Below are 72,089 nucleotides of genomic sequence, written 5' to 3' on the forward strand. Positions count from 1 at the left end.
GCACATACTATATCCACATTTTGAATGCACACTACACTAGCTAGTAACACACACTAGCATAGTAATACATGACAGTAGCATCACATGAGACACATAGGTGTTGCATATACCAAACACCATTGTATGTACACTTAGGCATAATACACCAAGCACACGATATACTTACCATATAAGTGTAAGCACTTAGTCACTACAATAGCCACATAGGATATTACACATGTGTTAATGACTAGGGTAGAACTAGAATCGATCATATAGTCTTGAGTTGTAGACACAGTAACATCCTTATGGTACACATACAAGGAAACCCAATGTCACTTAAGTATCATCTGCACTTTGACATTAGGGTGGGAGTACATGCATATTTTAGAGTATTTTTAGTTCATGAGGCACAAACAGATACCTTAGTGTGACATGTCTTCTTGAGAAATCCTCAATGACACGATTTGAGAAGGGTAAATTAGGGTGACAAAAGCCATTGCTAAAGGGAGGATTATTTTTCTTAATCCATTACTTAAATCCTTTGTATATGATGAAGTCTATTTACTAAGCTGTAGGGTACTAGAGTCATTCTATCTAGCACCATAGGATCGTCAACTTCAAAAGCCTCCAGGACGTCCTCCTCATTTTTATCCTCTTTAGCCTGAATAGATTTCTCCACCTTGCTTTCATAATCTTTATCTTGAATTTTATTATCATTCTCTTTAGACTCTGTCTTTGCCTCCATAGGGGCTCTATAAGAGAAGAACAAGTTCTCTACTTCATTTTTTGCTTCTATATCTAGCTCTCCTATCGCCATATAATTCATTTGCCAATGTCATTTTTTGCTTCTATCTCCACCTTTCTAGCTATATGCACTAAGTATTCTTGTATAATTCATTCGCCAATGTCACCTACACCTAATGTCTAAAAAGTGTGCATAACTTTTTTTTAAAATAAAAAAGAATCCTATGATTGCAAAAGTTAGATACAATCAATTTGAAAAGGTATTATGTAAGGAGCTTTTTCGAAGGCTTTTTCATCACTTGCTTAGGCCCGAGAAGAAAAAGAGCTTGTGATTGCAAAATATAGATATAATCAATTCAAAAAAGTATTACTTAAGGATATTTTTTATCACTTGCTTAGGCCCAAGAAGAAGAGCTTCACTTCAAGCTTTCATTGCAGTTAGGACCTTGAGGTATGAATACATCCCATGATCTTCTACTCATTCCAATTTATTCCAGACTTGTTCAACTCTTTTTGGGAGAGCATTTGGACATTTGTAAAAGTCATACCGTGGTGTTAATGGAGCCAAAAACACTTATATAGGGAGTAGTTGATGCCAGGAGGCATATTCCACGGTGGATTTCGTAAACTTAGATGACCGGGGCTCATACACAAAGTGGATTCTTTGTGCGAGAAGTTGATGGGGACGCCTGTCCTTTTCGGGCGTTTCATTAATTTAGTGTGTACATGGGTGATTTCATAGCAGGTGATTCCGCAAAATGCATATTAAATTAATAAACATTTATGAGTTTAGAGTGCACACTCGTAATAAATTAAGGTTAGGATTTATTTCTAACCAGTTGATTTATTTATGTAGCTAAAGACTGCTAGGTATTCACTTTTGTCGGTTTAATTGTATTATTTTACTAACGATTGTGAATGCTTCAGTTGATGTGTAGAGATAGCAGCAGTGGCGGAGGAAAGCATTGAAGTCTAGTGAGTATTCGACCTATGGATTATATTTTGATAGGCGCCATGCCTATATTTTGTCATGTCTATTGAGGCATCGATTATTTATTATTATTTTGTATGCGCCTATGCGCACGGATATGTTATTTCTATTTGGGACATTATGTTGGGCGTGCCAGACTCCATGGGCACCGTCCATTAGCTTTATTTCCTATTTTTGTAAAAGCAAACTCAAAAGCTAAAAGCTTGTCATATTTTTGTAAATTGGGCTATTATTGAGCAAGAAGATGGAAATATACATAAAATACATGCTTCGTGAAGCGCTCACACAAGGCATGGGGGGAGATTGAACCCAATTGGTCTCTTGTTCTTGTCGTTCATGCTTTTTACATTGTTTTTTGTGCAAAAAAGTAGAGTTCATTGTTCTTGGGGACCTTCCGGGATTCACTACGTGAGCATACTGCGACCAATCTACGCACCAGTGGTATCAGAGCGGAGCAGAGATCAAGAGCTTCCAATCGCTATCCATCTCGTGCGAAGGCGGAGCTCCTGGAACGATCGGGCTCTATAGTCAATCTCGTCGCAAACCGTCGATACAGGCAGACTTCTGGCGATCAAGAACCCCTGTTTCTACTCTCACATCGCGAAGGACCAGGCTGTACAGGTGGAGGACCAGGCATTCATCTCCTTCACCAAAATCGTGGATAACAGACAAAAAGAGTAACTTTTTTCTTCATTAAGCTTCAAAGCTTCAAGTTAAAACTTAATCAACTTGATTAGAAGCTTAAGAAGACTTCCACTACTCAAATTGAAATCAACGCGGCGTGAGGCTGTCCAAGGCGGCGCGAATCCGTCAAGGACATATTTTTGTCCTAAAAATCCACAACGGATTAAGAAGCTAAAAGCTTCTTAATCCACTAAGTCATTCAAAGCTCTTAACTCCAGCAAGTCAACAAACTTCAGGTCCTGCACTCCAGAAATCAAGTTCTGCAAGTCAATCGTGATCAAGTCCTACAAGTTCACTAAGTCGGATAAGTTCTGCAAGTCTGCAACCCTGCAAGTCACCTAAGTCTGCAACTCTGCAAGTCAGACTAGTCAACTGGAGTCAGAACTGACTTGTGCTCAAAACTCCTAGAAGGGCTATTCCTGCGCAGAAACTCTGAACTGCAAAGTTGTTCGTGGCAAGGTATTCTACCCATACGCAGGTTCGCTGAAGTATTTTCAGAATACGAAGAAGGAAAAATTGCAGATTTTTTGAAGATTGAGAAAGAAAAACCCAAAAATACATAGCCTTGTAACCCCGAATTTGAGCTACGCTCATCCAGCTAACCTGATTTTGAGTGAGAAAGGTCTTTTGAGTTTTACAGGATGACGGAACCACATATGGATGATCCTATGGCTGAAGATGACCTACCTGAGCCTACCATGGAACAAAAGCTGGATCTAATTATGATGCAATTGGAAGAAGAACGAAGGGCTAGGCAAGCATTGCAAGCGCAATTGACAAAATGAGCGCCTACCGACAAAGAAGAACCTCAAGCTGAAGATTTGATTCGACGTACCATCGACGCCACTCTTGAAGCTCAAACCATTCGCAAGGAATCAAAAATAAGGAAATGAAGTTTCAAATTTCGCACTTTCAATGGCATACGAGAAGGAAAGACTGTTTTATCATTCATTAGTCAGTTTGATGACTATTTCCATGAGGAAACCTATCCAGAAAAAGATAAAATCAAGTGTGTTACTAATCATTTGGTAGACAGAGCATCACTTTGGTGGACTGTAGTACGCAAGAGCATAGAATGTCCTGCTACTTGGGAAGATTTCAAGAAGAAGTTCATGCAGAATTTCCTTCCACCGCAATTTCATGAGAAGGCTATCAAGCAATGGGATCTACTTCAACAACGGGATCGTGAGCCTATACCATAGTATACAGAGCGTTTTTGGAATACACTCTTACAGCTACGCATGCTTGAAGACGTACCAGAGACGACACATAAGCGGAAGTATATGTTTGGACTTCTTGGGCACTACTACGCTGAAGTGAACATGTTCAAGCCTGCTACCCTTGAAGACGCCATCTCATTAGCTCACGACACTGAAGATAAGTTACGCGGTAGAGACAGACGACCACAGCAATTCCAAGCCAAAGGTAATTATGGATCTAAACAATTCAATTCCAATTTTAGAAGATTTAATCCAGGTCGTTTCTCTTCATCATCTTTCCGCAAGAATTGGGCTAAACCATCTGCATTACCATCTAATGTCAATCCAAATCCTAAGCCTATTCCACAAGCAAATCCAAATGTACCTAGACTTCCAGCCATTGCAAATAATGTAACCAAAGCCAAGCCAATAGTATGCTATAAATGTCACCAGCCTGGACATCTCGCAGCAAATTGTCATTCAAAGAAGCCACCAGCTCATATCAACTATCTTGGCGCCATGGACGAAGACGAACATGAGGATATGCCTGATTTCACTGAAGATGAGGACGACACTACTACTATTTCCGACACTTTACCAGGTATGCCTACTCCACATTCATTATTGACTATGAAATGTTTGGTGCATGGAAAGGAAAAGACTATCTTGCATGATGACGGTAGTAGTCATGATTTTATTTCAGCAAAATTGGTAAAGGAATTGAAATTACAGACTATACCTACGCATTATCGCATAAAAACTGCATTTTTAGGCACTAGGTATAATGGTACACAGGAAGTGCAAGATTTAGAGATTCAAATTGGTTCATACACTGAAAGAAGAAATTTCTTAGTTGTTCCATTATAGTCGAGTGACATTATTTTAGGAATGCCTTGGCGACACCAGCATAATCCAGATATAGATTATTCCACACACACAATGAATATTAATTTTCAAGGAAAATCTATTACATTATATGGTATGCATGCATCTAATGTTTTTCCACTGCTTTCGCATACTCAAGCTAAACGTGCATTACGCAAGAGTAGTAAATCATATCTCATTTGGGTGAATGAATTGCAAGCAAAGGAAAATCATATGCACCCTAGGCATAAGGAATTTCTTGCATATTTTAAGGAATGTTTTGCAGAAGACCTACCACCAGGTTTACCACCTTCACGTCCAGAAGACCATAAGATTGATTTGATACCTGGCACACAACCACCTTGCAAAGCACCATATGGGCACAACTAGATAGAGCAAAAAGAAATCCAGAGTCAAGTTGAAGAATTACTAAATAGAGGTTTAATTTGACCTAGCAGTTCTCCATTCGGTGCACCTGTACTCTTAGTCAAGAAAAAGAATAATACCTATCGTATGTGTATTGACTACCGAGCTTTAAATAAGATCACTGTAAAGAATAGGTATCCTATACCTAGAGTTGATGACCTTATGGAGAAACTACAAGGATCTTCTATATTTAGTAAAATTGACCTTAAGTCTGGATATCATCAGGTGAGGCTAGATAAATCTGACATATTTAAGACTGCATTCAGAACACAGTTTGGTCATTACGAATTCTTAGTCATGCCATTCGGATTGACTAATGCACCTGCTACCTTTAGTAGAATGATGAACTGTATCTTTCTGAAATATCAGTACTATGTGATTGTTTTCTTTGATGATATTTTGGTGTTTAGTCAAAATGAGAAAGAGCATTATGAGCATTTGTCATTAGTTTTTCAATTATTGAAAGAAAATCAACTGTTTGCAAATCCTGAAAAGAGTGAATTCTTTAAGACAAAAATTGAGTATTTAGGTCATATTGTATCATCTGCAGGAATTAAAGTTGATCCTAAGAAAATTGATGCAATATTGAATTGGCTTGTTCCTAAAAACGTGCATGAGTTACGCTCATTCCTTGGTCTTGCTAGTTTCTATAGGAAGTTTGTACGTAATTTTTCATTACTTGCTTTACCATTAACAAAACTTCTCAAGAAAGGAATTGTTTATCAATGGACCGAAAATCAACAGAAATCCTTTGACTTACTGAAACATGCATTAACCAATGCCCCTGTTCTACAATTGCCTGACTTTAATAGACCATTCTTTCTAGCTGTGACTGATGTTAGCGGATCAGGAATAGGAGCCGTACTAATGCAAGACAATCATCCAATAGCATATTCTAGTTCTAAGCTGAAACCCTCTGAGCTGAAATATTCCACCTATGACAAAGAACTATTAGCAGTTGTACAAGCATTAAGACAGTGGAAACACTACTTAATGGGTTCAGAATTCATGATAAAGACCGACCAGCAAAGCATTAGACATTTACTTAGCCAACCTCAAATCTCTGACCGTCATATCAAATGGGCTTCCTTTATTCAAAGTTTTCATCCTATCATTCAATACCAACCTGGAAAAGAAAATGTAGTTGCTGATGCATTGAGTAGAAGACCTGCAATTCATAATATTTCTGTCATATCTTTTGATTCTTTGATTGCTATGAAAGATACATATCACCAGGATATTACTTTTCATTCTGATTGGCATAAATTAGTTCAAAATAATTTCATTCCTATTGATTCATTGTCATATAATGATGGATTTATGTTTTATGAAAAGAGACTGTGTGTTACTATTCCATTCCGATCTTTTGTTTTGAATGAAATTCATTGTCCCCCATATCAAGGTCATAGAGGTATCATATCTACATTACGTATGTTAACTGAAGATTTTTATTGGCCGCATATGGATGCAGATGTATCTAACTTCGTTTCTGAATGTTTGATTTGTCAAAGAGTTAAGAGACATCATGGTAAACAGTATGGATTACTAATGCCTTTGTCTATTCCATCGGAACAAATTTCTATGGATTTCATTACTGGTTTACCAAATACTAAATCTAACCATGACATGATTTGGATAGTTGTAGATAGATTTAGTAAGCAAGCATATTTCATTCCATGTAAGAAAACTTTAACAGTATCACAAGCAGCACAATTGTTTTTGAAAACTGTTTTTACTAACCATGGATTGCCCAAAGTTATCATTTCAGATCGTGATTCTAGATTTTGTAACAATTTTTGGATTACCCTGTTTGCTAATCTAGGCACAAAGATTGATTTCTCATCTGCATTTCATCCAGAAACTAATGGACAAACAGAAGCCACAAACAGCACCATTCTAGATCTTTTACGTGCATATACTATCTCTAAACCTCAAACATGGGACACTCATTTGCATTTATTACAGTTTGCATATAACAATACACCGCACACATCTACAAAGAAATCACCGTTTGAAGTCATTTATGGATATAGATTATCTACACCTGTTACATCTTTGTCTAATAGAATTCAGAGTGCTGATGATATTGCTAGTATGCATAACAGTATTTTTGATGAGGTTAAGGATATGATTGCTAAAGCCCAACAATCATATACCAAACAAGCTAACAAGAAAAGACAAGCCATGAATTTCAAAGTTGATGATTATGTTTGGCTGAGAATAGAAAAACGTAGACTGCAAAGTGTAGATAGACATCCAGTTCTCAAACTAGCTCCTAGATTCTATGGACCATTTAGAATCATTCATAAAATTAATGATAATGCATTCAAGTTAGAATTACCATCTCATTGGAAAATTCACAATACATTTCACATTAGTTTATTGAGACCATTTAGAGGCCAATTACCTACGGGGGTATGATGCCAGGAGGCATATTCCACGGTGGATTCCGTAAACTTAGATGACCGGGGCTCATACACAAAGTGGATTCTTTGTGCGAGAAGTTGATGGGGACGCCTGTCCTTTTCAGGCGTTTCATTAATTTAGTGTGTACATGGGTGATTCCATAGCAGGTGATTCCGCAAAATGCATATTAAATTAATAAACGTTTATGAGTTTAGAGTGCGCACTCATAATAAATTAAGGTTAGGATTTATTTCTAACTAGTTGATTTATTTATGTAGCTGAAGACTGCTAGGTATTCACTTTTGTCGGTTTAATTGTATTATTTTACTAACGATTGTGAATGCTTCAATTGATGTGTAGAGATAGCAGCAGTGGCGGAGGAAAGCATTGGAGTCTCGCGAGTATTCGACCTATGGATTATATTTTGATAGGCGCCATGCCTATATTTTGTCATGTCTATTGAGGCATCGATTATTTATTATTATTTTGTATGCGCCTATGCGCACGGATATGTTATTTCTATTTGGGACATTATGTTGGGCGTGCCAGACTCCATGGGCACCATCCATTAGCTTTATTTCCTATTTTTGTAAAAGCAAACTCAAAAGCTAAAAGCTTGTCATATTTTTGTAAATTGGGCTATTATTGAGCAAGAAGATGAAAATATACATAAAATACATGCTTTGTGAAGCGCTCACACAAGGCATGGGGGGGAGATTGAACCCAATTGGTCTCTTGTTCTTGTCGTTCATGCTTTTTACATTGTTTTTTGTGCAAAAAAGTAGAGTTCATTGTTCTTGGGGACCTTCTGGGATTCACTACATGAGCATACTACGACCGATCTGCGCACCAGTAGTAGTGTCTCTGAGTTCTACTTCTTCCTTCTTGTTTTTACCTACATCTAAGTCATCTTCTATCTCTTCTTTCTTGGCCTCACCCTCAATCTCAATGGATGGATGTGTTTCAAGATCAAAAGAATCAAGCTCATCCTCCCCTTTCTCAAACTCCATTTCTTTAGCAGCAACATGTGGTGCAAGTGTTCATCCTTCTGACATATCCACATATCTTTGTCTTCTTTCTTGTAACTTAACTCCATCATTATACATTCTATCTTTGAACACACATCCATTCTCCATCCTTCTCCTTTCACATAATACTGGACCATCATTTCTTCCTCTTCTTGGACTCCTTCATGTTGGTATTCTTTGTCAAATGATAGGAAGAGAGAGATGAGGCAACAAGGAGCAATGAACTCCCATATTCTTCATTATTCCATGTACTTCACATACATGTACTCCAAGTAGCTCCCTGAAATGAACAAATTTCTCTTTACCAAGTGATTTGGTAAATATATCTACTATCTGGTCTTCTATCTTCACATGAAGTAGATCAATCTGTCCTACAAGTACCATTTCCTTGATGAAATGGTAATGAGCCTCTATGTGTTTGGATCTAGTATGATAGACAGGGTTGCTAACTAGCATCACACTACTAAGATTGTCACAATGCAATGTGACTTTTCTGTCCAATTGGATACCCAAATCATGTAGCAATTTCACAAGACAAACTGCTTCGCATGCTGCTAGGCATTACCCGTGTATTTTGTCTTTGTACTAGATAGAGCAATGGTGGGCTGCTTCTTACTACTCCAGTTGATCATAATGTTGCCCAAACTGAAAGCATAACCATTGGTTGACCTCTTATCATAGACACAACCAACCCAATCAACATCCTGATAACCTATCAAGTTAAATGATTTTCCATGCTCATAAAACAACTCATAATCAGCAGTATCCTTCACGTACCACATAATCCTCTTGATTGCATCTAAGTGTGGCTTACGAGGTTTTTACACAATTTGAAAGTGGATAATCAGTCCCATTGCATAATGCAAGTTAGGACAGCATGTAATAGTAAGGTAAATCAGGGTGCTCACCATCTCTCTGTACATAGTGACATTCTCGATCTCAGTCCAACATCAACTGCAAGCTTCACTTCGAATCCAATCATGTTTCCATGGCTTTACTCTCCATCATGCCATATTTCAATAACACATCCATCATGAGCATACTATTTTTTCAATAGCCATATACCTTGACGTGTAGACACAACCTCAACTTGGAGAAAATACTTCAACTCATCAAGATCGACTTTGAATTCAGCCTGTAACATTACTTTAATTTCAGCAATCCCATGATCATCATCTCCAATGATGATCAAGTGATCGACATAAACCACTAGAAAAACATAACCATGCTCTATCGTCTTTGTAAATAAGTTGTGATCTGTATGACCTATTTGAAAACCAAGATGCTGCAAATAAGTGCTTATGGGAGCATTCCATCCTCTCGGTGCCTGTTTTGAGCCCATATAAGGCCTTTTTTATCTTACACACATATGTCCAATAGTCAGGGTGTACATAACCCTCAAGCTACTCCATATACACCTCTTCAAGCAAGTCACCATTTAAGAGTGCATTTTTGACATCTGTCTGCTATAATTTCTAGCCCTTAGAAATGGCTAATGCAATGACTATTCTCACCATTACCATCTTGGCAACCAGGTTGAAAGTCTCCTCATAATCTAGGCCGTACTACTGTGCATATCCCTTTGCAACCAGTCGAGCTTTATACCTTTCCAACGAACCATCTAACTTTCATTTCACTTTATAAACCCATTTTCTTAAAGATAATGAGTACCTCATCCTTGTGCTTCAGAATGTACATCCATGTGTATTAGTTGAAATCATTTGTGCAAACCAATATTAGATTCTTGGAGGTTCTGTTCTACCATCTATCCAACCTACAGTAGATTCTTTGGCAATAGAAGGTACATTGTTAGAACCTAAAACGGGCATGACACTCGAAAACCACACCCCTCAACCTCATGATCAGGAACGTATAAGGGACACACTACCCTAACTACTATCGTGAATCTTGTGTTTGTTTTGAATTGTAGTCCAACGATTAAGCCCCACACTCCTCAAAGGGAGTCCCTACACATAGATCGATGTCAAACACCTTGTAATCACAAAAAAAGGAGGCACCCCTTCGATTGATTGTCATGGCTCCACTGCAACTCTCCTACATCTCGGGAATTCGGCCTCTCGATGCGCTCTCGATGCGCCACTAACACAAATAACACAGATGTCACAAACTCCACTCTTATTTTAGAACATCCCAGGAGATAATATATTTCCTTACTTAACAAATTCCTAGAGAACCCAAACGTCTAAACCTGTAACCCCTAGGTATCTCACAACTCAGCATAGGTCATATGTATAGGAAAACTATTGCAATGCATCCAAGAGTTACCATGTGATATGACAATGCAATTGTGAATGCCATCATGCTCAAACAATTTATGATTTATAAATCAATGTTGTGAAGTGCAACAAACATTTCTTTTAATGATTTCAGCCTACACGACATTATTTGTTGCTAAGCGTCAACCCCGAGCATCCTCGTGTTGCATGACCCCTTTTAACCTAATTTATAATCGTCCTGGTATGGTATGCACAAAAAAATAGATCAGAATTTCAAATGTTCTCAACAACTAATCAGCGTCAAAACCCCTATTTTCCTCTATTGTTTAGGTTATGCATCGTTGATATGTGTAAAGAGTAGTTTTTCATGTGTTTTTCTTGTAAAAAGTGGTAAAAACAAACTTTAACATAGATACATGATTGAATTAAGACTTATTCATCATGCTACAACCATGCCATATATTCACGGACATTAAGCGTATTTTTTCTTAATTTTCTAGTGCAAAAAACTAAAATTTCCTATTTTTTACTTATTTTCTTTATTTATTTAAATGAAAATTTTGATATCACTGATTTATGGATTGGGAATGATCACAATTATTAAGAATTGATCTTACATTCATTTCTACTCCATATGATCCCTAAAATCACAATAAAACCCCTAAATTTTATTATTTTCATAAAAAATGCATAATTGGGGGTTTTGTGTGTTTTGATGTAAATTGTTAAACGAGTAAATTTTCTATTTTTCTTCAAGATTTATGATAAATTTCAGCATTTTCAATCAAAGGAATCCATTTCCAAACAATTTCATCAAACATCTTTCATAAAACAAATAAAATGAGTGCTTACATATAGAAACCCAATTTTGGAGGCGCGTATTTAATGGTTGGGAGACCGCTGTTACCTATTTATGGTCATTGATACTCTCTTCAACTTTGATCTACAATCTCCTTTGCTCCAACACCATCATTCCATTAAAAACGTCCATCAAATCCCACCCCCTTCTCTCATAGAATCACACATATGAGAACAGGCATCAAGAGAAGAGAGGAGAGAGGAGAGAGAAATACTAAAAATATGAATTTTCATTCCCTTCATGAAAATCAGCATGCTTAAAACCAAAGCGGGCCCTCTGAGAGTGGATTAGGAATGTGTAGTCACTTGTCCCTCAACCCTAGCATCGAAGAGACACGATTCTCAAGAAAAATGGGGCGCAAAAAAATTTGCGCCCCTCCCTCCTCACAATGAGTTTTTTAGTTTTCTTCCTCCTAATCAAGGTTAAGATTTTAATTTTAAAATATCTAGTTCATCTCTTTGTGTTTACACTCTACCAAGTGGATTTTTCGCTTTTGGAGGGGCAAACGAGCTCGGATTCATGGCCGGATGGATTCATGACATCGAAATCTATAAACCTGGGACCTATGACACACTTTCCAACTCCTAGATTATGTAGCTACTTTATATCGCAAAACCTTGCACGGATTAACTAGGGGGTCAAACAAACTCTGATCCACGAACTAAGACTTGTGTTGGGTTCTTGGCATCATCGAACTCCATGTAGGAAAACTCCAACTCATCGATCTACAACCATTTCATTTTGCATGAAAATTTGTTCTTTTATAGCCTCCTAGACTATTTTTCGCTTCAAAAATGGTCTTTAAAATCCGCTCTTATACATGTAGTACATCATATAGGCTCTTCTTTCTACCATCAAGCAGAACCATACCTATATGTTGAATATCATGATGTGTATCATCACCAATACATACAAATCCATGAGACCTTGCTACTAACTCATCAAACCATTCGCCATAACGAGTCATATGATTGGATGCTCATGAGCCTATGTACCATTTCTAATCTTTGCCTTGCTTAGGTGTATTCTTTAATACATGCTGCATAGCAAACAGTCTATCTCCCTACTCATTTTGAGTACCACTGGAAGATGTAGAATGTCCATGCTGCCTACCTTTTACCTTCGTATCAACTTTCTTTTTATGGCAATCTTGAGTACCATTGGAAGATGTATAATGTCCCCTCTCTTTTCATAGTGGATTGGTAGTGGCAATGGCCTCTCTCTCTCTCTCTCTCTCTCTCTCTCTCTCTCTCTCTCAATCTCCCTTGCATTGATCTCTTTCACTTCTTCTCTCTATACATCTCTTCATCAACAAAAATAAAGAAAGAAGTAAAGAAAAGAGAAAAACAAAGAGAGAAGAGATAATGCACTTACCTCAAATCTTGAAGAAGAATCCCTTCATACTTCCCTCCTTTTACTCTCCTTCGTGAGTTCCTTCCTTCTCCCTTACACTTGTCTCCTCCCTCTTTATGGATGGCAGCAGTGGTGGCTCTCTCTCTCTCTCTCTCTCTCTCTCTCTCTCTCTCTCTCTCTCTCTCTCTCTCTCTCTCTCTCTCTCTCTCTCTCTCTCTCTCTCTCTCTCTCATTTACAAACCTGTAAAATGCCATACTTGGGTTTCGACACTTTTTTATGAAGCCCCTCTCTCACCTTTTTTATTTCTCTCCCTCTTTTTCTTTCTTCCCCTCCCTTCTTCTCTCTATTTCTCTCCCACCTTTCCTCCCCACTCTCACTAAACACATCTCATTGCAAACACAATCAAAGATAGAAAATAAAAGCTTAAAAAACAAAGATATTGAAAGCAATGTCACCCCACCTCTCTTTTTCTCTCTCTCCCTGCTCTCCCTTTACTTTTCTTTCTTAACTTTCTCTCTTATTCTCTCATTGTTTTTCTGTTTCTCTATCACTCTATTTTTTCTCTCTATCTCTCTTTCTCCCTCTCTCTCTCTCTCTCTCTTCTTTTTACTCTTCTTTCTCTTTTTACCTCACCCTTCTTTTATATCTCCTCCTCCTCTCTTCCTTTCCTCTCCCTCTCTCTATTTCTCTTCCCCTCTCTTTCTCTCTCTATTTGCATTTATTTGTTTCCTCTCTCTTTATTTCTCCCCCCTCTCTCCCTCGTTGTTTCTCTCACTCATCCTCATCTCTCCCTCCCTTCATCTCTCATTTCTCTCTTCCTCTTTCTGTTTGTTTCCTTTCTCCCCCCTCTCTCTCTCTCTCTCTCTCTCTCTCTCTCTCTCTCTCTCTCTCTCCCCTTCCTTCTTCTCCCTCCTTGCCTCCCTATCTTTCCATGCATCTCTTTGCAAATAAGAAGAGGCAATGTACCTACCTCAAAGGCATGAAGATGAAACATTTTGTATCTCCTCTTCGCACCTTCCCTCCCTTCTCCCTTGCACACTTCTCTTTCTTCTTTGTGTATAGCGGCAGTGGTAGTGATGGTGGTGATGAGCTCCCCCTCTCCCTCTCCCTCTCCCTCTCCCTCTCCCTCTCTCAGATTTAAGCCCTCTTGCTCTCTCTTTCATTCTTTCTCGCAAATGTTTTCTTGGCAAATGTGAGACTTAGGTTTTCAAAACTTCTTTCTCAGACTGACGTTGCTATTATCATCTCTATTAGATGTCAAATGATTCCTAAGGTGTACAAAGTATCATTTTCCTAAGTGATATTGTGATAATGCCCTAAGGTTTCTAAACTTCTAATGGAGGGCTTATAACTAGAAGTGCTTTTTGTGCACATTCTAAAACACTTGGTGAATGTGCATCTATTTCTTAAATGACTGATTTTAAGCAAGAATGAGACGTAAGGTCACAAGAGGTCCAAATAGAGGTCCACAATGTTCTTGACTTGCCAACCCTCACTACAAGGGAACAGGGAAATAGTGATGGCCATTTGCGATGCAAAAAAGAGGCGTCGCTATATGCGTCACTAATTCTATTTGCGACGCATATAGTGACGCTAATAGCGATGCATAGAGCAACGTTAATAGCGGTGCTAATGGCTTGTTATGTGATCATTTTCTTATGAAAGATCAAAATGAAAACCAAATGTTTGAAACTATCTACTTGATTCTTGAATAATCACAAATGATTTTGAAAGCAAAAGGCTTGTTTGAGCACAAATGCACAATCAAGTTATTTTGATAATATTATACACATTATTTTAAAGGGGGTAAGCCTTGCTTTGCACAATGCACTACTAGGGTCTTAACTTAAATATTTATTGAAATCAAGCCCCTTACAATTGAGGTATGTGCATCTAAAGGAAACCTTGCAAGTCAAAGTCACCCACTAAGCAAAATATCGAAAAGCTAAAAGTACTGGGGAAAAACTTAAAATGAACATTGAATTGATTAATAGATAGGGTGGCTTGAACCTAAGAAAGTGCCATTGGAAAGAATACATATATATTTGACTTAACAATGGACTTGAACATAATGACTCATGCAAGAAGGAAAATATGTAGCTAGAGACTCACTATAATAGAAGGTTACTACACAATGCAAGTCTCACATAATCTTTAAGTGGCTCAATCCTCGATTTAGCACAATAGAGACTATTAGAGAGCTCATCGACCCTCCATATTAGAATACACATAGCCAATTATTTATTAGCACGACATGGTGTCACATCTAGTTCTAAGGACCAAACAAGGATTCCCCTTGATTGCTAAGTAGCTAGAGAAATTCAAAGAAGAGGAAAATTCATAGAGCAATTTGAGCTTTTTTGTAAGATACATAACCTCACAATCGATGCAAAGCAAGCAACAATGGGATACATCTAACTTGAACGCAATCTTCGATAAGGTCATGTGCATTGATGACTTACATAGAGAGAGAATTTAAGGTAAGAAAGATAGGTCAACAAGCAATACTACATCCATGAGAATAGCTTCAAAACCTAGCAAAGCACAAGATTTCTCTAGTATCATATTCAAATAGCACCAAACTAAATTAGCTAAAATCACTAATGCTTTGAAATGGCCCCAACAAATTCAACAAGATATCTATTGTATTCACAATGGGTTGACTGCCTTCCATCAAAGTGTTCATAACCCTCTTATTGTTAATCTCTTAGATGTTTTTTCTATATGAATCCATTTAACAATAGTTCATACCTATATTAGGATACAATACCATACTATAATAAGCTTCTACTATTAGCCTTATTAATTTCTAATAAACAAAAACCAACCAGAAAGACAAACAAAGATTAATCCTTCAAGTATACCTTAACCTCTAGCCCTAATCATTACTCATCCTTCAAGTGAGACTCTAGTAAAGAGGAACACACCAATCCATACATCACCTACGATGAGGGTGGTAATGCCATCCTCATGGACTTTTAACCCATACCTAGTCTGATGTTACAGCAGGTGGAGATCTCAAATACATTTAAAGGATCACATTGAATGCTTGAACTATGGACAACTTGCATATGTTTCCTTGATATGCCTACACAAAATTGAACCATCCAAGAATCGTAAAGTGGATTAATGATGCCCTAGCCAGTTAGAGAAGCCAATGGATTCTATCAAAGAGTATGATTTCGTGAAGGATTTGGATACCTTTTGCCTTGACTTGACAGTCACACAACTGTTGATGCTCTTGCCTAGCTGTAGTAAGAGATTGAAAAGCTATCTCACATGAAGACATGGCCTAAGGATTTTCAACCCTATAACAATTACCAAAAATAGTAAGGCCTCAAAGCTTGTGAAAGAAGTGGACATGGCTAATGCCTTTCTGAATCCTGGCACTCTAGAGACTAGCATTTGGATAGAAGGCTTCTTCATTGCAAGTGCATTCATAGATGGAGGCTCTTTAATGAATGTCACCTCTTTGGTTCTCTATATCTCTCTTTCTCCCATTATTTATTTATCTCTCTCCTCTCATCCCCCTATTTCTATCTCCCTCATTTGTAGTAACTTTTCTCTCTTCTCTCTCTATTTGTCTCTTCCTCCCTTTCTTCTATATATATATATATATGCGTGTGTGTGTGTGTGTGTAATTATCTCTCCCCCTCTCTATTTCTCTCTCTCGATCTCTCTTCTTTTCACTCTCCTCCCACCCTCTCCCTTTCTTCCCTCTCTCTCTCTCTACTTTTCTCTGTTGAGATGTAGAGAGAGAAGATATGTAGAGACATGAGAGAGAGAGAGAGAGAGAGAGAGAGAGAGAGAGAGAGAGAGAGAGAGAGAGAGAGAGAGAGAGAGAGAGAGAGAGAGAGAGAGAGAGAGAAGAGACACCATATACACTTCCAAAGACTATGCCATATTGATCACAATCTACATATATATAGGTGAGACCTAGTCTAGATAGGATTAGCTATATATAGCTCCAACATGTTGAGACGTAGAGAGAGAAGATATGTAGAAACAGGAGAGAGAGAGAGAAGATATACGCCATATACACTCCGAAAGACTATTTCATATTGATCACTATATGTGTGTGTGTGTGTGTGTGTGTGTGTGTGTGTGTGTGTGTGTGTGTGTGTGTGTGTGGCCTAGTCTAGATAGGGTGAGCTATATATAGCTCCAACACCCCCACTCAAACAAAGGTCTCTAGCTACAAATGAAAAACCCCTAGGAGTACAAGGAAAAAACTTGAGCTACTATATAAGAATGTACAAATATGATCATGAAGGATTATTGTGTGCATGTAAAGTGAATCCATGCATGTGAAGTGAAATTGAATATCTATATACAAAAATAACCAAGAGGTCTGAGGTATATGTGCACATGTGAAGTGTATGGTGCCCACAAGCACTATATACAATGACACTACAAATTCATAGTAGATTAATTCCCAAATATTGAAGTTTGAGACAACTCCAAGTTCCAAGTGCACTAGAGTGAGGCGTGCTTTATTGACTCCTTTGGTGAATATAACTATAGTCATCTGATCACTTGCACAATGTTCAATGATGATCGTGCCTTACTTTACTTCATATCAAACATAATGATAAGCACTGCAATATGTTTAGACTTGTTATGATGAACATAGTCTTTAGCAAGACTAATAGCACTTTGGTTATCACATCGAAGTGGTGTGCTAGAGAGAGGAGGATGGCCAACATCCATTCGAACTTGACAAAGCCATACTAACTCTCAAGCCACTAAAGATGAAACTACATATTCACCCTTTGTAGTGGAAACAACAACACAATGTTGTTTCTTGCTAGTCGAAGAAACAATACAACCATTGATAAAGAAACAATTTCCAATTTTAGAATGCATAGATAAGTGAGAGCTTGCCCAATCTACATCTGTATAACCAAAAAATTGAAGTAAATGTAGATAATCAAATTTTTGTTGATGTGCTAGAGAGAGGAGGATGGCCAACATCCATTCGAACTTGACAAAGCCATACTAACTCTCAAGCCACTAAAGATGAAACTACATATTCACCCTTTGTAGTGGAAACAACAACACAATGTTGTTTCTTGCTAGTCGAAGAAACAATACAACCATTGATAAAGAAACAATTTCGAATTTTAGAATGCATAGATAAGTGAGAGCCTGCCCAATCTACATCTATATAACCCAAAAATTGAAGTAAATATAGATAATCAAATTTTTGTTGGTGCCAATAAACCAACCCAAAATATTTAGTGCATTTCAAATACTTCAAGACTCTTTTAGCCATAGTCCAATGATTAAGGTATGGAGAACTAAGATGTTATCCAAGAAAATTTGTAGCAGAAAGAATATCAGGGCAAGATATTAAGCCAGCGAATTGATGATAGCCAACAAGATTTTGCAAAAGGTTGATATAATGCTAACTTTCCATCATTCTACAGAAAGTGAGAGTTTTTGGTAGAGCTCACAAGACAAGGAGTACTAGCAGGATGTGTAGAATCTAAACCAAACTACTGAATAATATCTTTAATGAACTTTATTTGACATAGTAAACAAACACCATTTTCTTGATAGCATTGAATTTGAATACCAAGACATGAGTGTATGTCTCCAAGATCCACCATGTCAAACATAGAAGATAAAACCTTCTTTCCTTTTTTGAAGAAATTTGAGATCCTAACTTACATGTCAAGCACTGCAATGATAATGCCTGATGAAGTCTGTAAGCAAGATTTTCCTCATGTTTGACTACAAATCCCTCTATGGTTGCTCTATGTATAACTCTTCCTTTAAAATCACCATTAAGAAAAGTAGTTCTCACATCCATTTTGTGAACCTCCAAATCAAAAGTGTGGAAAGGAACGCCTACGCGAGCAAGTAAAGCTTGGTCGATTTTTTCTAATTGTGTGTCCTCTTGTGAGATCATAATTGTTTCTTGATTTGTGTGCCATCATTCATGTTGTTGTGAATATGCAATCAAAGATATACAAGCTTGATCAAAATTTATCCCATATTTGTTAGATAATATGATAACAATATTATGATAAGTAGGATCCTTTAGAGTGTCACGAAGCTATGTTACCAATTGCTTTTCATGGAATGGCATCACAACCAACAAATAGCAAGCTGATTGATAATGTTCTTAAATGAGTTGGTATATGTTGTCATAGAAGTTACAATGTTGTATTGTAACTCAATGAGTTGACTATGAAGATAAAATATTTATGTAATAGATTTCTTCCCAAAATTTGTTATCAAATACTCCCATATAGCTTGTGAGATTGAAAGACTATATACATCAAGCATAAGAGATTCTTCAAGAGCAGAAATAATATACCGACGAGCTACTTTGTCAAGTCCAACCCACTCATTATAAACAGTCTACCATTCTTCAAAGATAGGTCCTTTAGTTATACAAGGGTATTATCACAAGTCTAATCAATTGGTTGAGGTGGTAGACATTCATAATTACCATAAGAACAATATCATGCAAGTCATTGCCTTCAAGAATTAGTAGCATCTTTACTTTCCATCCAAGGAATCCTTGTCCTTGCAAGTGAGGGATGGAATGTTGTCCAAAAGGAAATTCGTTAATGATTATAGGATTTGGCATAGCTAGCTGAGAGGATATGTACAATATGAGATCACAGAATTTGCACACCATATACAAAACGATGACAAAAGTATAGCACAATGTCGTATGCAAAAGCTATGCTACAAAGAAAGACGTTTAGTTTAAAAAGCATACTTTAAAAATAGACAAAATGTGAGAGAGAAGAAATTGGTCCAACATAGACAAGAAATATGAACAATGCTCAAAACATGATTGCTTTACTTTTGGCCAAGAATAGATGACGATATAGCTAGTTTTTGGCAAAAATGCAAAAATGCAAGAGTGAGTAATCGACAAGACCTGTGCCGTAGAAGGTTGCACAAAAAGCTATTATCCTATTTGTTTTCCTATTTCTTTAGGTCCAATTTTCTTGAAAAACTGACATAACTTTTGACACAGAACTCCAAATTGAGCACGAATTTGCTAGGAAGAAACTTTTAGGGTGTCCAAGTAAGGCATATCTACAACTCAATATATATGTAATCTAAATGATGATTGATGATGATCGAATGAACTTCTTCTATTCTTAAAATTTATAATATAAGATGTTCATAACATACACAATGCATCAAATTTAAGCATAAGAAGAACATGAATCAAGAATAGAGGAGATACAATATAGGTATACTTCTTGATTGTCTTCTTTTCAAGGAATTGGTTGTAGTCAATCATGGTAGATCTGATACCATGTTGAGATGTAGAGAGAGAATATATGTAGAGACAAAATGTTGCGATGTAAAGACAAAAGATATGTAGAGATGTGTGTGTGTGTGTGTGTGTGTGTGTGTGTGTGTGTGTGAGAGAGAGAGAGAGAGAGAGAGAGAGAGAGAGAGAGAGAGAGAGAGAGAGAGAGAGAGAGAGAGAGAGAGAGAGAGAGAGAGAGAGAGAGAGAGAGAGAGAGAGAGAGAGAGAGAGAGAAGAGACACACCATATGCACTCCCAAATACTATTTCATATTGATCACAATCCACATATTTATAGGTGAGACCTAGTCTAGATAGGGTGACTATATATAGCTCCAACACAAAACCTACAAGGCCTTTGCAAGGCTACAGCCGTAGAGACAGTGTCAAAGTAGTTTATTAGCAACTAGCTTGTTCAACACCTTCCCAGAATGTGGCAATTCCAAAAGCACCCATGGCAGGGATAAGTGGGGAGCTAGGCAATGGGTATTGTGGATTGTCCTCAATAGTCTATGTATCATTACTTCCATCAATACAAGTCTTGAACGTTGTCCAAATGGAAGCATTGTTCTTGAAGAGCATGCCCCTTGGATGGGTTGGATGGAGGACCTTAAGTTGGTCAAGCTATTCATCTTTGAAGAATCACGTTGAAATTCTAACCTCAACATAGGTGGAGAATTTGTTTGTCATATTATTATCTTTATGATTAAGTGCTTCATATTTTCCCATCCAAGGTCGGCAGAGAAACATGTCATAGTCAACTTCTTTCATGACCATGAATGTGATAGAGAACTTTACACCATCAATCTTTACCAGCCAATCCTTCAACACACATAGGGGGTGCACCTTATAACTGTCAACAATTGTGACATTAAAGTGGATAGGCTCAATTAGAAGGTTATCCCATGTCTTAATAAGCACTATTTGATTCAATATCCTGGCACCAACTCCAATATCTATAATAACTCTTATGGGAAGACAACTACTCTCAGGGGGTTCACTATAGATGTATGGTATCACATGAGTGTAAGGGAGGGGGTTTTTTGGAAGGGGACACTTAGGCATATAAGGGACACTTAGAGGTAGACCCCTCTTAATTTCCTATATTGAACTTAAATTTAAGGAGGGGATAGAAGGAGAAAAGAAGGGGGGATGCATTTGATCACCTCTCTCCATAGATTGGTTTCTCCATGGCATAAAAGAGACCTTGACAAGTAAGGTTAAAACCCTAAACCCTCAGATAGTAGGGTTATTGAATTAATCATAGTATGGGATGGGGAGAGTTGGCACTCTCCCATGGTTTTGGCAGAGAGATTCAACTCCCCTTCTTTGAAAGAGAGCTTGGTGTCCGCATGGTGTAGTCACTTTAAGTATAAAGGGGTTCGATTCCCCTACTCTCTCTCCTCATGTGGTAAGGGAGCATGGGCACTCAAAAACATTGTGACACATTCTTCAATGATATCCAAGTGCCACCACATAAATCACTTTGTAATATGACCATTTTGATACTTTTAATTGCTTAGGATAATTCCAACTTTTAAAAAGAAAGTTAGTATATGTTGTATAAAGACTCACATTTAAGAAAGGGGATACATAAAAAGTCATACATGTATATATATTATAAGCTTAAATAGGGGGATATATTGGTCTTACAAGATTCATAAATAGGGGTTTTTTTAGAAGTCCTTGCAGGCAGGTGACATGTCTTCTTTACTATGAGTGAACCCCTCGTGCAACTACTATGTCGTACACCAGCAAGAAAGGTGTCTATCCTACAATTGCCTCATGGAAGGTTCTATATCTCAAGGAGGTAAGTCATAAATATATGTATGTATCATGTGGGTTCAATATAAGGGATTTTTAAAATACCATTTTTATACATTTTTTTACATACAGAAGGGTCCCATATAAATGGATTACTTACAGATTGAATAGAAAAGGGTTATGTTTTATTAAGGAAAAATTCACAGATAATGATATTTTTAAATAGACCTTGAACACACATGATATAGAGGGTATACATATAGTGAACAATGCTAGTTCTATACACCTAGAGGGCCTCTATAAGTCTATTCTCTCATACACAATGATGTGCAACAATCACCCTTCTCAAGTTCCAACAGATGATACAATGGGTAACTTCAACTTGGCCGATTGCTCTAGGGTAGTAGGGTGTGGACTTGTAGTGGCAAATCTTATAAAGCTATGTTAGCTCTTCCATAATCTTATTCAAAAAGTGAGTGTCTCTGTCAATTGACAAGCTCTAAAGGACTACCCAAGCAAGTCACAATATTCTCGTATATGAATAGAGCCACATAGTTATTGTCATATTGCTTCAAAGCTTTGGCTTCACACCACTTTGTCACATAGTCCGTACATACCAAGATGTATCAGTTCTACTTCCTTCTAGTTAGAGAGTCGATTGGACTGATAAGAAGTTAATGCCCCACTTCTCAAATGTCTTCAGGAAAAGGATGGGTTGTAGTGGCATGGCACTAGATTTGGTGGACTTTCCCATGCGTTAAAATGCATTACAATGTTTACAATGGTTGTAGGTATCTTTATATAGTGTAGGCCACTAGTAACATGTGAGAAAAACCTTTATGACTGCCACTTCTTCCGCAAAGTGTTCATCACATGGCTCATTAAGGTATGCTTTTAGCACTATCCCAATCTCATCTCTAGCAACACATATCGACAGCACTTCATCTTTACCTTCTTTGTAGAATGCACCACCTAGTTGAGTATAGGGGCCTAATTTGAATAGAAGCTTCTTTTTCTCTCTATTAGAGCTGCTAGTGGGGTACTATTGTGTAGCCAAGAGGTTGGCAATGTCTACATACAATGGGGTTCTTTTTTCCACTAGAAATAAGGTGGCATGAGGGAGGTCTAGATCATTCTACTGCACTTCTTCTATCTGAGGGGTCTACGACAGATGATCGACCAATACAAGGGAGCAATTGCACTTTGTAACCAATTCAAAGCTAGACTCGTGGAATATAAGTGACCATCTCATCATTTGGCCTTTAATGTTTGTCTTATTTATGAAGAAGGGCAATGCCTCATGATCCACGTAAAAATTAAAATTGTGTCCACATAATAGGTAGTATCAAAACTTCTCCAAGGTAAATACCATCGCAAGGCACTCTAGCTCAATCATTGTGTGGTTTCTCTCCCTATCATTGACCTTATAGCTTGTGTAATAGATGGGTTGATCTAACTTAAAGGATCATGTCAAGCATAAGATTGTGCCTAAAATTTCTATGGATGCATCAGTATGCACATGAGACTTCTTTATCCAATTAGGAGGTTATAGGATGGGTGCTCTCATAAGGCACTGCTTTAGGATATTGAAGTCTTCTTCACAATCATTTGTTCAAATGAAATTTGCATCTTTCCTCAATATTTTATGTAGAGGTGACGCTTTTGTTGCAAAATGTGCAATGAATCACCTGTAATAGCCCATATGGTTGAGATTGGTTGGTGTGATTAGAGGTACATTCTCCTCAATCTTGACAGGGTCTACTATTGTTCCTTGTGCAAAGACAATGTGACCCAAAAGAACACTTGAATAGACTCCAAAGATGCATTTATTAGGGTTGAGGGAGATCCCATACTCCCAGCATCGATCAAAGCATTGGTCCAAATGTTCCCAATAATGCTCAGAAAGAATATTGAAGATACATAAATCATCTAGATATATCTCAATGAGGTCATGCAAGTGATTTCAAAATGTGACCATCATGACTCATCGAAAGATAGCAAGGGCATTAGTCCAGAGTCCAAACATCATTACTCTGTAGGCATAGTATCCCGTTCTATTATAAAGGTTGTTTTAGATTGGTCCTCTTCTGCTATCTAAACTTAGTTGTACCGAATGAATCCATCCAAGAGGGAATAAAGCCTCCACTAAGTTACTCATGAATATATGTGTACATCATGCAGGTTCAAAATAAGGTATCTTTAAAATATTATTTCTATACATTTTTTACATATAGAAGGGTATAGTATGAAGGCGTTATTTACCAATTGAATAGAAAAGGGCTATGTTTTATTTAGAAAAAACTCACAGATAAGGATATTTAAAAATAGGCCTTGAATGCACATGATGTAGAGAATATGCATGTAGTAACTTCCCAGAGAGTAAAGCTCATGTCTAGCCATTGTATCCAATATTTGGTTTGTGAAAGAGATAGGAAAATGATCATTATTTGTCTTAAAATTCAACTTTCAAGAGTCCACATAGATCCACAAGTTCTCATTCTTCTTGGATACTATCATGATGGGTGAAACCCATTCATTATTAGCCACTCGAGAGATGAACTCAACTTCTAATAGCTTCAACAACTCTGCTTCTACTAGGGCTAAGTAATTTGGATTCATGCACCTTTGTCTTTGCCTTACAAGCTTGGTATCAAACTCGAGGTCAATGTGATGCTAACACACTATGGGATCAATCCCTTTCGGATCTTTATATGACCATGCAGATACATCAAATTTCTCCTTCAATAGGTTACGCAGGACCAATAGTTTCTCTTTTAGGAGACTAATACTCACCTTCAAGTGACGTTTCATGCCATATGCATCGACAAAAGTTAATTTCTTTTCACCTTTCACTTTTCAGATAAAGGTCCCACATGAAGTGCTTCTTCTAGGTATAGATTTGACTCCTTCAAGGGAGTGGCCTCCTCATCTAATGCTCTATTGGAATCAACTTCTTTCTTCAGAGAGGGGAGTTGACTATCTCTTCGAATGGCTGGGATGTAATGAGGGATATTTTTTATTTTGTTTGAGAGTTAGTTACCTCTTGACTCAAAGACTCTTCTTCTAAGGATGCCTCTAGGAACATCACATAACAAGAAACATTTGAGTTTTGCAGGCTACGAAACTAGTGCTTGTTAGCAAGGTGCATCATCATCGTCCTTTCTCGAGAAGGGTAAACTAGGGTGAAAAAATCCATTGCTAAAGGAAGGCTTATTTTTCTTAATCCATTTCTTATAAATCCTTTGTATATGATGAGGTCTATTTACTAATCTATAGGGTACCAGAGTCATTCTATCCAGCACCATAGGATCATCAATTTAAAAAGCCTTTGGGACTTCCTCCTCATTTGTATCCTCTTTAGGCTGAATAGATTCCTCCACCTTGCTTTTGCAATCTTTATCTTGACTTTTATCATTGTCCACTTCAAACTTTGTCTCTACCTTTGTAGGAGGGGATCTATAAGAGATGAATAATTTCTCTACTTCATTTTTTGCTTTTATCTCTAGCTTTCCTATTGCCATGTAATAAGGAGAGAAATACATACATGCTTCTATCTCACCGTCACATAAAATTTTAGAAGTCATTTCTAGTTTCGATAGAAGATATTCATCCATGGGCAATGACTTTTATTCTTTTGGGAGCTAGTCTACGTTATCCACTATTAGGGATTGTGTCTCTATTTTCTTGGGACAGATTTATTTGATAGCTTCTTCATCTGTTGATGTACCATTTGTAACCTCATTGGAGGAGTACGTTAAGACTTTGATAGAGGTAGATCCATTACCTTTTTGTAAGCCATACAACTTTACTACCACCTTGTTGGATCCTCTACCTAAGGTTAGTTCCCTTGAACCAATATGTTCATGCTCTTGCTTCAAAAAGCCATGGTCTTCCTAGAAACAAAGAATATGAGGTCCTATAGAAATTTGATTTCACCTCTAGATAGGTCAACCAATAGTCTCTTCCGACTAGAGTTTTCTTCACATATGGGAGAACGCCCAAAGGCTTAATTCTAATCTAGTTTACCAATCTAATAAGCCATTATGTAGGATGGATACCTTATAGGCCTAGATCCTTCATTATCGCATCCTTCATTATGTTCACACTGATGAGTCTCCATCGATCAATGCATCTACAATAAAACATTCTTCAATCCAAACGCCAACCTCTGGGGTGCCATGATCTAGGAAGATATTAGCCATATCCACTTCTTTTGTTGGATCTAGAATCTTATTGGATTTGGTGGCAGTTTTGGAAGCAATTCTTAGGCCCTATCTTTTTGTGAATATTCTTTTAAATTTCTTTTGGCAGCTAAGGGACATCATTGACAACTATTAGAATGTTAGGTTTCGTTTGAAGATATCCAAGTCTTTGACCAAGTCATACTTTTTGATAGGTTCCTTAGGCTTCTCCAACGGGCTAGGGAATGGGACAATACCCACTTTCATCTTTCCTCTTTCTTCAAGCAAGGGTTACATCACCACTTCTTCTATCACATGAGGTACATCAATCTCTTCTATCTCCTAGACATTTGGTCCTACTTTTGTAGTTGTCTCTGTATCCTTCTATGGCACTGGATTGCTCTGTACTATACTACTCTATGGCTTTGTTGAGAGCTTGAACTTCACAATTTTGACAAAAGGATTATTTTCTTTTTGAAAAAGTGGTTCCTTTTTCTTAGCATGCATGATTGTGGCAACTTCTAATTTCACCAAATCCCTTCAGTCTTGGTCTCTAACTTTCAGCGCAACACTAGCCTTCACAAGGGTTGGACAATCTTTTATAGTGTGGCCTTATCCTTTGCATAAAAAGGATTGTAGTCCATGGACCAATTTGAATGATTTGGTGAGATATGCCCCTTTTCTCCTCATCTATAATACTCCACGTTTGATCTCTGGCCCCTTTATGAGACTATTTTTTTTTGTAACTTTGGGTAGGGAACCTCCTTGGGCCGAAGTTAGAATCGAACTCTCTAGACTTTGAGTGGATATCTTGGATTTTCATCTTAGATTCAAGAAAATTTAATCTTGCTTATTTTTCTTTCTTCTTTCTTTCATGCATCTCCTTTTAGAGAGCAGATGTCTTAGATGTGGTCCTTCCGTAGAATATATGAAGAGAAGGCTCCTGGTATGGTTGGCTTAAGGGTATATTCAATGACTAAATTTCTTGCTTGATGACACTTTCCACACCATGTATTCGATTACATCACATATCTTCCACCTCCTACAGTTGTTTTGTAAATCACATCATAAGCTCTTTCTTGATGCTTATAATCTGAATTAGACAAATAGTCCTTCAAATTTTCTCCTCTTGGAATACTTGTGTAGTAGGGTTTTTGGAAATCTATGTAATCATTACATAGACTAGTTGGGTTAGTCAAAAGGGTCCTCTATTTTGATTCTAATTTATAGCTCTTGTTGCGACTCTTGGTTATTGATCCCAGTTAGTAGGGTTCCATTGTTATTATTGAGTTGCCATTGGGAAAATGATTCGAGGCCACTATTGTTGTGATTGAACCATTATTTGAGGCACTAGTGTTTGTGGCCATTGTGGATTCAGTGCACTATACTATAGCACTATTTACATCTATGGTGGGTAGGGGTAAGAAATGGTCCTTGGGACTACATTTGGTGGGTATACCATTCCTGGCATGGAAGGAGGTAAAAATCCTCTTCCGGAAGTCATCGATAGCCTTGCTTCCACTTCATTGTATAGTCTTGTACCCTTTCACTATCGCTTGTAGGTTGACTAGTCTTCTTAGCTCCACAAACTTACAAAATTTTCGTTATAGGCCTTAAAGAAAAAAAACCCTTCTAGATACCTTCATCTAAGTTATGATTGGTCTATCTCTTCAATATGGATTCCATTCTAGATACATATGCTTCCACCTGTTCTCCAGAGGACTAACTTAAGTTCATGAATTCCTTTTGCATCTACTCTTCAAAACCTTCATGCCTAAATTTGGTGAGAAATGATGGCTTTAGGTCGTTCATGTCTTAAAAGTTCTTAATGCTTGTCTCTCATACCATTGAAATGATACGCCTTTGAAAGTGGCAGGGAACATTGCCAACCAATACTCGAGGGTTCTAGCATTATTGACTACACACTCTACCATAATCTCGATTACATGAAAATCAGGGTCTTCATTGTACTCTCCCTTAAAGATTGGCAATATGGGACGACATTCGCTAGTCTTTCATCAACATTTTCAAGACAAAATTGATCCATTGGATTGTTCGTTTGATTAGGATTTTACTTTTTCAATGTGTTTCATTGCATTAGAATTGGTGTTGGATTAGTAAGAAAAAAAATTAGATTAAATTCTTAGAAATATTTAAAATTATCCAAAAATAAAATTCTTCTAGTTTTTGTATAACTGAGTGTGACAACTACAAGCCTCCATCACACAACAAACTTCCATCACAAGCACAAGGGTCCATCATAGTGAAGTAGAGGAACAGAGAGTTGATCTCCCTACTTGTGGCATGCCATGAAAAATACATTAAAAAGAGCATGTTGCTTTTGATTTTTCTTTGGGTAGGAGGAGAGTAGCATATTTTGATAGGTTAATAGGGAAGCTAAAGAAAAGAGAGAGGAGAAACAAGGAAGGAAAGAGAGGAAGGATCAAGGATCAACTCATCATCATCATTATCTCTAGCTTGAGATATGGCCATCCCTATCCACTAATAGTTGGATTGATTATTGTTTTATTTTCTCATGTATATCTCTTACTCATAGCGTGCGGCCTGATTATGGCATTTTCATAATATCTTCACTCATCATCTCTCTCTCACATGACCATATTGAGTGGGTTGAATGTTGTGTGCGTTCACTCACCCCAACATCATTGATGTTACAAATGTTGTATGCATAGTGAGTTACTTTGTTGTAGTGCCTGAGATTAGATAGTACATAGTCTCTACAATTATCCCTACCAATTCCAAATACGCACACTCAATAGGCAAATAGGGACCTACACTTTACCACAATGATATATGCTTAGTCACAAGAGGCTATATGTTAAGCTAGAAACATACCACACATACTATGGCCACATTCTGAATGCACACTACACTAGCTAGTAATACACAGTAGCAAGTAGTACACACTAGCATAGTAATACATGACACTAGCATTACGTGAGACATATAGGTGTTGCATAAACCAAACACCATTGTATATACACTTAGGTATAACACACCAAGCACTCGATATACTTACCACATAGATGCAAGCACTTATTCACTAGGGTAGCCACATAGAATATTACACTAGTGTTAGTAACTAGGGTAGAACCACAATGGATCACCTAGTCTTGAGTTGTGGACACACTAACATCCTTATGGTACATACACAAAGAAACCCCATGCCACTTAAGTATCATCTGTAGTTTGACATTAGGGTGAGAGTACATGCATATTTCAGGGTTTTTCTAGTGCATGAGGCATAGGCAAATACCTAGTGTGTTATGTCCACTTAAGAAATCCTCAACAACATGATTAAGTGATCCATGAGGATGATTTTCTAGGCGACAAAACTTGGTACTCTTTTGAATAATACAAGATTTCTTGTCTACACTCTCTTGAACCCACTTCACAATGGAAGGCCTTGGCCATTCCCATGAGAATCAACCTAAATTTAGGATTCTAGGCAAACTAAGATCATCTACTTAGCTTCACTAGCATCAGTCTTAGAGCACCTGATTGTGCTAGATTGTTAGAATTAAAGTTGACTTGTATCGCACTTGGTTCAAGAAGAGTGAGAAACAAGGGGGAGTATGAGTACGTCGAGCCATATGCTCGTAAGGCAAAGTCTCACTCCATTTCGCTAAAATGATACCAAATTAAGTTTCTAATTGATTCTATGGGTTAATATTTCCTATAGCCTAATACATCAAACTTGTAAAGAAGCTCTTGAATTACCAAGGCCACTATGCCTTAGGGCACATTCGTGTTTTTTTATAATTCATTGTATGTAGTAGAAAGCCAGAGATTGCGGCATGTCCCATTGCTTCCACTATCTAGTGGTAAATGGTTGATTGGTAGCTTGGAGTTGTCAGAAGTATGTAAGTCCAAGATAAAATATGATATCAATAGTGCTATGAAACCCACCACATGCTCCAAAGATGTGCATCTTAGTTGGTCTATTCCATTCTCATTGTTTGCACATTTGTTTGGTTCATGTGATGTTCTGAAGAAAACAAAGATTACTTATTAATGCAAGTGTCCATTTGAGGAATGGATGAGTTGACTATTGGGTGAGTCTTGGCAAGTCAAAAGAACACATTTTGATGAGACGATTGAGTGCAGGGTCAACCAATCTGATCTCACATTCAAGTAAATCTTTTTTCCTACTTTGAATGCCTTGATTTAATTGAAATAGATCTTGCTTGGATGAATTGTTGTGTTATTTGCATTTACTTACCATTGTTTTTGTTTTTATTATAGCTATTTCATCCCTAGACAAACTCTGTGCATTCCCTTTTGATATAGAAGATGGCAACTTTTGCGAGGGGACTCGATCAGCTTGGATTAAGATACCCAAGATGAGACACATATAGCTCTCATAGATGTGGTTATCTTATGGAATGTTCATAATCCTTTTGTGGTTAGCGTAGAGAGCTATTGGCCCATTTCTTTTTTGAGACAAGAAATCCAATTAATGTCCAATGAGCCCCTCTACAACTTCCATTTCAAGTTAGATACTAGAGAAGTTAGGATTCATAGTGAGCAATCCATGACATATGAACAATGTGCTTCTCCACATATGCTTGAGATAGTGGAATCCTTGTAATTTTTTTAATATAAAGAATGAATATAATTTCTTTTTAAACTTTTAAGAACTTTTAATTTAGATAATCTTAGTTTACTGTGATCTAAAAGTGTGACAATACATATTGTAATTAGTCAATCGTGTTGGTTAAAATCATAATTAAATTGCATGATAGAGTTTGATAATCTATGCAATAGTCTTTACATAATGATATATTGTAGCTCATCTCTTCTACTTATTTCTTAAAATTAAATATTAAATTGGATCCAAGGGATTTGAAGTTCTTTTAGATTTCTTTTCTTAAAAAATTTCTATATTTTCTGTAGTTGGGCTTGAATATACTCAACGATCCAAGTATATTCAAGGTTATAATCATGTAAAACGAAGCATTTGTTTGTATGATTAATTTTAATGGTTATTATAAAAGTATTGAAACAACAAAACTAAGGTAAGAGTTTTAATTTGAAACTTTAGGGTTAAAAAAGAACCTTTATTTAAAACCCTAGATACGTAAAAGCTATAACTCCAAACTCATTTTCACTTTCATTCTCTACTTCCCTACACGTGCTCTCCTTCCTTCTCTCTTTGTGTGCCATGGCTACCACTCCCACCTTTGCCGCATGGATTAGCTCCACATGTTGTGCACACATAGGAGACCAATTATACCCTAGGTTTTGTGCGACCTTGAGTCTAGAGAGCTCACTTTCCGCCATAGACCCTAGCTCTAGTATACTGGCATCGTTCTGTGATGCAGCAAACCCTCTCACCTGCTCTAGTCCGGACTCTGCTCTAAGATGGGTCCCCAAAGATTTCTTATATAATTTATGTGCTAGATCAAGCCATGCAAAGGTAATATATTAAGCATTCATGCATGTCGGACAACATGTCCATGCCAGAGTAGTGTCCACCTCATCCTAGGACCATGCCGCGATGCATCTCATCGACCGCAAAGCAGCATTTGCATATATATTTTGTGCACTAAGGTGCAAGAGGACAATGATGAAGACATCGACACACCCTCTCGGCACAACTAGAGTATTTTAAGAGGGAGCCTGAGGAGATCACACTTGATCCGAGAGTAGAGGTAGTACAAAGCTTAGCCTTTGTGCACCCACCTCCTTGCCCTGTTGAGACTATGACAAGTGATGAGCAAACCCTCGCTTCTCTCCATGCAATCATCATCAAGGGGGTGGAATATTTACTTATGCAAGATGTACTAAAAGTTTTGGAGTTAAGAGAAGAACTATATTGTATCATGGTGCATGATGCACCAAATGATTTTATAGATTTTAATATACAAGATGCACTAGCACATGCTGATGAGATGGCGCGATATGATGGCATGAGTGTCGATAACATCTTTGCCATCATGAGCATTCAAGAGTAGATTGAGAATGCAGTACCACAGTATGAGATATTGAATGAGGAGTTAGAGCGGTTGCAAGAAATATTTTTGGACCTCGATCCGATTATGCAATACCTTCCCAAGAGAGAGACGAGGGTGGCCCAATTGCAGGAGCAGAACCGGATGCTCCATTACAGCAGATAGATGATGCAGAGAAGGTAATGTTATCAGATTCGCACAAAAATTTACCAGTAGGGCCTCTAGGGCATCAAGAGTATGCACAAAATAATTTGATGGGATCGTGCCCCCAGAGAAACCCTGGTCGGAGGCTTGCGTCTCAGGGCCTAAATCTTGCACAAAAGTTTTTACCAGGATCAGGAACCTACAGAAGCCTTGGTCCTAGGGCGTGATCCCAGAAAACTTTTTTATGCATACTCCCGATGCCCTAGAGGCCCTATTGGTAAATTTTACGCAAATTCAATGTATATATCTTTAGCACACTCCTTGCATAGTGACTTTGACACAATGAGTTTGACATTGAACTTGTGTGATGCAAAAAATTTTCTATATAGATGAATTTTCATCTAGACAAGATGGCAGATCTGGTAGCCAAGGAAGGGTGTAGGACTCGACATTGAAGGAGTATATCGGCCAGCTTGTGAGCGACATTATTGTATTCCATAAGACATGCTCTCCGGCTTTTGCTAAGAACTTCTTGAAGTTGAGGGCACTAACAAAGGTTGGACCCTTCAAGACCATCCCAATTAACTCTAGCTTGGAGAAAGTAGTGTTGCTTCGATGTTTAAAGTTTCTCTACTATTCTCTAGTACTAGGTTTGGGCCACTTTTTTCCATGGTGGCCCATGGCATGGTTGCTGGTGTTGAAGAGCCCATGTGACTAGGCAGGAACTACTAGGGTAAAATGCGTTGCTGCCTATGATCAAGAATAGCTCTTATTATGGGGAGTGTAGCTCAAAGAAGCCTAGGAGGAGAGTAGATGTACTTAGTGCCAAATGATATCTTATCACCAATGTAATGTAATTTGTAATCTTCTCTTGAAGTAATGAAAACATAGTTTGTCATACATGTCATTTATTATTGCTTTTTACTTGAATGTTACGTTTGTTTATTGGATTTATACGCAACATGATTCGTATCCTAAATTTAATACATAGTGCTTTATTGAGTTTATGTGCAACATGTATTCGTTTGAATGCATGTAATAATAACTCAAAGACATAAATAAAACAAATAACAAGTGAATAAACAAAATAAGACGCGCCAAAAAATTTGTATTCATATTCATAACATTTACATGGGATCCATTACAACTAGGGTTTCACAAAATCTCTTTGGAAGCTACATTCCGTAATAATATGTTTTGGTAGTACACCCCTATCATTGTTGATCATCGCAAGGACTATCCTTCCATTGGCTGAAAGAACATCACTATCCGCAAATCCCTATTGGTGACAGTGACTCTCCTTGCATGTACTGCGCATAGACTGAGTCTCTAAACAAGTCGATGAGGTAAGCTTTGATAGCTTTTAGAGTGCAAGAAGGGCTTGGGCAATCCAATGATCGGGTTATTGCAAGTGTGATCCATCTAGGAACTACCTCCAACTGTTCTTAATGAGTGTGCCATCCATAATCTCATGCACTAGCTTCTCAAATGGAGCCTTTGGTATCATGAGGTGCGTAGTCTTCTGGTAATGACGGATCTCACGAAGAGTCACTGTGCTTGGCTTCCATTGACTCTTGTGATGCTAGCGCGGTGGTGGTGGTGGTGGAGCTGCGGGAGGTGGCATGTGCATAGGATTTCTAAGGGGTGTCTTCGGTGCCGTGACACTTCATGTCCATCACTGCAAATCTAAGGGCACAATTTCCCGCCAAGAAATTGATCACATTAGTCAGCATAATTAGGAGTTTATTTTTCATTGTGTGTATCTTTTGTGTTTTTGTTTGCATGATGCATGAACACATGTAGATGGGCTAGGCACATTCTCTTCAGTGTATTCATAATTTTTGTGAAGCATCATTTGATTGCTTGCATCATGTGGATCCGAAACTATATAATTCTCAAATCATGAATGATTGGGCATGAAGTTCTATGACATAGCATATTTCTATTAGGGCACATTGCATGAAAAACACGTTCATATGAAGAGAATGTGTGTTTTAAAGATGACACAAGTCAGATGTGGTTGAATGATTCTTCCAATTACATCTATGTCTCCTTGATAAAGTTGGCAGATTCTATCCAAGAAGAGAATGGAGAACTATAGGATCATAAATATTAGGTAGAGATGACTTTTACCTTTGACTTCAAGTTTACAAGTGATAGCCATGAACACCATATTGGGGAATATGGGAATTTCGCATAAGTTTGGGACAGGTGGTCAAATCTTTGGATTTGTCATAACTTGAATAATATAACTCCAAATCAAGCGCTCTATAGCTCAATAGATTCCATTTTTCAAGCACTTTTCAATGATAGTCACATCATATGGTTTTGAGAAACTTGTGGGCATGTTATCCGGGTGCCACCTTTTTAGTATTCAAAAATAGAAATTGGGAGATTCCCAAACTCACTAATATTGTGTTCCGTGTATCTTCACAATCACACAAGAAACATCAACATAGTGGTATGGTTGGGAATGTAATTGTAAAATAGGTTTAGAATTCAAAAGCAATGGATCTTGGTTCAAAGTTAGGTCCTTTGCAGGAGCCAATATTGCTTTAGTAGGATCTAAGGATGCTAAAGCAAAGGCTAGTGCCATTGTAAACTCAAATAGTTCTATTCTTAGTTTCAAGTGTGATGAACGTGTTGAGAAGCAGAAAACAATTTTACACAAAGTTAGAAGGATTGCAAATTGCAAAGGAGGTGTCTGCATATTTGAAGAAAGTTGGTTATAATTTTGATAAAATTCCTTTTGTGCCCATTTCTAGCTTCTTCGAGGAAGATAACATGATTGAGAGATCAACCAACTTGTATTGGTACAAGGGTCTTACTCTTTTTGAGACACTTCACATGATGAAGGAGCCTAAAGTCTTGTGACAAGCCCTATGACTTCCTCTTCAGGATGCTTGCAAGATTGGTGGTAATTGGAACACTCACTGGGGCCATGTTAAGATTGGAATATTGAAACCAAGCATGGTTGGAACTTTTGTAGCAACTAGTTTGACAATTGAAGTTAAGCCAGTCAAGATGCATTATGAGACTCTCCTAGAAGCGCTACCTGGTGATAATGTGAGCTTTAATGTGAAGAATGTTGTTGTTGAAGGGGGGCAGACTTGACGTCAATTTAGTAGGCAAAAGCAACAATGGACATCATTGATTACCTCCATCTCAATAGACGTAGCAAGGGATGGGATGATAGGAAAAGCAGCAGCACTACAAAAAGCTTGAAAGGTGACATGATTGATGTGAATCAAAAGATTTTTTGAAGCTTTTTTCATGTAAAAAGAAAGTCACGAGCTTTCGAGTGGTGTGCTGATTATAAAAGGAAGAGGAGGGTGAGCTCTATGGCCGAGAGGCAAACGAAGGAGAGCAACTATGGTGACAAGTAAGGTGAACAAAGCTAATGACGAAGAAGGAGCTAAAGTCAAAGGAGGACAAGAAGCTGAATGCAAAAGAAGAGGGAGGGATGAAGAAGAAGGGACGAAGTTGCTGCAGTAATAATGACAAATAAAGGAGGTGATGAAACCGAAGACGAAGAAGGAGACTGAAGAGGAAATTTTGAGAAGAAGGTGAAGGCGAAGCCGAAGTTGATGAAGCTGAAGGTGAAGCCAAAGTTGAGAAGTTGAAGACGAAGCATCAGTCCAGATGAAGATGACAACTAGGAAGACAAAGTCAAAGATGTAGTAACAATGGCAAACATGAGGAGGATGGACACATAAAACGGATCCTATGGAGCCCCTCGCACATCTAGGAGTGTGTGAAAGAGCTCGGCTTCACCATATCTCACGAGTTTTCTCTCATGAAGCCTCTTGCCATCATGGAGGTTTCCACTAGTGCATATATGTTCTTGGCTGATCTTGTAGAGGATATCATTGATATTGGCACCACACTTTCATGCTTGGCAACATACTTGAGTGAAAAAGAGGCAAAATTGATTTCAGTCTGTGCAATTCTTGACAAAGTTTCTCATAGAAAGATTCCACTATAGCTTCCAAGTGGTGGTAGATTTTTTAGAGGGTTTGAGTGTCCTCTTGATTTTGTTGTGGGGTTTCTCTGGAGACAAAGCCTCATAAAGTCTTTTCCTTCTGGCGATAAGTTTTCAGGAATCGGAACATCATGGCAGTTCATGACAACTCCACAAGTGGCAACCTTAACTCTCATCCAGCAGCTTCATCGAGTCTTCAAATACTCTTGAACAACATTCAGACCCTATGTTTCCTCACCAAAATCCTTGACAACTACACAAGAGCAGCCAACAACCTTTTGAGCCTTGCCTTCAGAATCAATCTTGCACAACCCTACCCATTCACCAAGCTTTTTGGCACTCGGCACAGAGATCAAGTTCACGCTATGCTCTGAGCATAAAGCCTGCACAAGTTAACTGTAATTGGGTTGATTGCAATCTTGAGCAAGAACACACAGCTGTGCTGCATGCTTCTCAATTGCCTTTGCAGCCTCCTGAAGCCTGTCTCTAACATCTGGCTGCCGACTTGACAAATTGTGCCAATGTATTTGGCACAGATATAAGCCAACAATAGCCCCTTGTCCACATTATTTCCACTAATATCACCAAGCGTGTAAGTAGCAGAAAAGGTAATCCCACAGAAATAGCATTGCATGCCTATTACTGTAGTTGAGACGTTATTTTTCCCACTCAAAATGTCTCTCATACCGCTTGGCTTTCTCTCCTATCTTGTGCTCATAATACTCTATTGCTACAGCTCTAGCTAGAGCTGCCAGAGTCAATGCCTGAGAATGAACCCTGGCATGAAGAGTCTTTACACTTGTCTTCATGTGTGGTCTTGACCACTTGTATGCCAATGAGGTTGCTAAACCAGATACCCAGAGCGTACCGACAGCTTGCAGCTTGTGCTCAGAAACCCAATGTCTTACTGCCTGGAAAGTGCCCTGTTGATGGCCCATAGAAAAGTCTAAAGATATAACTCCTTGCCTTCCTTCTTTGCCGCTTTTCCGCATGATATACAAGCATTCATTCACACACACGCATAGATAAATGCACACAAATAATATTATTTACAATGGAACGAAGTCCCAGCACACACACGATTTTGAGACGATAAATGAAAACACACTTACGAAAAAACTAGGGTTCATATACACACAAACATGTAAGCCACACACAGAACAAAATGCAAACACAACGACTAAGTATGCACAAAGTAACAAATGTCACACACACAAACTTTTTGGTGGATTCCACACCTCGGATGCGGAGCAGCACGACAACGAAGGCCAAATTGATAGATTTTGGCGTTATGAAGTCGATTGTCCAATCCATTCATGAATCGAAGTTCGTTTGGGCATCAGTTCTCGGCCAAAAACCACTTGAATACAATGTGAAAACTCAAACATTGAACCAGACATTTTAAAGTTTAAACCTTAATGACTTGCTTAAAAGGAAAAAGCCTAAAAAACTAAATCATGGGAGGAGGGGGAAAAAAGGGGCGATGTTTTTTTTTTGGCATCCCATTTTTTGATATAAAAATGGCTTTTTGTGCCTATTGGCATCACGGGGAGGCAAGAGGGCAGCAAGATACTGAATTCTTCTGACACCATTCATAACAAGAAATGGATCAAAAAATGATGTAGTAAATGGAAAGATCAAATTCTAGTCTTTCTCTCTTCTCTCTCCTCTCTCCTCTTGTTGTGTGTTTCCATGGTTGATTCTATGAGTGAGCAGGGAGTGGGCTAAGATGAGATATTTTGATTATGGGATGATGCTCGAGCATGAAGCAGCATAAGTCAAGGTTGGAAAGATCGTCAGCAGCTATTGGAAAGTGTCAGCGAGTCTGCAATCACGAGATAAATACACGATATAAGATGCGATTCTATGAGTAAGTCATAAATTTATTTGTTTTATGAAAATTTTCATAAGTAAATGATTAAAAATGGTTATATTTGGTTTTCAATATTGTGGTTAGTCAAAAATATTAAAGAAATCAAGAAAATTGGTCATCTAACAATTTCTTGATAAATACTTGTAGTTTTAAGAGAAATCATGCGTTTTTGGGATTTTTTTGTGCATATGGTGTTCGCATGGGATAGAATGTGATAGAAAAATAATGCTCAATAAGATTAATTAGTCCAAATTATTAGATTAAAAAATATTCATTTTTATCGATAAATAAATAGTAAAAATAGAAAAAAATAGAAAATTAGGGTTTTTATGTTCTAAAAATGTTTAAAATTTACATTTGTATTTGTGAATGTATGATAAGACTGAGCCGTGAGGGTGAGCCTCATTTCAGCCCTATCTTTACATTAAAGTGGATATTTATTACTTTTATGAAAGAAAAATACATAAATAACGCTCTTTAAATCTACCACGAAATGCATAATCTTAAGTAGTAGGAAGAAGGGAGATGTTAAGTGTTGATAATATGCTAAATGTTGATTATTTTCTAGTGCATGGCATATAGGACACGTTATTCTTAAAATTAAGAGAGTTCAGTAGCACGAGCACACTCGATGCTAGCCCTAGGCAACACAGCACTCTTGTTTAGAGTAAAGGCATGAAAAGAAATATTTTTGCACCTTCACAATGCTCGTTGTCAATAAGAAAAAATAGTTTGAGCACTAAGAATAATACACAATTGCATTGCATGCAAAACATGATATCGTCCTAGATGCATGTATCGTACGTGTTCTATGTACGTGTGTGGCGCATCTTGGAGCCAATCCCCATAGTGTAGGAGAGCCATAGTAGTGGGGCCATAGAAAAATCAGCCAAGGGACACTCCCTTTGTCTGTGCTTATGTTGTGTATTACACCAATATGTGTAGGAACTCTCTTCGAGGAGTGTGGGAAGGGTTATTCGTTGGATTACAATCCATACAAATGTGAAGCTCTACATCAAAGGTTAGGGTAGTATACCTCTTAGACGCTCTTGGGCCGCGAGGCCATGAGGGGTGGTTTGGGTATGTAATAGAGGCTTGGCTAGTGCCATAGAGCCAATGTCAAGCTTGTTTTGGGTCCTGATATGTGGGGATGAGTTCAAGTTGTCCAAGCACATCATAAGTTAGAATGTTGTAATATGAACCTTCATCTCAATGAGAGCATTAATGAGAAGCTCTTGTTTGGCAATTAAGTTGATGCTAAGATAGGTTGGAAGTATTAGATCTTCATGTTTAGGGTTAGCGTTTATGTCTTTGACCTTTCAAATACTAGGCTTAGTAGACTATGTTAGGGTACTATTGGATGCCTTATAGGTTGCAAAATCATAATAAATATGAGTGATACCATACTCAATACGTCTCAAGTTATCCTCTTGATGTGTATTGCTCTACATCTAGTCTGCCTAGGCTCTCATATCACTAACTTATTCATATTATCCATGAATAGATGGATGAGAACATTTACTCATTTGTGTTGACTCATCAAGTTTTAGAACTTCTAGATCTAAGGCTAAGATCTAAGGCCAAGTCCACTATGTGGTATAACAATACAAGCTCTAAATGAACTGACTTATTCTTTTGGATCATTTTTTGTTATTTTTGTAAGATGAACGGTTGCTTTGTGATGGGATCATTGATTTTTGTTGATTTTGGAAGTTTTTTTATTTTGGAGTGTATTGGGATGGATTGAGCAGGTTTAAGAAGCTCATAACGATTTTTGGTTGAGATATTATGTGCATATAAGTTTTATGGTGTGTTTGTTTGGTTCTGATAGGGTCTATTTTGCCTCTAATTGGGTCTATTTTCTTTGTCTTTATGAGGATGAGATTGGAATTAGTCTTTAAAGGAATGATTGAGAGTGTGTTAGAAGGTTTTTGATGGTTTGAAGTGGTTTTGGTTTGAGTTGTATGGTTTTTATACCTTCTGTAGACCTTATATAGTATTATATAGAGCTTCTGTATCTAGTCTGTAAGATTTTGTTTACTTTTATATATGTTCTAAGTGATGGATATTTAGCTTGGTAATGGTTTTCAATCTTGGAAGAGGAAGAATACAAGCTTGAAATAGCTTGAAGAAGTATAAGGATTAACTGGTGATGACTTGAAGTGAAGACTGAAGTGATAATGACACTGAAGAGCTCTCAAGGGACATTGTAGTGGCTTTGGTGACTCTTTATATGAGGCATATCTCTTTGAAGGGGTATCCATGACCAAGAGAGGATTATTAAGAATTACTCTTGGTTATTCCAATGTAATATTAAGAGAGATCATATGTAAGAGAGATATATGAGAGAGACTGAGAGAAATACTATGAAGATTGTAAAGATGATGAAACATGAGTACTATGTAATAAATTCCATTCAATGTCGATCATTTCTTTGTTTTCTTTTGGTTATTTGATGGTGATGAAGTAAATTTGGTATGGCAGCCTCTATACTATGCCAAACTCCCTTCTGCCACAAGTGAATGAGGTAAGGGCACCACCTAGTTATGGAAGGGACTAGGATGCTATGCAAGAGGGAAAGGAGCTTGTGAGGGAGAAGAGAGAAAAACTAAGAGAGAGAGAGAGAGAGAGAGAGAGAGAGAGAGAGAGAGAGAGAGAACTACAAAAAATAGATGAATCAATAAAACTTAAGAGAGCACAAGAGATGGAGAACCGTCAAGACATAACCAATATACACAATATGGACACCAATAGCATGGGCTTATTACACTCTAGAGCATGTATAAGCTATAGTAAGGGAATGAACTTCATAAGCTCATGAGAGAGAATGGAGAAGGCTCAATAGGGCTGAAGAAGGCCTCTTGGCTCTCTCTTTCAAATTACAAAGGAGAAGGCCTCTTTATATAGACCTTGAGGGTGTTTAGGGAGAAGGTTAAGATAGAATAGGAATTAACACCAACAAAGCTGCATTAAGGCGGTTCCACCAATGTGGAAACTCCATCTAGATGTTTTGTTGATCAATTTTGTACTTAATCAAGTTCCATCATAGGTGAGTTGTCTCCATTCTCCCCCCCATAGCTTGAGTCAAAGAGCTCTCCTATAAAAAAATATAGAGAATCTTCATAAAATAAGATCATATCTAGCAATAATGGAGAGAGAGTAGTGAGAATTCATACATTACTACTACAATTAAGGATGATTTGAGGGTGATTTAGGAGGGGAATTCTAATGGTTTATTAGCTTGAGAGAGAGGAGAAGAGAGGAGAAAGGGTTGGGAGTCTAATGAATGATGTTTTATGGAAGTGTTAAGTGTGGGGAAGAAAGTGTGGGTGTGTATAAAATTGGGAGGTGGTCTCCACCGCAGTTGGAAAAAGTTAGCATCCACCATTTTGTCCATATCTCCTGACTTGTAGCTCCAAAAAATTATAAAAAATTACCAGCCAAAACTTCAACTCATGCGCTACAACTTTCATGTTGAAAAGTTGTTTTGGATTGGAGTGGAAGTATTTTGAAAAAATCTTACAAAATCATGTGCCAGATTTTTCTTCCACTAATGCTTCCAAGAAGGGTCCCATTTGTTTGAATTATCATAAGACTCCAAAGCCATGACATTATGAGCCTCACATGCCCTTTGGATGGCTCCAAATCTATTTCATGTCTTTTCTTTTCACATTAAATATTTTCCCTTCACCTTCCTCCATTGATCTTTACTCTTCACCCCTCCTTGGTAAACCAGTCCATGAAATATTTCCATCCAATGATTTCTTGGATTTCCCAAGAGGTTGTTCCCACCCTCTTCTTTATTTCAAACCTCTAAATGTACAAAAAATCAACAAAGTGTTAGACAAATATTTTTTGTGATTTTCTTGGATCATATAGCCCCCCCAACTTGGCTAGAGGTATTTATGTCTCTAGATACTCTTTGGTATCTTGAGCTGACCCCACCCTGATGTGATAGGGTTTTAAGCGCCATCCATTTACCTTGGTCTTGTGCACTTTTCCCTCAATGTCTTGAAGTTTGTAGGAGCCATTGTTGAATTCTTTTGTGACCCAAAATGGTCCCTCCCACCGGTAGAGAAACTTTACAGCCTTTCTTTTATCAAAGCGATTGCCATATCGAAGCACTAAAGATCCCTCCTTGATGTTTTTATCTATTAGCTTCTTGTTGAACTTTTCTCTACGCTTCTCAGCTTCTTGGGAATAGTGGTTGATGGCTTCTTCACTATCCAATTGTAGCCTCTCTAGGTCTAGTAATCTTTGGTGTAATTTATTCTTTTGAGAGCCTACTGTGCCACCTAATACCCGAAGGCTAGCTAATTTCATCTCAATAGGCAAAAGAGCCTCTTGTCCATAAAGTAGATGAAAAGACGTGAACCCTAACATGGTTTTGAAGGAGGTTCTATAAGCCCATAGAGCTCCACTAAGGTGCTTGTCCCAATCCCGGGGCCTTGAATGTACCTATTTGCTGATGATTTTACAAATCATTCCATTTACCTTCTCCACCAATTCATTGCATTGAGGGTAGTAAGGGGTAGAGTGTCGTCGTTGAATATTTAGCTTTTGCATGAGTTCACCCACCATAGTAGCTCTAAACCCTGGTCCTCTATCTGATAGTATTTCAAGAGGGGTACCAAACCTACAAAAAATGTGGTCAAAGATGAATTTACTCACTTCCTTAGCAGTGATTCTTCTAGTTGGCATAGCCTCGGCCCATCTAGTCATGTAATCTACCCCCATGACAATATAGTCTTTTCCTGATGGAGTGCATGGTAGAGGCCCTATGGCATCAATTTTCCACTTCTCAAAGGGTCCATAGACCTTGATTGGGGTTTGGGGTTCTGTTATGAGCTGTCATGGTCCTGATTTCTAACATTCTTCACATGTTTGACACCAATATTTGACATCTCGGTGTAGACTGGGCCAAGTAAAGCCGGCTTGTAGAGCCTTTCTACTTGTGATGTCGTGTGCAAAGTGACCTCCACACACATCATCATGGAAAGATTTTAAGATTTGTTCAATTTTCCATTTTGAAGGCACTTTCCTAAGCACACCATCCTTACCAAGACAATACAAACTATCATTTACCATGCGATATCTTGTAGCCTTCCAAGCTAGCCACTGTCTTTCTCCCTTAGTCAAGTGTTTGGGAGCTTCTCCTTGCTCTAAGAGGTATAGAATATCTTCTGAGTCTTCCTTGCCTTGTTGAAGTGGGGGTTTGATAGCCACTGCTCCCACCACTGACTCATTCAGCTTTGATGATGCTAGATGGTCAGCATCCTTGTTCTGGTCTCTTGGCACATGATGTACTTGTGCCTCCCTAAATCTTCTCATAAGAGATTTGTCCTCTCTCATTTTACTAGAGAGGTTTGTATTTTTGCATGCCCATGTACCTTGCATCTGCCTTACCAATAGCATGGAGTCTCCAAAAGCATTCAACCTCTCGATTGAATTACTAAGACACCAACAAAGACCATGAATTAAAGCTTGATATTCTGCCTCATTGTTAGAGTGGGCACCTTCCAAGATGATTCCTTCACCATAGATTTTCTCTCCTAAAGGAGAGAAAACAACAATGCCTACGGTTGCCTTATCCTTAGTTCTCTTGTATGCACCATCAAAATAGAGGCTACAAGCATCTACAAGAGTCTTTATGGATGGGGGTGGTGGAAGGTCCTTTCTTTTCACCCTAAGATTTTTCTCATAGCACCTATTTTTCAAAATATCAGCCAGGCATGCTCGAGTTGTTTTTTCAACATGCACTATATAATCAAACTCTTGAAGTCAAACCACCCACTTTGCTATTTTGTCAGAGATAAGCCTTCTCTGAGGCTTTAATGAGGTGGTTGGAAAAATACACAGGCTTTATGAAGGATGTTTTTGGATCTTTTTGTAGGAGAGCAGCACCAATGGCCTCTTCTCCCACACTAGGGTTTAGAAAGAATATTTCTTCCCAACAAGGCTTGAGGATTATAGAAAGTGACCCCAACATTTTCTTTATCTCCTTAAAATGTCCTTCACTGAGAGCGGACTTTTGGTGCCGAGAAGTGCTTAAAAATAGCTAAAAATTATGAATATCAAGGGAAAAATATTCAACATCGAAGGCGGCGGCTCGACCTAGGACGATTTTAAGCGTCAAAGTGCTTTAAAGGCACCCGAGTGACACTTGTTGATTTTTCATAATTTTTCAGACTGTCGTGTGGGTTGACAAGAGTTACCGGCCAATGCGAGATGTCAAGCCAGACGCCCAGGATTTTTCAGAGCTCAATTCAGAGTTCGGACGGGGAAGGAGCTAAGAAATGGGCAAGATTTGAAGAGGTGGAGACTTGGGAGGCCAAGTGGGCATGAGCTTTGGGGGGGGGGGGGACATGCAACTTTTTGTATAGCATGAAATTTTTCATGCAAGAGAGGAAAAAAATGTGGAGAGAGGAGGCGCGTACAGGCGCCAAAAAATGCGCCTCCTCCTCTCTCATCATGATCATGGGGTTGAATGCAACCCACCCAATGAATCTTGGGTAGTGAATCCCCTCTGTCTGCTGACTATATCGCCCTCTCTCACGCGCAGAATGGTGGACTGTAGAGAGAGAGAGAAAATCAGTCTTCTCTCTTCTCCCTCTCTCTCTTCTAACGGCAGATTCATGTGGTGAAGAAGAAGAAGAAGAATGGATGGCGGATGCTTGTCCAATGAAGACCGGATTGCTCCGTGGTTCAAGAGGAAGGAAGATTGCTGATTGTGGACTATCATGAGCATTAATGGTGGCAGGAAATCAGTCCCGAGATATGACAAATAAAAACCCGCAACCTGCAAAGAACGGTAATCTCATTTTTACAAAGGAAATTGATGTTTTATGCAATTTGCTTCATGAATATTTGTTCCCATGGGATGATTATGCATTATAATGTTATTTGCTATGAGTTTGATCAGTTTATGCTTAGAAAATTAGAAAATCATAAGTGTTGTGACTGAAATTAATGGTGTAAAACCCGTAAAACATGCGAAATATAGAAAAATTGGGTGTTTTGGATATATAAATGGAAAATATAATAAGACACACCAACTAAATTTGTGTTGTTGCTGTAAATGAACCTAAGGGCCACAACCCACAACTCATTTTGTATTTTCAATCATTTAATATTGCGAAAAATACAAGAAAAATAGGAAAAATGAGAAAAAATAAGGAAAAAATGGATTTTGAGTACCGAAAATTAAGGAAAAATAAGAACCATGTTTGTGGATGTTTGGGGGGTCAGAAGTATGAGGTTTAGCCTCAGTTCAGCCCTATCTTTATGTTCTAGTGAGTTTTTATTGCTTTTCATACAATAAAAATGTGGAAAATGAACCCTAAACCTATGCACCATGCACAACCTAAACAGGTGAGGGGGTAGAGTGTATAAAAGGTGTTTAAATGCTGAATGAAATGATGAAAAGATTGCTTGTTTTTATGCATACCATTTAGGTTGGTCGATAATTAAAAATTAAGAACCTAGTAGCACGAGGGTTTCTCGGTGCTAGGTTCATGCAACGTCGCATACGAGCGGTAGAGAATTCATTGAAAGAAATGTTTTTCACATGTGCACCAATGCTAATTTTCTTAATTGTTTGAGCATATAGACATTCACAATTTTCATAAATCATAAAGAAATGATAAAAGGTATCAGACAATACCTCTTGGATGCATGGCAATTGCTTTCTAGAGGAACATGACCAATGTTGAGTGAGTAAGGTTGCCCAAGCTATAGACTAGGCGTTGGGTCTAAGGGGGAAAGTAAAGTGAGGAAGCATGGTATATCTCCTAGAAATACGCGAATCATAAAAGAGAGAAATTTGTGTTCGTATGTGTTGTATATGTTTAGTGACGCATCGAGGGGCCAATCCCCAAGGTGTAGGAGAGTCGTAGTGAGGTAGTGGCGGTCAGCCGTGGAAGGACCTCCTATGTTTGTACTTCGTGTTATTTGGCAATGTGCTGGGACTCCCTCTGAGGAGTGTTAATTGGGTTAGAGTTGGACTACGAGACGTGATACAAACACAAGATGTTTAGGAAGATGATGTATGTGTCATCCACGCTCCTGGCCGCGAGGCCGTGGGATTGTTGAGCGCATGATAGAGGTCCGACTAGTGCATGAGCCAGTGCCGGCCCATTTTAGGTCCCATCATTCACTTTGTTCACTCCATACAACTGTTTCTTGGCATGTTAGTTGCTGCAGGGGATATATGGCCTGAGAGAGTAAGTGTATAAATCTACCCAAATATCTTAGCTTTTGTAAGAAGGAGACTAATTGTTTGATGGAGGTCCGGGAAGATAGAGCTAGCAATGTTTCTACCTTTTTTGGATCTACCTCAATTTCTTCAATTGACACTACATGCCCTTGTAAAATATTACACAGCGCAGCGAACAGAATCTGAGAAAGAGATAGAGAGTACACAACAGATAAGAGGAGAATCAGTAAATTCTTTAACTTCAAACAACTGATACAAAGATGGCTCTGTCCACCCGTGCGCTTCCACTGAGTGAAGCTTAGATGGCGATCTAGACAGAAGATAGGTGAAGAGCTTAAGGCTAGCTGGAACAGCAACTCTGACTGGGTGAAAGATGAGTGAATGATGGCTGTGAAGGGGTTTAGCTTTTATAGCCCGCGAAGGTCGTTAGGTCGGCCTGCTGACCGACCTACCATATGAGCCTCCACTAGTCGGCCAGGGAATATTCCAGGGAATATTCCCTTTACCATCGGGCCCCACAATAGGGGCCCCTTTTAACTCCCTTACCACACAACTCAATGCAATGTGTCTCGAGTTGCTACCAGCTTAACCACTCTGTCTAACCCAAAGATTAGACCCACAACAGTCACCTTTTTGCCATCCGGTCACATAGACCTCATCTGATATACAAGTCAGGACTCAACCAATGTCCGGGCTCACATTTGGCTTCTCCTCATAATGGGGGCCTTACAACTTTGAGCACCATGGATCATTGGTAGCACCTAATGAGGGTGGGGCATTGATCATATCTAACACCCCCCCTCAATGTCCACCCATAGGTGAACTATCTCCTCGGCCCAATGCCGAGTCTCTGAAGATGAACTTGAAGCAGATCCTTTGAAAGTGCTTTGGTGAAGATATCTGCTCCATTCTCCTCTGTTGGACAGTAGACCAGTTCCACTATCCCATCCTCCATCAAATCACGCACATAGTGATACTGGATCTCTATATGTTTGGTGCGTGCATGAAACACTGGATTTTTGGCGATGGCGATGCAACTCTGATTGTCACATCTCAGCACAGTTGGTTCTTCATCCTGCACTCCCATATGCCATAGAATCCTTCTCAACCATACGGCCTCACATGCAGCAAAACAAGCTGCCTTGTACTCTGCTTCGGTAGAAGACAATGCCACTGTTGGTTGCTTCTTACTAATCCAAGAAAAAATTCCTGAACCCAAAGAGAAACAATAACCAGAAACTGACTTCCTGGAATCAATGTCTCTTGCCCAATCTGAGTCACAGTTCCCCACAAGAGAAGTTCCGAAACTGTATGTGATACCATAGTCAAGAGTTTTCTTCAAGTATCTGAGCACCCACATCCCAGCCTTCCAATGACTCTCATGAGGTTTGTTTGAGAACCTGCTCAAAACACCAACAGCAAAACTGATATCTGGCCTGGTGTTACACAAGTAGATCAGACTGCCGACCAACCTCCTATACCTCCCAATGTCTGCTAGTGTTGATGTATCCTCGACGGATAACTTTGCATTCACCTCCATAGGTGTAGCTATCTCCTTGCACTCGGTCATGCCAAATGCCTTCAAGATCTCCCATGCATACTTCTTCTGAGAGATGAAGATTTTTCCTGGCTCTTGCCAGACTTCAATTCCCAAACAATAGTGCAGCAAGCCCAAGTCTGTCATTTCAAACTCAGAACTCAAAGCCTTTCGAGTTTGGTTGATCATATCTTCATAGTCACCTGTAATAAGAAGGTCGTCCACATATAGGACAATCACTACAGACTTTTTACCATCCCTGTAAACATACAAGTTAGCATCTGAGGCACATCTTTTGAAGTTTAGGTTTAAAAGGAACCTATCTATCCGCTGGTACCATGCTCTGGGGGCTTGTTTCAGCCCATACAATGCCTTCTTCAGTTTACACACTTTGTTCTCAAAATGGGGGGCCTCAAACCCTGGTGGTTGAGCCACGTACACCTCCTCCTTGAGGTCACCATTTAAGAACGCTGACTTAACATCCATTTGGTACACTGGCCACTTCTTGTGGGCAGCCACTGCAAGTACCGTGCGAATAGTGGTCATTCTGGCAGTTGGGGCAAATGACTCTTGAAAATCAAACCCTTCAACTTGTGAAAATCCTTGGGCAACCAGTCTAGCTTTGTACTTTTCTAAGGTACCATCAGCCTTGTACTTTACCTTCCAGATCCACTTGGTGCCAATAACCTTCCGCTTTGCTGGTCGATCCACTAGCTCCCAAGTGTCATTCTTCATTATGCTGTCATACTCCGCCTGCATAGCATCCTTCCATGATGGATCTGCAAGTGCTTCTTCTAAGTCAGCTGGCTCCTTTACTTCTCTCATAATCTCAACCATCAAGGCCATATTGACTATGTGAGCAGAAGCCCTCCTTTGCTCCTCTATTCTCTGAGACCTCCTTGGTCCGTCTGCCTTCTCCTCAACAGATACAGGCATAGGATTATTGTGGTCATAGAGCTGCTTCACCCAGCATGGCAATGGCTTTTCCGGTGGGGTGATGTCAGGTTGGTGAACTTTTTCCTCATCATCTGAAGATGATGCTTCCTCCTCCTTAAGGATAGGGATAGCTCTTGGGACAGGTTCATAGTGGACTACTTCTTCGCTTGATGATAAAGTGGAAGAACTTGCCTTCTCCTCCTCCACTGTATGCGGCTCCTCCTTGAACACTACATCACGGCTCGTGATGATCTTCTTTGCCTCTTGGTCATATAATTTGTAAGGCTTCTGCTCATCACTATAACCCAAGAAGATACATTTTCTGCTTTTTGGTTGTAACTTGTTTCTCTTCTCATCTGGAACATGTGCATAACATTCACATCCAAAAATTCTGAAATGTGAAACAGATGGTTTCTTACCAGTGTAAGCCTCATGAGGTGTTTTTCCCCTGAGAGCCTTTGTGTAGCTCCGATTTAGAATGTAGACTGCAGTATTAACAGCTTCAGCCCAAAAATGGTTAGGCAATCCCTTGCCCTTTAGCATGCATCTTGCCATCTCCACAATGGTGCGATTCCTGCGTTCCACAACACCGTTCTGCTGAGGTGTGTGAGGTGTCATCAATTGACGCTTGATCCCTTTGCTCTTGCAAAAGCCTTCAAACTCCTTTGAGTTGAACTCACCACCACCATCTGTTCTAAATTTCTTCACACTTTTCCCTGTTTCATTCTCAACAAGTATTAGCCATTCTTTAAACTTACCAAAAGCTTGAGCCTTATCACGAAGGAAGTACACCCACATCTTCCTACTGTAGTCGTCGACAATCAACATAAAATAAGAAGATCCCCCCAAGGCCTGTGTAGGCATCTTACCACACAAGTCAGCATGCACCAACTCTAGAGGAGCATGTGCTCTATTCTTGCTTTCTTGTGGAAATGCCTTTCTCTGTTGCTTGCCCATCATACAAGCTTCACATGGTTCCTTCAATTCAGTTATTGTAGGTAGGTGAGCAACCATACCTTGCTTTTGCATCTCCTTCAATACTGCAAATCCAATGTGTCCAAACCTTTCATGCCAAAGCTTACTTGTGCCCACTCCAGCAGTGGCTGTAAGAGCACTTAGCTCATACAGGTTGTTCCTTCTTTCTCCTTTGCCAACAATTGTGCCAGCACTATTAATAATTTCTGCACCTGTCTTCTTGAACCTCACTTCATGACCAAGATCAGTTATGGCAGCAACTGATAAGAGATTTCTCCTGATTTCGGGAACATACAACACATTTGAAAGCTTTTTGACTTCACCATTTGCAGCAACAAAAGAAATAGTACCTGTGCCCGCAGCAGGGCATTTAACATCATTTCCAACCGTCACAGTGATGGATTCTTGTAGAGGCTGCATAGAACTGTATAGACCTTTCTTGTTGGTCATGTGACGGGAGGCCCCACTATCCAACACCCAAGAGTTAGTGGTAGATTCTTCTTGCGCCGAGGAGCACACTTCCTCAATGGTCGCCATGAATAATTCCAACTCTGCTTCAGCCGTATTGGCTGTCTCTTTCCCTTTACTTTTAAGGGTACCATTCTTTTCATCTGCCTTCTTGACACGACAATCTGCAATTGCGTGTCCTTTCTTCTTACAGTAGAAGCACTCTCCTTGAAACTTCTTCTTTCCGCCCTTCTTCTTTTTGTCACCATCATTTTTGGTGGAGGAAACACCTTTACCTTTTGCATTGGTAGAGAATGCAGCATCTCCATTGTTGCTTCCTTCTCAGGCTTTCAGCCTCAACTCCTCCTCCATTAATAATGCACAAAACTCCTCAAAAGTCAAAGCTTGAGGTCTCACCTGAGTATTAAGGGCAATTACTAGTCCATCAAACTTTTGTGGACAAATCCGAAGACACCTCCGAGCTAGCTCTTCGCTAGTCTTTTGTATCCCAGCACCAGCCATCTGGTCGCGCAGATTCTTAATCCGAGTGATGAATGCTTCAACCATCTCTCCTTCAGCAAACTTCTCCACTGTTAGTTGATTCTCCAAGTTTTGAATCCTTGTTTGGTTTCGTGTTTCGTACTGACTCCTTAGTACATTCCAAGCCTCTGACGCTTTGGTTGTATGCTGAATCAGAGTCAAAACACTGTCAGAACAGCTTGTAACTAAGGCACACAATGCATTTGCATTCCTTCGTTTCCAAGCTCGTAGAAGATCTGCATTCGGAGGAATCATCACACTAGGATTTGATGGGTCGGGGGTAGGCTGTGGTTCTGCGTCAGTCCCCAGCACAGTCTCCAGAAGCTCATAAGAATCAATGATAGTTGTAATTTTAAACTTCCACAAGGTGTAGTTTGTACCATCTAACTTGCCTTCGCTGAAGGTTGGTGGACGAATCCTCAGTGTTTGAATAGCCAGTACAGCAGCACCACCTCCTGCACCGCTTCTTGATGCGCTAGAACTGCTTCCCGGAGTCGACATCGTTTCTCTTTGCTATTGAAGCCTTTGCCTCTTGCACGCTCTCCGATCTCTAGAGCCCCCTGGGCTCTGATACCATGTAAAATATTACACGGCGCAGCGAACAGAATCTGAGAAAGAGATAGAGAGTACACAACAGATAAGAGGAGAATCAGTAAATTCTTTAACTTCAAACAACTGATACAAAGATGGCTCTGTCCACCCGTGCGCTTCCACTGAGTGAAGCTTAGATGGCGATCTAGACAGAAGATAGGTGAAGAGCTTAAGGCTAGCTGGAACAACAACTCTGACTGGGTGAAAGATGAGTGAATGATGGCTGTGAAGGGGTTTAGCTTTTATAGCCTGCGAAGGTCGTTAGGTCTGCTTGCTGACCGACCTACCATATGAGCCTCCACTAGTCGGCCAGGGAATATTCCAGGGAATATTCCCTTTACCATCGGGCCCCACAATAGGGGCCCCTTTTAACTCCCTTACCACGCAACTCAATGCAATGTGCCTCGAGTTGCTACCAGCTTAACCACTCTATCTAACCCAAAGATTAGACCCACAACAGTCACCTTTTTGCCATCCGGTCACATAGACCTCATCTGATATACAAGTCAGGACTCAACCAATGTCCGGGCTCACATTTGGCTTCTCCTCATAATGGGGGCCTTACAACTTTGAGCACCATGGATCATTGGTAGCACCTAATGAGGGTGGGGCATTGATCATATCTAACAGCCCTAGTAGTGTAACCTTGCTTTCCCCAATGTGACCATTATCCTTATTTAGTTGTCCACCCAACCTAGCTAAGCGAGTAAATCCTTCATCAACCTTGCGTAGATGTATGTTCCTTGAGCTATAAATACAAAATTCATCTATGAAAAACCCTTATAGACTTACCAAAGCAAGGTTGGAAGACCATATTCATGAATCGTTGAAAGGTTGCTAGGGCATTTGTGAGACCAAAGGGCACAACTCGAAAGGAAAACAACCCATGGCGTGATGAAAGTGGTCTTCTTTTGATCCTCCTTTGCAATGCGAATCTGGTAGTAGCCAGAGTAGCCATCACACACTATATACCACTCATGTCCCGCTACTTCATTCAAGATTTCATCCTGAAATGGAAGAGGAAAGTTGTCCCTCTTTGTTGCAGCATTTAGTGGCTTGTAATCTATGCATACTCGCCACTTACCATTTTTCTTTGGCCTCACTACTACTAGAGAGACCCATTCTGAATCTTCCACTGGGTATATGAATGCTGCATTCAAGAGTCTCTTCACCTCTGTCAATAGTGTATCCTGTTGCACAACTCCCAGTCTTCTCAATCTTTGTACTACAAGTTTGCTTCCTTGTTTGAGTTGGATGTGATGCTTCACTGTAGTGACACCTGTAATGTGAGTAATATAAGAAATAAACAATGATGCATGCTTTTTGAGAACATTCACATAACCCTCCCTTTCTTCATCCTTTATATCCTTGGATATCATCTTCTCTAGGCTAGCATCCCACATGTCTTCTCCTTGGATTCTTGGATTGTCTTCTGATGAGGTAGGTTCCTTTAAGGTGATGCCCATAACTTCAAGAGTGCTATCACTCTCTCCACTTGAACTCTCTTCCTCTTCTACCGATGAGGAACATCCACTTGAGCTCCACTCATCGGCAGATGTTTCTAGTTCAAGGTTCTCTTGACGCCCACTCTTCAAGTTGTAAACCACATTTTGATCGTGGCCACCCACCTTACGTGGCCTCAACTCCAGATCCCCTATTGCCCAATCTTTCCTAGCTCCAATGCCCATAAGCCAAGGTCTCCCTAGGATGAGGGGATATCCTTCTCCCTTTACTGGCATCACATAAACATCCACTGCTGCAGTGATTCCAAAAATAGAAACTCTCAAAGCTTTCACTATACCCACACATGTGACCACATCATTGTTGGCTATCTTTGTCCTAAAGGTTGAGGATTCCATTACTTCTAAGCCTAATTGATGCATAAGCTTTTCTTTCATGACACAAACCTCTGCTCCACTATTGATCTATGTTTTTCGAATCCATTGACCTTTGATTTGAGCCTCCACTAAAGGCATTATATCTTTGAGGCCATATGCCTTGATTGCACTAACCATTTTACCTTGCCTTGTTCTTGTGCTTACTATTTTTTACCATTGTCGTCGTAGCTTTGGAGAGGCATGAAGTAGTTGTGGCCAAGTAATTTTTGGCCCTTGAGAGCTCACATCTGCTATTAGATCATAAGGTTGTGTCCGAGAACCCAAAGGGAAGTCGGAGATATCAATTTTAGACCTAGTTCGAGTCTTTCTCTTCCTCCCTTCATCTCTAGGTGCCCATGATGTACTTACTTCATTGATTGCTTCCTTGCTTGCCTCAGTTTAGACACGTACCCGCTTGATAGGAATGGCCTCTACTACATCTACCTTCATCTTATCTCTCGCTATTTCTTCTTGGAGCCTTCTATCCTTGACCACCTCCTCTATTTTTATGACATTAACATTTGGTTGAACAGAAGGGGTTTCAGCTTGAATATAAGGTGGTTGTAAAATTGGAGATCATGACTGCTCTTGCTCTTGAGCCCTAGCATGAGAAGGGCTTACTTGTTGTTGAGGACCTCTGGTAGGGTGATCATATCTTCTAGGGTGAGAACAATTGTACATGCCATGTCTATTTTCTCCACAGTTGTAACACAACATCTCCCTGTAACGTGGCCGCTCCTCAAATCACGGAACACGTCTTAGCAATCCATCGAGAGATATATCTAGAAGATGTTGCCTAGCACTCCCAAGGAATGACACGGGTTTTCCAACTAGGGTCTCTCGGCTCCGCCCCACAATGAAACTTATCTCGCCATTCCCACTAGGATCGACCTAAATTTTGGGTTCCTTGTAATCGGGTCTTCCTAACAGCCTTCTAGCGTCGGTCTGTACTGCTCTCCTTTGCGCAGATACAACTAGACCAAATCAGACTCATACCGCACCTGGTTCAAAGAGAATGGGAAATGAGAGGGATGCATCGCTCGACCTCTCTGCCCGTAGGGCATAGTCCCATTCCGGCCCCCTAAAACGGTATCAATCAGGGTTCTAACCAACATTGTCTAAGGTCATCGTCCGACTTTTCCTAACATTCCTCGTTAACACTTCCTTTGAGAAAAGCTCTCGGCTAGCCGAGACCACCCTTTCGTAGGATAGACCCATCGGTCACATCCACCATGCTTCCCTTGGGGGTTGTTTTAGTTATCTAATTACCTACCACATTATGTTTGATACATAAAAGCTGCTTCCTTAATTAACCCATTAATCAAGGTTCCTTTACATAACTTAGGGCACAGACACGAAGACAAGATAACAAGATCAAACAATTCCTTAACTTATCTTCAGATTAATGTTTGTCTCCCACCCATACAGGAGAATTAAGTATCCCTTTCTGCCTCCGTAGAAAAATCCTTCCGTCTCTCGACAATAAAAACCTGAAGGTTTATCCTACCAAGATTCTACCTTATAACTAGTATCAAGGCCTCGAGATCCCATCTTGAGCCACGTAGAACACTTGTGTAGGGTCCGAAGGCATTGGGATTTACTGCGAGAGCCCCCTCTGGCACCCAATGTCCTCCTACACCAAGTAATTCCCATGGAGGGACCTCTCGCAGCAGATTCGGTCCACATTCCCGGCACGGATTCATAACCCCCTTGGTTAGGGTTTGGCGGTTCGCGGGGTAGCTAGCATCATCCTTCCTTAATTATCCCTTTAGGAAATCATCCATAACTGTAGCAACCTGCCTAATAAAATTTACTAGGGAAAACATCCCTTTTGTTCCCATGGCAATTTATCCTTACAGTTCCCGCCATGAAAATATAATCACTTCGACATTCATCCAAAACCACAGCCAATCCTTAAGTACCCTTTCGGGAACAATCAAGCTGAAACAACCAACCTAACATCCTTTAACTAGGAAAGCATCCTTTTTGTTCCCATGGCAATCATTCATCAGAGACCCGGCCATGAAATCATCAATCACATCCCACTTAGATTAACATCCAAAACCACATTAACAAACAGTGGAATGCACAACCTCTTGCTTCAAGGCATCGCAATCCCATGGCATGAACAACCAAAATTTAACGTGGATGTATCAAAACACTTGCTCAAGGAATTTATAACCTTTTCTAAGGTAGAAATCCTTCTAAGATAACAATTACCTAATCTACTTAGGTGGCTCTTCCCCTTAGGGTTTATATGGCTAGACTCCAACCTTCTTTGCTAGTCATTAAGTTTCATCATAACTTGGCAATATCACATATGGAATTTCATACGGTCATCCACATCTATGAACAACCAGGAATGAAAGAATACATAACCAACATATAGCTTTTATGAGTATCGTTTCCCTTAAATGGATATTAAAATGAAGACTATGATCTATGAGCGTGTAGAACCATAGAAGTTATTTCATTCCTGCTAATAGAACAATAAGCATAGATAGAAAAAGGGTTCGAAAACACCAAAGTTCTTTAAGTGCCATCTCCTACTTGAAACCTTGGTCTTTCTTCGACTTGTTGATACTTTCGTAATCCCCAAATCGAGATCTACCCTTGACACAAGAAGCCCATTGCTCCAAGAGTGCTTTCCTCTTCTCCTTCTAGCATGGGCTTGCCTCTCTCTCTCTCTCTCTCTCTCTCCCCCCCTTCTTCTTCTTCTCTTCTTCTCCTTCTCTCTCTCTTCCTCTTCTTCTTCTTCTTCTTCTCTTCTTCTCCTTCTCTCTCTCCCTCTTCTTCTTCTTCTTCTTCTTCTTCTTCTTCTTCTTCTTGTCTCTCTCCCTCTTCTCCCTCTTCTTCTTCTTCTTCTTCTTCTTCTTCTTCTTCTTCTTCTTCTTCTTCTCTCTCTCCCTCTTCTTCTCCTTGTTCTTCTCCTTCTCTCTCTCCCTACCTCTTCTTCTTCTTCTTCTACTCTTCCTCTCGTTCTTTTCTCTCCCTTCCTCTTCTTCTCTGATCATGGGAGGGGGGAGGGGGTAGCTGCCGAACGAACGAGGAGGGGGGGAGTCTACTGACGGAAGCCCCTAGGGGGCTGCTGCAGTCCTCATGGAAGAATTCTGTCATTCGACACAGTGAGGGGGGACGCTCTGTAGTCGAGGGAGGGGGAGAAGGCTCCCCTTTATAGGGGGAGGAGGGTGGATTGGCCGCCACCCCTCCCACCTGGGGGGCTGCATGCCCCTGATTTACTGCACTTCACTCCCTCTCTCTCTCTCTCTCCGACATACTATCGGCGGGGAGAGGGAGAGGGATAAAAAAGTTTCAATTAAAGTTAATAAATTTAAAGGGGGGGACATTACATCCTCTCCCCCTTAGATCATGTAGCACAGCCCTTAGCTTAAGCAGTTTTGCTCTGATACCATTGCTCTAATACCAACTGTAACGTGCCCCCTCCTCAAATCGCGAGACACGTCTTAGCAGTCCATTGAGAGATATGTCTAGAAGATGCTGCCCGGAACTCCCAAGGAATGACAGAGGGTTTGCCAACTAGGGTCTCTTGAGTTTGCCCCGCAATGGAAGTTATCCATCCGTTCCCACTAGGATCGACCTGAAGTCCGGGTTCCTTGTAATCGGCTCTTCCTAATAGCCTTCTAGCGTCGATCTGCAAAACTGCTCCCCTTTGCGCAGATACAACTCGACCAAAGCAGACCCATACTGCACTTGATTCAAAGAGAATGGAAAATGAGAGGGATGCATCGCTCGACCTCTCTGCCTGTAGGGCATAGTTCCATTCCGGCCCCCTAAAACGGTATGAATCAGGATTCTAACCAACATTGTCTAAGGCCATCGTCCAAATTTTCCTAAGATTCCTCATTAACACTTTCTTTGAGGAAAGCTCTCAGCTAATCGAGACCACCCTTCCGTAGGATAGACCCATTGGTCACATCCACCATGCTTCCCTCAGGGGTTGTTTTAGTTATCTAATTACCTACCACATTATGTTTGACACATAAAAGTAGCTTCCTTAATTAACCCTTTAATCACAGGTTCCTTTACGTAACTTAGGGCGCAGACATGAAGACAAGATAACAAGATCAAACACTTACTTAACTTATCTTCAAATTAATGTTTGTCTCCCGCCCATACAGGAGAAGTAAGTGTCCCTTTCTGCCTCCGTAGAAAAATCCTTCCATCTCCCGGCAATAAAAACCCGAAGGTTTATCCTACCAACATTTCACCTTGTAACTAGTATCAAGGCCTCGAGATCCCATCTCGAGTCACGTAGAACACTTGTGTAGGGTCTGAAGGCATTGGGATTTACGATAAGAGCCCCCATGGCACCCAAGCGTCCTCCTACACCAAGTAATTTCCACGGAGAGACCTCTTGCGGCGGGTTCGATCCACATTCCCGGTGCAGATTCATAATCCCCTTGGTTAGGGTTTGGCGGTTCGCGGGGGTAGCTAGCATCATCCTTCCTTAATTATCCCTTTAGGAAATCATCCATAACTGTAGAAACCTGCCTAATAACATTTACTAGGGAAAACATCCCTTTTGTTCCCATGGCAATTTATCCTTACAGTTCCTGCCATGAAAATATAATCACTTGGACATTCATCCAAAACCACAGCCAATCCTTAAGTACCCTTTCGGGAACAATCAAGCTGAAACAACCAGCCTAACATCCTTTAACTAGGAAAACATCCTTTTTGTTCCCATGGCAATCACTCATCCACAGACCCAGCCATGAAATCATCATCACACCCCACTTAGATTAACATCCAAAACCACATTAACAAACAGTGGAATGCACGACCTCTTGCTTCAAGGCATCTCAATCCCTTTGCATGCACAACCAGAATTTAACGTGGATGTATCAAAACACTTGCTCAAGAAATTTACAACCTTTTCTAAGGTAGAAATCCTTCTAAGATAACAATCACCTAATCTACTTAGGTGGCTCTTCCCCTTAGGGTTTATACGGCTAGACTCCAAGCCTTCTTTGGTAGTCATTAAGTTTCATCATAACTTGGCAATATCACATATGGAATTTCATATGGTCATCTACATCTATGAACAACCAGGAATGAAAGAATACATAACCAACATATAGCTTTTATGAGTATCCTTTCCCTTAAATGGATATTAAAATGAAGACTATGATCTATGAGCGTGTAGAACCATAGAAGTTATTTCATTCCTGCTAATAGAACAATAAGAATAGATAGAAAAAGGGTTCGAAAACACCAAAGTTCTTTAAGTGCCATCTCCTAGTTGAAACCTTGGTCTTTCTTCGACTTGTTGATACTTTTGTAATCCCCAAACTCGGATGTACCCTTGACGCAAGAAGCCCATTGTTCCAAGAGTGCTTTCCTCTTCTCCTTCTAGCATTGGCTTGCCCCTCTCTCTCTCTCTCTCCTTCTTCTCCTCTTCTTCTCCTTCTCTCTCTCTCTTCCTGTTCTTTTTCTTCTTCTTTTTTTCTTCTCCTTCTCTCTCTCTCCTCTTCTTTTTCTTCTCCTCCTTTTTCTTCTCTCTTCTTCTTATTTTCTTCTTCTCCTATCTCTCTCCCTCTTCTTCTTCTCTCTCTCTCTCTTCTTCTCCTTCTCTCTCTCCCTCTTCTTCTTTTTCTTCTCCTTGTTCTTCTTCTTCTCCTTCTCTCTCTCCCTCTTCTTCTTCTTCTTCTTCTCTCTCTCCCTCTTCTTCTCATTCTTCTTCTCCTTCTCTCTCTCCCTACCTCTTCTTCTTCTTCTTCTACCCTTCTTCTCCTTCTCTTTCTCTCCTCTTCTTCTTTTTCTTCTCTCTTCTTCTTCTTCTTCTCTTCTTCTCCTTCTCTCTCTCTCCCTCTTCTTCTTCTTCTTCTTTTCTTCTCCTTCACACTGATCATGGGGGGGAGGGGGGAGCGTAGGTGCTGAACGAACGAGGAGGGGGGGGGATTCTACTGAGGAAAGCCCCTAGGGGGCTGCTGCAGTCCGCATGGAGGGTGACGAAGCACGGGGGGAAATAAGTCTGTCGTTCGATGCAAGGAGGGGGGACACTCTATAGTCGAGGGAGGGAGGAAGGCCCTGCCTTCAATCCCTCCCATTCAGCTCTTTGGGCTGGATTTAGAGTTTGGAACCACATTCTAGCTTCTTTCATGAGCACCAAAGGAAAAGCCCTCAACTTTAATGCTTCATCATCCCTCCTAGAGACAAGGAAGGCCATCTCAAGGTTGTCCAAAACATCCATTGCATTTTTTCCATTGCGCCCAAAGAAGCTTGGAAATGCCATATTGCCTTAGTAGAGTACAAAGATGAGCATGTCTAGAATTAATTTGTATTTTATGAAGGGAAGGATGAATGGGTTCACAAATGCATTGATTTCAGCAAGACATCTAGGCCCTAGTATGCTTCTAATAATGCCTTGGAATCTAAGCTTTGTGCTGGCTACAATATGCACAGTTTGCATAGCAAGAGGTTGGATTGGTCCATACAGCTCGTGGTGATTCATGATAAACTATTATAATAAAATAAAGACATGTACGTTGAAGAATGCATTGTAGTCTAGCATTGGGAAGATTATAGGTTCTAGTGATACAAGAATCTTCCTTAATCTTTTAGCCCCAAAGTACATGACAAGATGTTGCTGGAAGAAAATCTTCCTATTGATGCATACATTAACTCGAATGTTTTGTACAGAGTGGGAGGTGTAGAAATTTGGGCCATGATTACTATTCATAAGTGGAGACTACTTAAGGGAGTAGAGGGAATGCACTTTCTTGAATTATAAAGGATTTTCCCCAGAGTGTTTCTTTCTGAAACCCACCAACTTTGCTATACAGAGAATTTGCTCACCAGTGATTGTTCTTGCCTTAGTGTGTCCATCCTCGGTGACATACATTTCATAAGGTGTAATGGCCACCTTTTCAACCACACCCAACCTTCAAGCTAGCAACAATTGAAGGTAGTCTCCATACTTTGCACCTCTACAAAACTCCATGCCGTTCATGCATAGTTGTCCTCCTTTGATGTGGATTAGGCTAGAGAGAGACAGGGATTTGATGATTTGGAGACGAGGACCTCCTGAAAGGGCCTTCACTTTGTTTGCAAAACACTCACCACAATTATGAGAACCTAGCAATTAATGGGAATATGATTTTTTCCATTGTGAGAGAATGGAATTTCTAAGATGAACAGCTTTTACTCGCGTACATACCATCATCCGATAGGCATACTTCCTTTCTTGGGCTTCCTTGGGAGACCATTGTGGGAGTCGTGAACTTTGATCAGCTTCAAAAAGAGTTGGTGAAGGCATTGGAGAAGAGCCACTTGGAGCACTTGTTGTAGAGGATGCACCACTATGTGTTGTATCGTCCCGCATAAGGAGGTAGAGAATTGTGGATGAGAATGTCCTCAACGGGGATACCAATTTATGACGAAGGAAATTTGGTATGGCAGCCTCTATACTATGCCAAAATCCCTTCTACAACAAAGTGAATGAGGTAAGGGCACCACCTAGTTATGGAAGAGCCGACTAGGACGCTATGCAAGAGGGAGAGGAGCTTGTGAGGGAGAAGAGAGGAAAACTAAGAGAGAGAGAGAGAGAGAGAGAGAGAGAGAGAGAGAGAGAGAGAGAGAGAACTACAAAAAATACATGAATCAATAAAACTTAAGAGCGCACAAGAGATGGAGAGCCCTCAAGACATAACTAATATACACAATATGGACACCAATAGCATGGGCTTATTACACTCTAGAGCATGCATAAGCTATAGTAAGGGAATGATCTTCATAAGCTCATGAGAGAGAATGGAGAAGGCTCAATAGGGCTGAAGAAGGCCTCTTGGCTCTCTCTTGCAAATTACAAAGGAGAATGCCTCTTTATATAGGCCTTGAGGGTGTTAAGGGAGAAGGTTAAGATAGAATAAGAATTAACACCACCAAAGCTGCATTGAGGCGGTTCCACCAATGTGGAAGCTCCATCTAGATGTTTTGTTGAACAATTTTGTACTTAATTAGGTTCCATCATAGGTGAGTTGTCTCCATTCTCCCCCCCATAGCTTGAGTCCAAGAGCTCTCCTATAAAACAATATAGAGCATCTTCATAAAATAAGATCATATCCAGCAATAATAGAGAGAGAGTAGTGAGAATTCATACATTACTACTACAATTAAGGATTATTTGAGGGTGATTTAGAAGGGGAATTCTAATGGTTTATTAGCTTGAGAGAGAGGAGAAGAAAGAGGAAATGGTTTGGAGTCTAATGAATGATGTTTTATGAAAGTATTAAGTTGTAATGGTTTATTAGCTTGAGAGAGAGGAGAAGAGAGGGGAAAGGTTTGGGAGTCTAATGAATTATGTTTTATGGAAGTGTTAAGTGTGAGGAAGAAAGTGTGGGTGTGTATAAAATTGGAAGGTGGTCTCCACTGCAGTTGGAAAAAGTTGGCGGACACCATTTTGGCCATATCTCCCGACTCGTAGCTCCAAAAAATTATAAAAAAATACCACCCAAAACTTCACCTCACAACTAAAACTTTCATGTTGAAAAGTTGTTTTGGATTGGAGTGGAAGTATTTTGAAAAAATCTTACAAAATCATGTGCCTGATTTTTCTTCCACTACTGCTTCCAAGAAGGGTCCCATTTGTTTGAATTATGATAAGGCTCCAAAGCAATGCCATTATGAGCCTCACATGCCCTTTGGATGGCTCCAAATCTATTTCATGTCTTTTCTTTTCACATTACACATTTTTCCTTCACCTTCCTCCATTGATCTTTACTCTTCACCCCCCCTTGGTAAACCGGTCCATGAAATATTTCCATCCAGTGATTTCTTGGATTTCCCAAGAGGCTTTTTCCACCCTCTTTTTTATTTCAAACCTCCAAATGTACAAAAAATCAACAAAGTGTTAGACAAATATTTTTTTGTGATTTTCTCGGATCAATGGTTTCTATGAATAATATGAAGAGATTTGTTATTATGAATCCGTGAAAGAGTTGCTTTATGATGCTACCTAAAGATTAGTATTCTTTTTCTCCTTGTGGTTGATCAAAGTATAAAGAACATACTTGTTGGTGTGACAAGATCAATTTTAATGTAGTAGTTTCCCTATTTTTTTGTGTTCCTCTTGGGGATCCATGTTTTTGGTGCACAATAGGGAAAAGTTGCCATCAACATGCACTTGCAGAGGCTGGAAATGGAAGAAATTGTATTGTCAAAGAGGAAAAAAAACAATGGAAGATTGTGGAATTCCTGCTACTATTGAAGAATTGGCGATCTTCATTGCCAAAGCCACTTTCTACAATGTTTGTATTTCTCAATGGAAAAAATATGTTACTATCTTGATATGAGCTCTATGTGACAAACTAATCTCACTATCTTCTGAAGCTATAGAAAGTAATATCACAATAGCCAATTGTTTTCTACAAAACTAATTAGCAAAGCACAACACCCTTTTTAAAGTAGCCATGTCATATTCTAGAGTACCTCCATCATTAAAGAGTCTCAATTCTATCAGATCTTCAAAGCGTATGTGCTACAATGGCTCTTTCCACCATTGTCTTAGGACACAAAACCGAAAGGTTGGACTCTTCACTCAACAATGGGACTTTTGTAGAACTCTTATTGATTCATGAATCTCAACTGTATTGGCTATGCTCTCTCTTATTTAGCTAGAAATACTCTTTCTCTAACTATCAATGGAAATATTCAATACAAAAATGATTCACCCTCTAGCTATCAATGGAGTTTCTTTTCAAAGTAATGAAAATTGGTAAAAATTCTTGGTATTTGATGCAATGTTTACCTATTTAATACACTCCCTTGATTTTTTTGGTGGTATCACTTCATGAGAATATTGAAGTGTATGTATAATCCTTTGCTAATGTATTGAGAGCATTGATATATGTGAAGGGACGTCTATTGCTTCATCAATGCTAATTGACTTGCCTATCTTTGAGACAACTTTAAGACGGTCAAGTCTATGGAAGACCTTAAGCTCATTAAGCTATTCATCTTTGAAGAATCACGTCTAAATCCTACCCTCAACATAGGTGGAGAATGGGTTTGCTAAAACTATTATCTTTATGATTATGTGCTCCATATTTTCCTAGTCGAGCATATTTCATTTTTAGGTTGCTCATAATACCATAAATATTGTAAATATGGTTTTCCAAATCTTTCCCAAAAAATATAAATTTCTAAATATACTTGATGAGCCTCCTACCTTTATAGCAATGGATGGATCTAAATTTCATAAGTATAACTCTTGTAACCCAAAAATATGCTTGATTCCAATTATCTACTTGATGTAATAAACAAATATGGTTAGTCCTATTGCAAATATGTGAATAGCAAAAGAGTCTCAAATTTTTACCAAATTGTGTACTTCATACTAACCTTATGTTCTAAATTTAAATTGGTGGATTTAAGTGCAGAAAACCTGAGAGAGAGGTGAATATTATAAGCATTCAAGACATGCAACGAATCTTACAAATGTTAACAAAACTAGGGTATTACCTTTTATACCTATGTGTTTACCCTGGCTAAAGCACATGAGAAAAAATTATTTCTCAAGTAAATCAAACCACTTGATTTTGATGGCAAAGGAAAGGATATCAAGTTTGGATTGAGTCTATGGAGGACTACTTCACTGCTGCAAGTACTGCTCCTAATCAAGCAATGATAGCTAAGCTAAAGTTGATAGGAAAAGCCTAAATTTTGTGGAAACAATGGTGCAAGGACCAAGGGATTTTGGAAGCAACCATTACTTGTGAAAAGCTGAAGAAAGTTGTACACATGTGATACCTCTGATTGGCATGCCCGCACACTATCTCAATGCAATGCGCCCATCTAACTTATAAGAAACATTAATTTAGGCCTATTATACTAAAACTTCAATCAATATCCAAGAGTATAAGATTTTGATGAAAAAGTTATCCATACAAAGGACCACAAGGATACATGAAGAGAATATATGGATAATACATGACTAATCAAAGGAAGAAAGCCAAGACATATGCAGTTGGAAACTTTGTTCTAGCAGTCCGCAACAAGGAGGTATCGAGATGTTTTCATTGCAATGAGCGTAGCCACTTCAAAAGACAATGCCAAAGTTAGATCAACCAATCCACCAAGGACTATTCCATGGCTAGAATTGAGAAATTTTAACCACCTAAGAAAAAGTTGCTGGACTAATCTTCAAAGGGATAAACAAAGGAATAGATGAAAGTGAAGATCCAACTTTAGAATCAGACATGGAAAGAGTAACAATAGATGCTACTCTCAACAAGAAGGGCCCCAATCACGAGTTTTTAGAAATCTAGATCCCACCAAGGTAAACTATTTAAGTTTTTGATTGATTGTGGAAGCACCTACTCATTTATCTCACCAAAGCGTGCAAAAAGGCTAGGAATAAACACTATACATACATCTAAGTTGTTCATAGAGTTAGAAAATGGGAGAGGTAATCTTTCCAACATGGAGTTTAGAGTCATGAATTTAGGATTTTATGAGTGCTTGCTAGGAATTGATTGGCTAATCCCCAATGATTCCCATATTCATTGTGAGAAAAGTTAAATCATGTTCCTAGATAAAAAAGAAGAGCTAGGATCCACTCAAGGCGAAGCTGAAAATCCTAAGATCCATTTAGCAAAAGCTTCTCGGATAATGAAGGGACTAAGAAAAGGATTGTCTATCTACCTAATCAAACTTAATCAAATCAATGAAGGACATGAAGTTGATGAAGGACCATCTTAGCTAAATGAATATATAGATGTGTTTCCTAAAGAGATGGTAGAACTTCCCCCACCAAGAGAAGTTGATCATAAGATTATGATAACAGTAGGAGCTACACTAGTAGCAAAGCAACCCTATCCTATATCCATTTTAGAAGTCATTGAGTTGAAAGAACAACTCAAGTAACCATTGAACCAAGGATATATAAAACCAATTAATTCATCATAGGGAGCCTCATTGCTATTCCAAAAAAAGAAGAATGGAATCCTCCATCTTTGCATCCACTATCATGGGTTAAAGCTAAGTGACAATCAAGAACAAATATTAAATTCCAAGGGTAGACAAATTACTTGACCATCTTTAAATTGAAAGCTCTTCTCAAAGATTGATTTAAGATCAAGCTAATATTAGATAAGGATCAAAGAAAAAGACATTCCAAAAATTGCATTTAACACAAGCTACGACTATAAGAAGTTGGGAAGAAGGTGGGAAGAATAAGGATTTAGTGTGTAAATAATATTGATGCTATGCCGTGTCACACTGACATTGGTATAAAAGGAGAGAACATATAATTTTTCTCATCTTTTGACACATTAATACATTATTGTTCTTTTTCTCTTCACCTTGCTCTCAACTTCAATGGCTTCTTTCTCTTTCCTGTCTTTCTCTTTCCTATTCTAGTATTTCTCTCTCCTTGTCACTGTATTTCTCTCTTTTCTGCACTCTTTCTTCTATCTCTTCTATAGTCTTCTCTCTCCTCTTTCTATCTCTCCAGTTCACTTCTTGATAACTACCATTGTGAGTTGATTGTGATATCTTTTGGATTAACCAATATACTTGCAACCTTTAACAAAATGCAAGATATATTTCAACCCTATCTTGATGGCTTTGTTCTTATCTTCTTCGATGACATTCTGATCTACTCAAAGAGGGATGAAGTCCAAGAATCAAAACTTTGAGTCATCCTTGAAATAACAAGGACACAAAAGCTTTATACCAAGAAGAAGAAATGTGCCTTCTTCCAGAGGCAGATTGAGTACCTTGGATTTATAGTCTCTAGCAAAGGGATTGTGGTAGACCCTACCAAGGTTGAAGATGTATAAGAATTAGCATGTACAATGACAATTAAGTCCAAATTTTTCTAGGCTTGATAGGATTCTACATGTTTTTTTATCAAGGATTATGTCTTGATTGTGGCATTGTTGATTGATTTACTCAAGAAGTGAATTGTCATTGTATGGGCTCCCATTGAATAGTCCAGCTTTAAGAAGCTTAAACAGAGTTTAACCACAACTCTTATTCTAAAACTGTCAGACTTGAACCAATAGTTCAAATCTTTCACTCATGCAAGCTCTCTTGCATTAGGTAGTGCTTGTGCAAGAAGGCCATCCAAACGCTCACTCATGCAAGCTCTCTTACATTAGATTGTGTGTTTATGTAAGAAGGTCATTCAATAGCCTATTCTTCTAGGAAGTTGAAGATTCATGAGAAGGACTATGCTACCCATGCTCTTGAGCTACTTGATATAAAACATGATCTCAAATTATTGAGTCACTATGTACTTGGCATAAAATTTACCTTAGTCACTACCCATAAAAGTCTCAAATGGATCTTTACTTAACCAAACCTAAACATGCGCCAACCATAATGGATTGAAATCTGGCAAGAGTACGCCTTCGAGATCAAGTACAGACCGGATAAGAAAAATGTTGTTATGAATGCCCTAAGCTGCAAATCATTTCTCAATGTCCTTATCTCAAAAGAACCCTCCAAGACAAGATCTTTGACAACAATGGTCTCAATGCCTAGTAATCCAATCATAGAAATGGCTAAGGAGAAAGCAAGAAAGGATCCAAGATATCAACAAATGATAAAAGCAGTTCTATCCAAGGAGACATGCCCTAAGTTCAAGCTCAAGTACTTGAAATTATCTATAGAAGGAGGGCTTGTCTACTTCAAGAGGAGGTTGTGCATTCCAAGAAGCCAAGATCTCAAGAAAAATATCCTTTCGGAAGCCCATGATTCTCCTTTCTCATGACATCTGGGCTATGCAAAGATTCTCAACACTATAAGAAGGAGCTTTCATTGGAAAAAGCTAAAAGGAGATGTGCTTAAATACGTCATTGAATTCTTGAGCTACCGATAGGTAAAGGATGAATGTGTTAAGATGCTAGGAAAGCTCCAACCGCTTGACAACCCACAAACAAAGTGGGGATTTAATAGCATGGATTTTGTAGTTGGATTACCCTATGTCCAAGGAGGATATAGTTCAATCTTAGTCATTGTGGATGTGCTAAGTAAGGTTATCCACCTTATGCCAACTAAAACCAACTACAAGGCTTCAAAACTTGCAAGGATCTTTATGAAGAAAATCTTTAGGCTGCATGGATTGCCTAAAAGGATCATCAGTAATCTTGATTTTCTCCTCATTTCTCACTTTTGGAAGAACTCACTTGAGGCCATTTTAGTATCCAACTTTGTTTCTGTAGTATTGCCTATCATCCTCAAACTAATGGGTAGATCACTAAACGAGTCAACCAAGTCATTGAAGAGATACTTGGAGTTTACTATTGCACAGAGCTAAAGCTATGGATATAGTACATTCATTTAGTGGAGTTTTCTTACAATGCATAATATCATCAAAGCATCGAGTTGACCCCATTGTATGCTTTGTATGGACAAGAATACCTAATCCCGTTAAACTTTTTTGACCCTACCTTGAAAGTTGAAGCTTCCAAGAAGATGTAATAAACCCAACTTTTGTAATAAGAGTCACCTTCTGGCAATGCATTTCTTAACCTTGTCCTTATAATCTTGAATGTTTTTGTGTATTTAGAGAGCACAATGGAAGTGTGATGGGCCCTAACCCACAAGTCTTGCAGCCTAACTTATCCCCTAACTTTGAGATGATGACATCTCGATCTCTCTAGGCGAAAAAGGAAGTAACGCCTTGGTCTTTGGGAAGGTCCGCACATGAAAGGGGAACATACGGCAAGGAAATTAACTAAGGAATGATAACCTTAGTAGAAAAGGAAAAGATAAAATAATTCATGAACAAATTTTTGAATGAGTTGAGAAGATGCTACAGGACTGATCACCATTATCACCATTGGACTTGTTCAACCTTTTAGTACATAGACTCAAATTCTAGGATTTTTTTATAGAGATTGACATATTATCCATTTATTGGGCTCATGATTGGTCCTTTTATTGCATGCACACATTTATAGCATTAATCTTGGACTTTATCTAAGCTAAAATTGTTCTAATTTTCATGGGGTTCACTTTTATAATTATATTATAATATCTCTTATAAATATTACAATTATTTCAATTTGATGAAGATCTTTTCCTTGTGTATGCAAAATCTATCCTTCAAATTCTTGAGGTTCTACTCTTTTTCAAGTTTTCTCCAAAAGAGGTTAATACATGCAAAATCATTAGTAATGGTAATGTCTAATCCCCCCCCCTTTTCACCCCACCCCAACTCCTCAACCCTAAGGGACTATGCAAGATTTTACTTGGCATAATAGGCACGAGGACTCATTGTGGAGGGCTATTAGACTAGACCATAGTCATGTTAAGAATAGACTTTGTTCATTTACTTTCCCAAGGGACTATGCAAGATTTTACTTAGCATAATAAGTGCGAGGACTCATTGTGGAGGCTACTAGACTAGACCATAGTCATGTTAAGAATAGACTTTGTTCATTTACTTCCCCAAGGGACTATGCAAGATTTTACTTGGCATAATAGGCACGAGGACTCATTGGGGAAGGCTACTAGACTAGACCATAGTCATGTTAAGAATAGTGCCTCATGGATTTTACCTCACCCCAAGCTATGGGTCATTTTTGAAAATGTTGAATTAGATCAGTGTCCTATCCAAGTAACATTTAGAATTAATACTCTTTTTTGCCTTAATAATGATCCACCACCTTCATCTTTATCCCAACATTTGGAAGATATGATAGATTTGTGAAGCTTCATCTATTTGCTTTTCTTTGTCATCTTGACATAAATGAATGTCTACTTCATCATTAGGTTGATCACTTGAGTCACATTATATCATAGTTTATGATATAAGATGCACCAATCATGCATCTTTCCTTATGAACTCTTAGTTTTTGCTCATAGATAGCAAGAAGAGGAGGCTCAACATGAGCTTTTCATCAAAGTTAAGATAATTGAAAATTATATTGATGTCATTATGGTTATCCATGAGTGTTTTCCACATTTATCTCCATCATCTCATTATTCACATGATGCATATAGCCACATATGTCCATCCATATGGTTTTATGCTATTAATCATGTTCTTGTGTCATTTCTGAACATCTTATACTAAGGCCACTACCTCCACCTAATCACAAAGGATCATGGAACCTATAAGAGGATTGTGGGTTTTCAGGTCAGATCTTTTTTCTAATTGCTACCTAGATGCAAGTTTTATAAATGGATAGTTTCTCATTTATCACTTTTTTTCAACAAGAGGTTTCCATGAAGGCTACAAATCTACTTAATTGATTATGTATTTAAACAATAAAAATTATAATTGCATAAAATAATGAAAACCTATAAAAGCTACATGAATAGTAAATAAGAATAAGAAAAGCTAGTTACATTTGTAAGCAAATGTATGTGTGAAGTAAGAGAATGGTGCCCTAGTAACTAGAGAAAAAGGATAATTATGGTCTGCTAGTTCTTGTAGACTATGGTTTGCTAGTTTAACTTTAGTTTCATAGCTTAAAAGTTATCACATTGACTAGGATTCCCATCTAGTTCAATTATAATGTGTGATAGGTACACTTTCCTGATAACTCGAGCAAACATTCATTTGTTAAGGGTTCCATAAAGATACAAGAAACATGAATTTAACTTGTATTTAGAAACATGAACTTAACTTTTTTTTATTGATATGGCAATTAGTGCAAGACTATTTATGGCGATGAGTCTGATGGTGACAATGGTGATTTGTCTCACGACGATTGCTTGGCTTGTTGGACAATTTGTTCATGAATTATTTTCTATTTTTCTTTTCTACTAAGATTATAATTCCTTCGTTAATTTCCCTCCCCTACATGCCTCTTTCATGCACGGGCACATAGGTACAAGTTAAGTTCATGTTTCTAAATACAAGTTCAATTCATAATTCTAGAGTGATGCAAGGAGAACAGGGCATCGGCCTCAGGTCCTGTCTCTGTACCCAAGAACCTACCAAGCCCTCGTGATGCGACACTTAATCCTTTTCTGACGCTCACTTTTATTTTCGCTCCAACCTTCCTTACTTTATGCTTTTCTAGCGAGATGCCACCCCTACGAAGACAAGGCATTGGCTCGGATTCTAACTCGTCCCTAGGAACCTACCAGGCCTTCGCAAGGTGATGAGAAACTGCTTATAAATTTTCATTTCTTTCCTTTTCTATCTTTATAGGGGTTAGAACCCCTTTTTACACACCTTTGTATATATTTATTTTCTTTGAGATATTCAGGGTTTTTTTCCTCTCTATCATCATCATTTTCCTTCGGCAGGCTTCTCTAACTGCCTCACAACTAACAAGAACTCCTAGAACGGCTGCCTAGCAGGCTAGCAGAATAGGGCCACTAGGACTGCCTTCTAAAACAGGTCTTTCAATGCCTGGCAATGTCTTTAAAGGAGGCAATGACTACTCAGGCATACCTAACCTAAACCTGGGACTTCATGCCTTGGACGTTGGTCCCCAACAAGAAAAGAAAATCCCCTACAGGTACATAGACACATATAGCATAAAAACACGGTACTTGTAAAAGAGAGATATCACCTGGATAGGGCCACGAGAAGTCTCCACACGACATAGGCTCCTTCCAAGCTGTTCTTTGAACCTGTCTAGCACAGGACTAAAACAAGAAACCATTAACCGCACCTGTACTAAACAGACGACTGGCCCTCTTGGCCTAATGAAATAAAGCAATTCACTACAAAAACTGATCAGCCCTCTTGGCCTAATGAAACAAAACATTTAAAACCTCGCAAAACTGGCCCTCTTGGCCTAACAAAATCAAACAGAATAGCACCTACATATCCCTCCCTGAAATAGTACAGATATACAATAATATACTCCTTTCCAAGGAGGAAAAATAGGGCTCGCAGCCCTAAGCTAAATGCATAAGATTATGACCGATCCCTCCTGCATATATAGCAAGAGGCGTACGCATAACATGTTGTCTAATCGGCCTATGGGTCCAGGATAACAACGGTAGATGGGTCTCGGCTACTCTGTGCATCACCCATATCAACCATCGCCTGCCATATATTGCATGCTCTGATAACATTCCCCACAAGCGACCGGGTCCTGTCTCATTAGTGATAGCAATATCCAAACTAGGACCACAGTTGAAGAAAAGGTCTTCTTCATAAGCAAGGTTTGCCAGTGAATCCGCAAATTGATTCCAGTAACATGGAATCAACTGAAGAGACACTCTCTCAAACTCCTCAAGTAGGGTCATGGTACTTCGATGATACATACAAAGGATGGGATTCCGCACTGTGTATGTCCCATCTAGCTGATTCAAGATCAACTGGGAATCCCCTTTTACTAACAACTGCCGAATACCACCTTGCTTGGCAATATGCAGTCCCATAATCAAGGCTTTATACTCCGCCATGTTGTTAGTGAGTCCTACCCCGAGATAAGTAGCTAACTTCATCGTAACTCTATGTCGGGGATCTCGGATTACTACTCTAACACTCCCTTTTTTATTAGGGCCCCTGGACGCTCTGTCAAAATATAATGTGTACGTCCACAATGGGTTTACACAGCCTGCCATCACAAACTCCTCTATTCGTAATTATAATAGTCAAAATTTAGCATGTTTAGAGGATGAACTGACGGCTCCATCCCACCTTCTTCATTAAGCTCTACAGGGATACTTGTCAACATTCGCAAGCAGTGATTGCAGAAGACTTTGATCTCCCACACAAAGGTTCCATCCTCTTGCTCAATCGCTTTCTATCCTTTGCTCCACCAAATAAGTTTCCCCTGATGGTATCTCTTCTCCAGATATGGGTGCTCCAAATAAGGAATTAATTGCCCCATCAACCAGCTTTAAGCTCTTTTGCAGGTCTCAAATCAGCCCTAGCATGGACCTGCAATGCATTTTGCCGTGTTAGCATACTTAGAAATAATAAGGTTTAATCTTATTAATATTAACCTTATTTTTAAATTCTAGTAGAGTCGTAGAACTATTTTTCCCTATCCTGACAATCTTGTAGGGGCCATCCCATCTAGGTTCCAATTTCCCTAGAAACAGCTCC

Source organism: Lygodium microphyllum, chromosome 7 (assembly GCF_053477565.2).
Source record: "Lygodium microphyllum isolate KBCC chromosome 7, Lygodium_microphyllum_v1.1.10, whole genome shotgun sequence".
Lineage (NCBI taxonomy): Eukaryota > Viridiplantae > Streptophyta > Polypodiopsida > Schizaeales > Lygodiaceae > Lygodium > Lygodium microphyllum.